Below are 60948 nucleotides of genomic sequence, written 5' to 3'. Positions count from 1 at the left end.
CGCAAAAACGGCTACGCTCAAAAATGTGTTCGGCCTGCACATTTTTAGTAAACATCCATGCCGCACATGACTGTGTTCGAAACACACATTTTTTTAAAATTGCTCGTACGCTCATATGAGCATGTATTTTGCAATAATTTCGACATGGCAACCTCACTGGGTTTATAAACCACCTTCAAATACCGAAAAATATTGATATTTTGCAAAAATGTGAGTGTGCGAGCAATTTAAAAAAATGTGTGTTTCCAACACAGTCCCTGTGCGGCATGGGCGCTACTCAAAAATGAGAGCTTTTATTTTAGAGAGAGGTCGGTCAATACGGTTCGGTTCTCGGGGAAGGTTTATATTTTGGCAAATAATCACCAACAAATGCATCAAAATTCGGGAATAGTGACGTAAAAATAGAAACAAATGATTAAAAAGTGAACTGGAATTAAATTCAAGTCTCAATAATCGCCCAGTGAATGAAATACTTAGTTCTGATTACGTACTTATATCACCGCAAATCTGTGCAAAAAATTTGTTCTCTGCAGCGTCAAAAACGAGAATATCGATCAAGTGCAGATTTCACATTTGATAACCTTTGACTGTTTCCATATTTTAATCTATAAGGTACGTACAAAAACTAAATGCATAGTTATTCGTAGCACTTCAAATGTACGAAACTCGATAAACATTTGTGTACTTTGCGATAGTGAATATCCCTTACAGTGTTCAAATAAGAGATAAGATCATTAAATTGCGCACCGTTGATCACAAATGTTCTCAATTTAGGCCATTGATAAGCATGGCATGTCTTTGTTCATAGATAGATCTGCCACAAATCGCGACTAAACATAAACATTTCAAATTTTGCATATTTTTATTTGTATGGTTCCTTCAATCAAAATGGAAGAAAAACACCAAAACCAGTCCCAATGAACATACGGAAGAAGAACGGGGAAAAAATATCTTCACAACGACTAGCGAAAGAGACTGGACCTGTGTCGTGGTGGTTCACCCTGCTTGCACCAGAATAAAGTAAACCCGTTCGGCCGGCTCCACGACTTGCCCATTGCATATTGGTGGCGATAGGGGCCGGACGAAAGTTTTGTTTACGTTGTCGCGTCTTGGTCGCTCTAATGCGATTCCTACGAGAAGGGAACCATGTGCTGCGGTGAATAATCATAGCTGTCTCTATTTTATTCGATGCACGGAGAAACTGAAAAACTCAAAATTAGGTACTTTTAAACTCAATTTTGAGTTCTTTTTCATCTCCCTTTTCATGCGCTCTTTCTATTGTTGTCAGAGAGTGAAGAGAGAAACACCCCAACTTTTGCAGTTCCGTGCGTCAAGCCAATTTTGAGTTTCTAGCGTAGTACTCAAATTTGAGTGAATACAACCTAGTCAAAATTTCGGTTGGGTGGAAAAAACTTAAAATTAGGTATTTTTTTCATATGGAAGCAAGCGGGAACAACCCAACAAAAACATCGATTCCATCAACTCAAAATTGGCTTGACGCACGCAACCCCGAAGTTGGGTGGAATGAACTCACTTTTGGGTAGTTTCGTCTCTCCGTGTGGCACACAGTACACATGCGCCGATACGAATGAACACTGTTTTGTGTACAAACATGTTCATTGGATTGTCAAAATCAGATGTTCGATACCGTTAGAGTTGTCGTAGTGGGTGTTTGTGTACAAGCGGTTTGCCATTCAGGGGTGTAATCTAGTCAGGAATACTGCCACATAATACTTAACTCAAAAGTAATCTGGGAAATTAATCGTCATGTACCTGGGGATTTTTTTTTATTACCGTACGGGTTTGGGCCGATCTGAGACGCTATTTTAATAAAACTTTTTCCACAGGCAGGGCTGAACAAAAAAAAATGAGAAAAATTCAGAAACGCCTATATTTCCGGAAAACTCAGGTGGAAATTTTTTGTTTCCCCTGACACTACTTTGAAAAATCATCGAAGCATCTACGAAGCATCGTAGAAACAAAGAAAAGCCAGAAAAACTATGCCCGTACTCGCGGAAAATAAAAAAAAATATTTTTGAGAAGCTTATTTATAATCGCTGAAATTTTTGGAATGCACTTTTTTTCGTTTTTGAATTATAGCCAATTTTGTTGAAAAATGTTAAAATGAGCCATATAAGCCTATTCTTTATGAATTTTTAAAGGATCTTCTAAGTAATTTGCATTAGCCAATGGGATGAAACAATATATTATTATTGTTTTGGCAGTTAATACAAAAAAAATGAAAATTTGCCTATGCATTCGTTTAGCCGAAATGTTCAATTTTTAGAATAGGGTGAAAGCTGTTTACTTTTCAATTGATTGCTTCCAGTTGGCAGTAGCAGCGAAAAGTTCAGACAAGAACCTTTATAGCATCTATTTTCCAGCGCTGACAGCTCGTCGGCGATACCATCGCTTGTATTCAATGCATCGTCTGTGCTCCTCTCGGTTGTCAACTTTCTCAATAAGTGTAGAATTAGCGTTATGTTAAAATACACATAAATAAAAACAAAAAAAACTATCTCAAATTCTCACCTCAAGCTCACGGAAGCATGGTAGTCAAGAGCTGTCAAATCGTACGGAAAAATCACGAAAAACGTTAATTGTTAGAAAATGGGATAGTTTTTTGAAAAGTTAGTGAATTTTTCCCATTTTACTGGCATTTTTACCAGATTTGTTGGTATGCCTGAAACATACTGGAAAACTTGTAATTAGAGAGCACGAAATGTTGCTAATTAACAAATTGAGGGATGAAATTTGTGGAAAAAAAATCGCGTTCTGGTAGGATTTGAACCCACGACTTAGTATTCGCTAGACCGGCGCTTTAACCTACTAAGCCACAGAACAAGAAATGATTCTGCGGAATAGAAAGCCAAACTGACTCCGAAGCCGCACCGTGAACACTCCTATTTCACAAACTCATCTCTCTCTCGGCTTAGATGCCAATCCACAACACACTCCTGTTTGTGCCCGAACTACAAGTGAGAGTGAATTATTTATATGAAGCCGAGACTTACCCTCGCACTCGCAGTATAAATCAAGAATGGTTTGAAAAGGTAAAAGGTAAGCACCGCTCAAATGTTAACGGATTTAGCTGAAAATTTCACCAGAGCATCGTGGTGTCATATAGAACGAAACACGGAGGAGGGCCATCGAACTTTTTGACATGTGGTTTTTCCATTGTCCGTTGTCTAATGTTAGTAATGTTCAGTCTGTGCGTCCTCTGGCCGAAGACAAACAAAATTTCATAGTAAATATAGGAGTCTCTACTATACGTCTACTAATGATTCTATCTCATTTTTGACGATTAGTCTACACATACATACACAGCCATTCATTGAAAGAATCGTGGAAAATGATGGAATCGACTAATCCCATCATTTTTCTTGTCATTATTAATGATTGCAGTACATCGGAGATGCATTACAAGCATTAAAGAGGTCAGGCCTACTGTGCAGCGTTTTCAATTTAACTATAAAGACAATGAGTGGGGACATCTCGTACCAACCGCTCAGTTTATGAAAAAGCAACATCAAAATACGGTGAAAATCGGTGGGGGTGATGATGCTAAGAAGGTGAATTTCACCCCTTGGTCCTTCCAGGGACCAAAATGTTATGGTCCCATGATCCCTCAATGATGGCCCATCTTTAAATTTATTTTTTTCTGTATTAACGAGATTTTTAGTCCTAGGCTAGTTTATCTCGGGACCTACTGTTTACTTCCCTTCCGAAGGAAGAACCCACATTTTGCGAGTTTGTCGGGAGTGGGATTCGATCCCAGGTCCTCGGCGTGATAGTCAAGTGTTCTAACCATCACACCAGGTCCGCTCCTCACTCTTTAAAATTTAAATTAGTTTTACATCCAGAAAGTGATGCAATTTTTCATCATTCTTGATTCCATCTGTTCTGGTGTAGGTACATTCTGTTCTGGTGTACGTCATCTGGTACACTCTTTAAGGACAAACGTCATGAAATCCCGCTTCAACAGTGCATCAGAATTTCAAACGCACAAATCTCAAGAAGCAAGATTCACACAACAGTGCATTTCATTATTCTGCTCTTGCTCACTCGTGATAGGAGGCAATCAGTGAAGTACTAGATTGAAAGTAGTGAGCTGGATTTTAGTATGGTGAGATGATCAATTCTTTATTTCTGCAATGAAATGGAGCAAACAGCGTGGGTTATATGATTTCTTGACTAATTTGATGCTATTTGAGCAAAAGTTTGGGTAACTGTGATGTTGTATTATTTATTTCTTGCAACTTCAACAACACAGTTACCCAAACTTTTGCTCAAACAGCATAAAATTGGACATGAAATCATATAACCCACGCTGTTTGCTCCATTCCATTGCAGAAATGGAGAATTGATCATCTCACCATACTAAAATGCAGCTCACTACTTTCAATCTAGTACTTCACTGATTGCCTCCTATAAGCTTACAATAAGAAGATTATGTGCGTTGGTTTTGTTTACGAAGAGATTTGTGCCTTCGAAATCGTGAGTAGGTACCAAAGTCGGTCATTGTGGCGGCCATTTTGGGACTCTAACAAGTTTGTCCTTTAACTACGCTGGAGTTCTGATCACGTTTTGTTCACTTTGATTCGACTTCATAGGCATAGGGAAACAATACACAACCAATACCAGGATTTGTTTTAATTTTTCATCGAATTTTTCACTATTCTTCCACTAAAATCAGTGGATTTCACCATTAAAATCATACGAACATAATAATTGTTAGCTATAAACTAGCTAGAAGTCGCATTCTTGTTTACTATGTGTGATTCTTTTTTCTTCTGAATCTTGGTTACCAAGGGTTGTCTAATGCCTGTTCCTGGGTTTGTTCAACACATTTTTCCTGCACTGCATTTCCCTTATACGTCACAAGCCCTCACAACGTCAAACAATCGGGTCCACTTCCAGGAAATCCAGCCCAACAACGTCGAATTTCTGTGTTTTCCCGTCATTCTCGATTTGTATGCCGGCTGGCACCGGCCCGCGTTTCATACTTCTAAAATCGTTACACTCGCGGTGCACACTGGGGCAGGACTGAAAACACACGGAAAAAAAACCTCTAGCTCGTCGAGATTGCGAGATCCACACTTGGTGCCTTCAGAGAAAATATTTCTATGAACAAGGTCGATATTCTGAACGGTAGCATATTTTTCTTACGTTATTCGCATGAAAGTCCTATAAGTCACATTGGCCATCTTTCATTTTAGCGATATGGTGTCTTCGGCAAAGTTGTTCGGCTATTTATGCTAAAAAAGTTTGCCGAAGACGTCAAATTTCCAAAGCCTACTATTCTTGAGATATTGGACGTTCTTGCAGTCGGGCAAGTTCGGGCAAGTTTTTTCATCGACGATCACCTAAAAATACATAAGCTTTCATGTAATTTTTTTCACCGATGATGATTTTTTTAAATAGCGTTCAAAGTTAACTGTTTTGTGTGAATTAGTGCAACATTTTTTGAAGATATATTACCATGTTGTATGATGCCAAGTGAACCATTAGAAGTATAATTGCAATCTAGTCACAGGTTTAGTTATTTTTAAGCTTCAAACAAATAGTAAAACACAAAAATGTCTGAAACGCCATTTAGCCTTGGTTTTATCATTATCTCATATAATCTTATTTAACCCTCGAACGATCGCGCTGTTGTATTTTGTACAACACGTTGAAAAAATCTCGCTTTTTGTACTCAGCATTAGCGTGGTGCTGACGCAGGTAGTCAACCGCGCGAGTTACGGAAGGTTAATATAAATATTTTTTGTTTGTTCAATGATCTAAAACCTCACTTTTATTGGCGTTTCGGACATTTTTGTGTTTTACAATTTGTTTGAAGCTTAAAAATAACTAAACCTGTGACTTAATTGCATTTATACTTCTCATGATTCACTTGGCATCATACAACGTGGTAATATATCTGCACTATCTGCACAAATGTTGTACTAGTTCACACAAAACAGTAAACTATAATCGCTATTTAAAAAAAAAACATCAAAAATCATTTCTGTGAAAAAAAAATTACATGGAAGCTTATGTATTATTTAGGTGCTCACCGATGAAAAGACTTTTCCGAACTTTCCCGACTGCAAGAACGTCCTATATACATTTTGCGTGATTTTCTGTAACTTTCTATAAAAAAAATAATGCATATTTTGTTTTTTTCCATCTAATTTCTTTGATATATGTTTTATTTTAGTATTTTACATTATTATAACTCAAAAACGGACATTGGATTTTTTTTACAAACGTACAGTGACCCCACAATTTATGAATCGTCAAAAATGCCCACAGTTTATGGATCACTCATTTGATCAACATGGTGTGTGTCACTGAGTCGGAGGCCTCTTAAATAAGTGCTACATCAACATTTCCTTCCCCTATCCCAAGTTACGGCGTGGCCGGGAATAATGACTTTTGTGCTTTTGGTATTCTTTCATAAGATTGGAGCAAAGTCAACTCCCCTGCCTTGTTCCGAAAAGTTATCCAAGCAAGATTAGCAAAAGGTACATGAATGTTGTTAGTATCCAATCTACGAAGTATACCATAACTACGCTAACGCTAACGCTAACTCATTTGATCAACATGGTGATTCATAAATAGTGTACAAAATTAAGGTGATTCATCGGTGTGGGGTCACTGTAATAGCCGAACAACTTTGCCGAAGACACCATATCGCTAAAATGAAAGATGGCCAAAATGACTTATAGGACTTTTATACGAATAACGTAAGAAAAATATGCTACCGTTCAGAATATCGATCTTGTTCATGGAAATATTTTCTCTGAAGACACCAAGTGTGGATTTCGACATCTCGACGAGCTAGAGGTTTTTTCCGTGAGTATTTTCAATCCTGCCACAGTGTGCGGTGGTTACTCGAAAACGCATGTTTTTCATCAATGATTAGACTACTGTGATAATTTGAGAATCCATTGAATCATCATTTCTCAGCGACATTTCATACTAATCAAACTTATTTTGTTGGCCTGTTGTGCCTCCGACGCCACTATCACGGGCTCAACTGAACTTGTGTACCCTAGGGGGCTGTCCATAAACCACGTGGTCATTGGGGGGGGGGGGGTTCGGCCAATGACCATTTTGTATGGACAAATAAAAATTTTTGTATGGACTAATGACCACGCGGGGGGGGGGGGGGGTTGAAAAGTCCCAAAAAAATGACCACGTGGTTTATGGACAGCCCCTAGCCGCTGCGAAGTCATGTGCGAAATTCGACTGTGATAATAATGAATTCGGGCCGATTCTAAATGGGTGCAAATGTCGCAATAAAATGATTTCGAATCTACTCGCGGTGCAGATTTGGAAAACGAAATATACTCCACGGATGGCGTAGCACTCAGCCGTTTCGTGAATCGAATGAAAAAACGCCATTTTTTCGGCCGAATCTAAAATTACACGGAAATGAAAAAAAAAACATGACAGCAAAAGTGGAGCGGACCTGGTGTGATGGTTAAAGCACGTGACTATCACGCCGAGGACCTGGGATCGAATCCCACTCCCAACAAACTTACAATAAAAATGTGAGTTCTTCCTTCGGAAGGGAAGTAAAGCGTGGGTCCCGAGATGAACTAGCCAAGGGCTAAAAATCTCGTTAATACAGATAAAAAAAATGACAGCAAACCCTGCAAAGTGCAGCTCATTTTCATATATAAACCGCGCACACTTGCACACACACTGAGGAGCATGCCATCCCTGGTGGTACGTACTATCGACGTACGCCTGTAATGTGTTAATAACTGTGGCTAAACTGAGAAGCAGACTCAGTTCCAGCTGAAACTTTATGCAAAGAACAAGTACAACGCTACTATTTAACCAGAGGCTTAGAGCTCTGGGAGAGTGCACCAAGTACATTCATATCACAGACAAACAGACGTAACACCTTGAACGATTTTCATGGAAATCCATCGCCCAGTTGACACTATAGATAGTAGAGTAAACATAGATCCGCTAAGATGAATCCGTTGTATCCAAACGAACTGTCAAAATCTGTATCCAAACGAGCATGACGTCACGATTTGGACAACATCAATGGAACGCATGACGTCATATTCAATCGTCGCACTTTTGAAAATTACTACTTACACGCTTGAAACATTTTAGTCAGCGGTGTCCGCGGATCTATGTTTACTCTACTATCTATAGTTGACACTACCATCACCTGGTGGAAAAGTTGCACGAATCACTGTGTTGTGGAATATCGTCAACAGAAGGCGCTAGTGTGAAACGTAAAACGCATAGAAAAACGATGCGCGCGGCTCTGGTTGTGAAAGCCTCAACTATGAAAATTTAAAACGATCGTTAAAAGCGTAGTCGATGGAAATTTCGCAAGTGTTACGTCTGTTTGTCTGTGTCCATAGTTTTCGTCCATTGTGAGTGCATTCGCCTTGTACCGAAGTAAGTAAGTCCGTATATCCAAAGAGCAATAAAAATTTATCGCAATCCCTCGGCGCAGCAGAAACAAGTGACGGAAAAATACATGACGAACGTATACCCGCCATACTAAATATAAAACTCGCTAATCGTAGCAAAGACAGCCCAGAAGCTTAACTCGCTCGTTTTCACGTGTTGATAAACAAAACAGGCGTCAGTCGTAAGAAACAACAAGATCGAGCGCTACTGAACTTTATGAAAACATACTGTTTTTTTTATATCTATTTTAAGAATATCTTTGTCTATGGAAAACTGCAAGATAATAAAAGCGTATGTTATGTATTCTCATCAGCTATCAATGGAAATCCGGATTATTCTATAATAATACCTACAAAAATTAATTGCCTGAGTATCAAATATAGTATGTAGGAAGGATACCTGGATGTGTATTTCCAGCTACGTGCAGCGAACTAAAAAAAAATGGAAACGCATGGTTGTTAGTAGTTCCACAATGAAAATCAATGTCAGTCATGATTCTCCAAATACTGATAAAAGGCCAAGCCAGAATTATTCCAAAGGTTAACTCTGGAACCCCTTCATGAATATTTTCGTAATATTACTGCAAGGTACAGAAGAATACAAGCCCAAAACCCTCAAATTTACATCGATGCAATTCGAAGCCGAAGGTCGACCTTCATTCGCACTGGTTCTTCGCTTGCTCAAACGACACTCTTCCACACCGGTCCAAACCGAAGGCACATAACATCATTCATAAAATGAAAATTACTTTCCCTTTCGATTTCGGCAAAAGCTGTTGCTGTGCATTGACAAAACAAAAAATCTCAGCTGACTTCGTGCATATACCATGTGCGTAGTAATTTGGTATCTACACATGTATCGACTCATACCTCCTACACTACACAGTACTGCTTCATCATTTCCCTCAAGTCTAGTCTACACGTTCAACTTGACATTGAGTCACGGCGGTTGTCTCAGTCAGTGGTGTTTATGGGAAGCGCGCTGCTCTGCACCGCCACCACTCAAACTCAAGTGTAGGTGACCGAAAATTTATTTCTCGTTTTGCTTGATATTTCGGCCGGTCCGAATCCGAACTATTGGGCATAGTAGTAAGTGAGACGTGAATCTACACCAGCCAGTTGTTTTCGCAGTCTGTCGGTTACGCGTCCATGATCAGTGTGTCGATTATTGTATTCGGTTGGAGAAACAGGAGCGCTTTTCTGTGTTTCAAGTCATAGTGGCACGCTGTTGGTCATCATATCATATCTCAGACGTCCTTCAATTTATCAACTTGGTTAGTTTTAATACGGAAATTTTGATTCAAATAGCTTTTCAGTGATGAATGCGGTTAGTGACATTATAATGCAGTCAATATTTTAACCACATCACATCCGTTGTTGGCATGATTCCAATCGGGAACGAAACTGGCAAACACTTAAAAAATACAAAATCGGGTAATAATTCTGAAGAAAATAATGCAATAGCTCAAGACCAACAGTAGTGCAGTGGATAAAGTGGTATGAGAAAGAATAATGAAATAGTGAAAAAGACTACCAAAATGAAAAAGCTACTACAAAGACAAAATAGTCAGTAAAATCTTAAACAACGATGTCGCAGTAAAACCAGTTAAAACCGAAAATTTTGAAATATTGCGATAAATATAATCAATTGTTTTTTTTGTATCTGTCAGGAACTATTGATACTTGCTGTTCTACAGAACTTTACCAGAGGATCTCTTTTGTTTAGTGCATGTATAGATTTCTCCCATTCAAATAGTTTTTTCTTTCTAGTCAGTGAACCAATTAGCACTCGGAAGTCGTGCCATTCCTCGCCAGAAAATCATTTTTCATCGCCAATTTTCGTTTTCCTGTTTCGCAGATCCACTCACGAACGCTGAACGCCGATTATGCGCCTGGATGAGCTGGTAGCGTGGTACCAGAAAAAGATCGGCACATACGACAAGCAGCAATGGGAGAAAACGATCGAGCAGAAGATTTTGGCCGGCATCAACCACCTCCCACTTAAGAACACCAAGCTCAAAACCGAACTGATCGATGTAGATTTGGTGCGCGGTTCGACCTTTCCCAAGGCCAAGTCCAAACTTTCCATCCTGACTGTGATCTACCTTGCCGCTCTGAGACTGCTCCTGCTGCCAATCTATGCCAGATGGTGGGTTCAGCAAACCTCTCCGAGGGTATTCGTCCTCCTACTTGCCCTATACCTACTTCAGATGATCAACCTCGGCATCTACAGCTACAATGTGAACAAAACCGGTGCCGATCAGGAGGAGCACATCGTATCGATGTCGGATTTCCTGATCCCGATGGCGCTGAGTCTACTGCTCAGCGTGATCCACTCACAGATCGTGGCCACTGGGTCGCACAACAACAGTCTCTGCCTAAAAATGAAGAAATGTCGGTCCCATTCCACGCTCAAGAAACGCGAACGAATACGAAGGAAGAGGCGAGCACGAATGGCTCAACCGGGATCGGGAGAGTCGACTACCACCACCGCCACCACCAATACCAGTAGGCCGTCCAACGAGGACCCCGACCCACGGACAAAGGCCAAGGGTTTGCGTGGCAGTGCGTCGAGATCTCCGTCCGGTTCACCGGCGCGGACCGCCAAAAAGCAAGGGGCTTGTAGCACCAGCAGCAGCACTAGCAGCGACACATTGGCGACGGGTGGAAAAGCGAACTGTGGGAGAATAGACGAAATCAGGAATCTAGAAATTAGGAAATCAGATTTGGACTTGGGCTCACCGAAGAAGACGATCAACGGAACAGTTGTTCGTCGATCAACGGTGGATAGCGTTTGCAATGATTCGATGAACAACGAATGTGACATTGCCAATGCAGAAGTGGATGATGATTCAGTTTTTCTCGATTCGAGGTGAGTATACAAAAAACGAATGTGTTTCAATTCGACGAAATAATTTACAAGCTGAATGATATAATTCTTACAATAATAACATTATTGCAATCTTTACTGAGCATGAGCAAATATATGACCGCACAACTCGTAGTTGCTACTCCGTAATTGACCGAAGCAATTGAAATTGAACAAAGAACCAATCAATAGAACTTGGGATTAGCTTACCATGCTCAATGTGCTCAGTTCGAGAGTTGACAATAAGGTCAATAACGGCGTCCTTACGGTCATCGAGAATGGAAAGGAATGGTAGTAAGCCAAACGCTGTTATGAAGACCGAGAATTGGTGCATCTCCACTAGCGTTGGGCAATTTTGAATCGATGTTCGCAACATCGATGTTTTTGTTCCGATTAATCGAATTTTTGAATCGATGTTGAAGCTCCACGAAATCGGCCGAATCGATTTTTTAGATTCGACTTTTCTTTCGATTCAAAAATATAAAATTTATTTTTTTACCATTAAAAAATGTACATGAAATCAAAGGGTCCACTAAATCGAGGTATACCTGTAAATCTCTGGTTTCTTGGGCAATCCCTCCCGGGAGTATAAGTGAATCTTTCTCAGGTTTCTGGAGGAATCCTTCTTATGGTCTAGAGAACCCTTTCAGGGTTCTACATGAATTTCTTTTAATAATGTGGAAGATCCCCTTTTAGCATGCCTTTTAAAACTGCAGAAGAATTATTCTCAAGATTCTGGAAGAATCCGCCAGGGAGTTTTAGGGATATTCGTCTAAGCATTCTGGGAATATCCCGAGGAAAAACTTCTCTCAGGATTCTGAGGCAATCCATGTTGGTAGAACCACGCGAGACACACGCATACTACTACACAAATCTCCTGTAAATTTCGTTTGCATCATTCAGGAATGTGTACACTAGCAAACGTCAAAGCGATCGAATTCTAGCACCTTTGATGGAAGGATCGCGGAAATCAAACGGAATTTAAATTCATCGTTAAATCCATGTACCAAGGCCTTTCAAAGAATGTTACGTCTGTTTGACTGTGATTCTAGGGAATCTCTCTCTAGATTCTAAGGGAATTCATTTCAGGATTTTGGGGTATTCCCTACCAAGGGTGATATCCCTTTCAGGATTATAAGGCATTTCTGGATGATCTGGGTTGATCCCTCTAAGGATTCTGGAAGACCCTCAGTTAGGAGCCCACTCAGAATTCTGAGGAAATTTTTCTTAGCATTCTCAGGAACTCTTCTCAGAATTCTTGGAGAATCATACTCAGCATTCTCAGACTTGTGGCGAAATCTCTCTCTGAATTCTGTGGGAATATTTCCTAGGATTCTGGGGGAATCCCACACAGGATTGTAGTGGATTCTGAGTAAAATCCTTATAAGATTCTAGGGGAATATCACTAACTACTCTTCCCAAGATTCTCTGAAAATTCTGGGGTAATGCCACCAGGATTCTGCGAAAATCTCTCTCAAGAATCTAGGGAATTTGTCTCATGGTTCTGGAGAAATCCTTGGGATTCTGGGGCTATATTTTTCAAGATTCTAGGGCGCTTTCTTTCGGAATTATCAATTATTGAAGAATCTCTCACGAGATTCTGGGCAGAGTTCTCTAGAGAAATTGTGTTTTTTAAGAATCCCTCGCATAGAATTTGCGATTCCTCTTAGGGTTCGGAAGAAATCCTGCTCAGCATTTTACGAGAATTCCAGTAGAATTCTGTTTTCTGTATTCTGGAGCAGTTGCTCCCAGATATCCCTTTCAGGAATCTGGGAGAATTCCTCTTAGTAATCAGGGAATGTCCCTGACTTGGTTATAGGAAGATTCTGTTGAGATACTGGTGCATATATTTTAAATATTCTAGTTCTAGAGGAATCTCTCTCAGAGTTCAGGGACAATCCCTTTCAGGAGTTTGGGGGAATCCTTTCAAAGAATCTGGGCAATGTCTTTCAGAATTCTGCGTTAATTATTCTGCTTTATGTGGGAATACCTCTCAGAATTCCAGAGAACCCTTCTTAGGATGCTGGAGAAGTCCATTCTAGAAGTTTTCGTGGCAGATGGCAGATTTATTCGCAGCATTCTAAAGGATTCCACCCAGAATTTTAGGGAAATTCTGGGTGAATACTTAAAAGGATTGTGGAGGATTTCTTCTAAAGTTTCTGGGGGAATTCTATCTTACAGAATTCTGTGAGAGTATATCTCAGGTTTAACTTGAACCACTGTGAAGCCGCACAACAGTTGCTGTGGCAGTCAGTCTCGGAGTCAAATACAGACATCGTCCTTCTATCGGACTCATACCGCATCCCTCCCGATAACGGGAACAACGGAAACTGGGTAGCGGAAAATGCCAAGCTAGCGGCGATCTGTACAACCGGTTTCGATTTCCTGTCCATGAAATAATGTCCACGCCGCACGAGGGCTTCTCAATTGCGAAAATCAACTGCAGTGTTGTTATGCCCTGCCCCAGGTTGCCCCAGTTCTCGAATATGCTGAAATCGTTATCAATCGCACTTGATTGAATCCCGTGATCATCGGTTTTTGGAGGAATTCCTGAAGGGATTCTTGGAGGGATTCTAGGAAGATGGCTTGAAAAAATTCTTGATGAATTCTTGGAGAAATTACTTGAGGAATTCTTGGAAGAATTCCTCAAGAGATATTATAAGAGAAACTCCCGGAGGAGTTCCTGAAGGAATTCTGGAGGACTTCCTAGTGGATTTTACCAGGATTAATTAAGAGTTCATTAAGGATTTCCGGGAGGAATTCCTTAAAACGTTCCTGGAGTAATTTCGGGAGGAATTTTTGGCGTAATTCCTTATGAAGTTTTTGGAGAAATTTGTGAGAAAATCCTTGAAGAATTTTTCGGACGATTTCTTATAGTAATCCCAGGACTATTTTCTTGAGAAATTTGTAAAGGTTTACTGAAGGAGGTATTTCTGGAGAAATTCTTGAAAAAAAACTTTGGCAATCCCTGGGGGTTTTCTGGAAGAATTCTTTAAGGAATACCTGAAGTAATTTGTTTAAGAATTCTTTGATAAATTTCTTGACGAATTCCTGGAGGAATTTCTCGAGAAATGCCTGATAGAAATCTCGGAGCAGTCCCTGAAGTAGTTTTTGGAAGAATTTCTGGAGGATTATTTGCAGGTTTCTGAAGGAATTCTTCGAGGAATTTTTTAAGAAATTCCTGGAGAAATTCTTGGAGGAATTCCTGGAGGATTTCTTGGAGGGAATCCAGGAGGAGTGCTTATAGAAATTCTTGGCAGAAGTCTTGAATGACTTCCTGGATAAATTGTAGAAGGAATACCTAGAGGAATTCTTTGAGGAATTCTTGGCAGAAGTTTTAAAGGAATATCTGGAGAAGTTGTTGGAGAAATTCCTGATAAAATTCTTGAAGGAACTCCTAGATGAATTCTTGGAGGTTTTTTGGCAGAAATACTAGGAGGATTGCCTGGTGGGAATCATTGAGGATTTCTTGGCAAAAGTCTTGGAGGGATTTCTCTTGAAGGATTTTTTGGAGGAATTGTTGGAGGAATTCCTGGAGTAATTTTTGGAGTATTTCCTGGATGAAATCCTCGAGGAATTCTTGAAAGATTTCTTGAGGAATGCTTGGTGGAATTCCAAAAGGGATTTTATGTTAGTATGAAAACTTGCATGCAACTTTTGGAGGATGACTTGTATGGGAAATATCGTACCTATCATAAATCGCTTGAAACTATCAAATTCGATTTGGTAAAACGAAATATTTTGCATGAGTCGTTAATTTAGACGTTAATTGACCAATTAACCTTTTGATTGCTTAAAAAAAATATTTCCAAGCTTAATGGCTTGCAGTTAAAAAAGCCGAAAATCGCATATTTTGCCCTATAAATTGAGGTATAGCTCAAAATTGTGACGTGTTAGAGCAAATCTGAGCCCGGATTCGGATTCAGCGGCCCAAAATCCTTCGGAGACACATAAGTTTGCTCTTGAGACAGACAAAAAGTTATTTTTTGTTACGCTGTGTTACTTTCAGGTATAATCAAAATTAATGAATAGATGACGTTATATCGATGAATAATCCTATTATTTTTCGAAATTTTGTTTTATTGAGAGCATACCAATTGGTGTTTCGACCACTATTGCAGTAATATGGTAGACGTACCAAAGATGTGTTTTTAAAAAGCATAATAATGGTGTTTTACGATTTTTTCTTAATCTTCATAATGATATTATACATTACATATTCCTACCACTATTGTATCGCGTGCCCTATTTACGGTTTAAAGAGATAAGAAACTTTGACAACATTCTATAGTTACACAGGGTGTCTACTATCTGAAAAAATCTAGAAAACCGGGAATATTTAGGAAATTTTATTTAACAGGGAAAAACCTGGAATACTCAGGAAATATCTTGAATTTGAGTACTCAGGGAAATTTTACTCCGATAAAAAAAAAACATTTTGTCGTATGAATAAAACCTGGTAGGGTGGGTGTACCAATTATGGCACTACCTAAGGAAAGCTATTTATACAAAAATAAAGAGAAGACCAACGAATGTCATCAATTAGTTAAAAGACAGCTTAGTTTCCATACTTTACAGGAAAAATATAGAAACGGAGCCGAAACTACTTTTAGTATTGATTACAGCGTGTGCCAATGATTGGAACCCTGTACCAGTTATGTATGATTACATTTTTTAACTTCGGTTCCTTTTTGCACTATTTGCATGCATTCCTTATGGGGTTAGGCATAACTGGTACACTATGGCGAAAAAGGGTGCAAGGAAGCCGAAATTTTAAGGAAAATGATTTATTTCTACCATGACTTGAGGAAAATGTGGAGTTTAAATTAGTGCAACTATCTTTTGTGAACGTGATCTGGAGAGACGAATGCCCCAGAGGTAAAGTCTCTCTAAACAAAAAAAAAAAAAAAAAACGTGATCTGTTGTTCACAAATTTTTTCTTGTTGATTTACATCGTTAAAGAGTGAAAATTAACTATGGCGAATAATTGGTACTATAGCCATAATTGGACACTTACCCTAGTAAAAATCCATATAGAATTTTTGCTACAAGGATTTTTCCAGAAATTCTATCAGGGTTTCTTTCTGGAACTTCTTTAAAAATACCTTCTGGAATGTCTCCCAGGATTTCTTATAAAATTCCTTCCGCATTTTCGACGCTATTTTTCTTGGTATTCGTTTTTGATTTTTTTTCCGGAAAGGTATACTTCCGGATTCTTTCCAGAATTCCTGAATTTCAACCGATTTCTCCTGGAATTTATCACGGGGATGCTATTTCTTCCCGGAATTCCTCCAGTGTTTTGCTCAAAGAAATCTTCGTAGGATTTCTACCAGAATGTATACCGAATGCTCTATAAGCATTTCTGTCGGGATAAATCGTGGAATTTCTATCGGCATTTCTCATGGAAATTTTACACGATTCCTTTCAGTGTTCCTCTTGGGACTTCCCCAGAAGATCTTTCCAGAATTTCTTTGCTAAAGGAGTTATTCTTTGCTAAAGTAGTTCCAAGGGTTTCTGAAGGAGTTTTCACGAATTTACTGCAAGAGTTCCTCCAGAGATTTCTTTCATTTTTTTCCTGTGATATCTTCAAACAATTGATTTGGGCTTTCTTCGAGATGTTCTTCCTGGTCTCCTACAGGAGTTTCTTAAAAGATTTCGCGAGGTTTATTTTGAAGTTTTACCTGAGATTTCTCTCGGAGTATCTCCTTCTCCCACAAGATTCTTTCCGATGTTGGTCATGAGATGTCTCTCAGAGTTTTTCCTAATTTACCCTGGACTTTCTCCTAAGATTTTTTTCAGAGTGCCTTCTGGGATTACCACAGGAGTTATTGCTGATATTTTTCATTGAATTCTTCTCTTGCATTCTTTCAGAGCCAGGCTGTTCCTTGTAGTTGTACCGGATTTCTTGCAGTGATCCACCTGATTTTTTTACAGATATTCTCTGCATTATTCCTAAATTTCTTCCCGGAATCTTTACCAGAAATTGTCCCGAGGTTCTGGATACTCCTTTAGGTATTTCTCCCAAAATTATTGCAGGGATTCTTCTACGGGTTTTCCTCGGAATGTCTCCTGAGATAACTTACGAAATATCTTATAGGAAATTCCTGGAGAAATATTCGAGGGAATTCAAATACCTAGAAAAAATCTCGACAGGAATTTCAGGAAAAACCTGAGAAAAAATGAGACATCTCGAAAAAAGTTCTAGGTAATAGTAATCCCGAGATGAAATATTAAGAATATCCAAGGAGGAATTCTGAAAACCTCATGGTGTTGAGGCGCCGCAGTGCCTCAAACGGGTAGCTCTTGGATTTCTGGCGGGATGGAGTCTCGCAAGACCTGGGGTACCAGAAATCCTCCGTTGATCCGGTTCGAAGGACCAAATGTTTGGGGCTCCGCAGTGCCTCGAACGGGGATTTTCTTTCCTCAGAAAGAAACACACGGGTTTACACTTAAACCACTTTATTCACTTAAGGGGTCGTACACAAATTACGTCACGCTTTCAGGGGGGAGGGGGGGTTTAGCAGAACGTGACGACTCTTACAAAAAATATTGAGGCCCCATACAAAAAGTGTGACATAGGGGGGAGGGGGGGTTGTAAAAGGTCAATTTTTGCGTGACATAATTTGTGTATCACCCCTAACTTGGCGTTGTCCAAGCCACGCCAACGCTCGTAAGTACACTTCACTTTTACTTATTACTACTTGACCGTTTGCCGGGTCAAATCAAACTGTTTTCCTGTTCGGTGGTGACGATCTCCTTATATAGTACCTCGGAGCGCATCTGGAATGTTCTACAATATTCCCGGTTGGAACATTCCTCCAATCTGGCTGCACTGCTCGAACGAAGTAACTCACGGTCACTCACGAGCGGCCTGCACATGTTCATCCAACTGGGTGCCGCCACGATAAGGCACCCTACAGACCAGTCAAACGGTTTGACCAACATTGACTCCGCCCCCAGGTTGGTGTTGAAGTTGGTGCTAAGTTTGACCGTGTGTGATGCTGTTTGACGAACCGATTTGGCAGTTCGTCGAACCGATTTGACGGTTGACGGTTTGGTCGGCAAAAATCAAACCAGTTTGATTTTACTCAAACCAACGGTGGGCGGAGCCAATGTTTGACGAACCGATCGTACCGTGTGTAGTGTTGTTGCACAAACATAGTGCGATTTCATATGGGGAAGTATGTTGGTGCAACCAAAGTGACATGTTGGTGCAACACGATTTGGCAGTTCGTCATACGGTTGCAGAAACATAAGCTGGTTCGACGAACCAGGGGGCGGTGGCAATGTTGGTCAAACCGTTTGACTGGTGTGTAGGGTGCCTAAGGCGCGCGCGCTCGCAGCTGTCATCATCAATCATCATCGTCGGTGGTGAGTGATCCCGCACTGGGATCGTTGTCGTGTCGCCGCCTTTGTGGGAGCTCTAGTGACGCTGTTCAATCTCGTAGGGGAAAGTGGGGCACATTTTCCACCGGAGCTTCCGATGGGCGCGAACACATGGAATCCTGAAAGCACCTACGAACGAAGTTCCGCGAGGAAAACAAGAGAAATATCGGAAAACTATCCCGACATAAACTATTGGATAGCTATCCCGGAAAACCACTAAAAAAGACACGGACACTGGCTTCAGCCGGCGGCTGTACCGATTGAATGAAACTTAACACGGAGTGGCTAAAGCTATTCGCGTGAAAAAAATCATCGCTCGGAGCAGGAATCGAACCCTCATCCATCCGGGCTCTAACCGCATGGCTGCGAGGCTCAATCAATGACATTCTTGAAGAAATTTTAAATAGTTTTGGATGGATCTTTAGGAGGAATCCAGCGAGAATCTCTGGAAGTATATCGGAAAACCTTTGCAAGAAATATCGGGACGTACTCAAACAGACATCTCGTGAAAGAATCCTGCGGAAAGCCAGGAAGAATCTTTCGGAGAAATTCCAGGCATTACGCTCAGAGGAACTTACGTATTTTCGGCAGTTTTGTTCTCTTCATCATGTTTTTTTTTAATCCTATTGAACTCAGATATGGCATTAAATCCTTCCCAACCAAGCTGAATATGATCAAGTTTCAGGCAATTTTGCCGACATAAGTCCCTCATGACGAAGAGAACAAAACTGCCGATGATACCCTAAGTCACCCTTTATCATTTTTAGAAAATTTGGGTCAGTTTTTGAATTATAAATTTTCAAAATTTCATTTGGAAAAAACTGGAAAACTCAGGGAATTTTATTTTGAGTTATGAGTAGACACCCTGTTACACAATCTTTTTGCGAATCAGTTTTTGAGTTGGTGTACCTGCCTCAGAAATGCTTTGCTCTTTCGTGTCAACACGGTTGAAATTTTCCGTGTAAAAAGTGTGATTTCAACCGCTAGGTGTCGCGACAAATAGCATGAAAAGTTTATCAATTTCTGACTACGGAGATGACCTTCTCTCTCTGAATTTATGGAGGAATTCCTTGAAAATTTTCTGGAGGAATTCCTGGAGAAATCCAAATCTCTGAAAGAATTCGCAGAGGCATCTCTAGGAGGTCGTAGGAGTAATTGCAGGAGGATATTGCGAAAAAGTAATGGAGCACTACAAATGCATATTAAAATGTAACATCTTGTAGTGGATCACTACAAATGCCTGACAAAATAAGACTATACATGTGGACATACACAACAAAGAACATGAAATTTGCCCAGTTACCCTAGTGGAACAATTTCCAAACCCAGGATGACGAGATTTCATAATAGTCGTTGGTCCGTCAATCAATCCTGTTATCGTATTTTTCCTGACAGGTTGCCTTTTGTTCGCAGCATTAGTTGCTTTCATAGCTTGAGTTTTGTCTAACCCTAAAGGGCCTTCTAGATTCAGGTTTTGATGCGAGACGTTTACATTTTGATGTCCCTGATAGGAAACGATTCACTTATCTGATTAATTTAGGCTGACACAAATTTCGATTTTCTCTAATGTCACCCCCCCCCCCCTCGGAAAATTTTGGTCGTAATTCGGCATTTTGAGGGGGGACACAAATAAATTATTCAAAAATTTAAAAATTTTGAACTGAAATTAGAGTTGTGGAGAAAATTTCTTAACAAATCCGATGAGTTTTACGATTTTGGCTAATTGTTTGGGTAATTTATCATCAAATATATTTATTATTTATTATCCCCCCCCCCTTGACGAGTCAACGAGCAAAGTGACAAAAGAAGAAAATGAGATTTGTTCCGGCCTTATTTTTGCCCGAAATGACCTGCTCTTTTATTTCGGAGCACTATGACGGAAGGCGCATAAAACACAGAGAAATGATTACAAATTAAAATAGTACATTTAACACAAAGAAAAAACTTGGAATAAAGAATTTTTGAAGAATAACCTGGACAAATTTCTAGGTAATTGCCTAGAAGATTTCTTGAAGGAATTTCTGGAATTTGATTTGAAAAACCACTAATATATTTAAAAAAACACAACCTAGAAATATTTTAAAAGCTCTTTTTTATTTATTGACAGTTTCTCCGCCCTCACACAGCCTATACTTGAATTGATTTTTGCTTTGCTTCATGTCTTCCACAATCCCCCAATTATATTCGGCGAAAATACGCTGAGATATACAGATTCTACGATCCATACTTCGAAATACTATGAAAACACTTGTATGCAAGTGGACGCATAAATACCCAGGTAACCACTAAGCATTTGAATAAGCCGTGTATCAGCCCGTATTACGCATTTAATCTGCTTGGTGCCCTACATAAGCAGTTCGAATGCATAGCTGCCTTGAGTTAGCATAAGCTGTGCTGCTCAAAAGCTTTCGGCTGTTAATTAGCATTTCAACTGCTTGAAGTGGTTTCACTTGGGAGCATACAGAATGCTTTTCAACTGCTCTTTAAATGCTAGGAGCAAAAAGGTTGGGAGATATGTTACGCATTTGGCAACACATTTTGTCTCTCTCTTACAGAGCCTATGCTTCTGTTTACAAATTTGTGCATCTTATTTGTTTCATTTTCCCCTACTCATCCAAAAGCACCAAAGAAAAAAATACTGCAGCTGGATTGGATTGGGAACTTGTCCATAAAAAAATCACCAATTATTTATCATTTCGTCGGAAAATATGTGCCGAATAGGTGGATGCTTTGGTGGATCATAGAATTGTTTGAAAGAGACAAGAAACAATCTTATTCCACAGATATTTAAAAGAAGGGATCGTAATGCTCTACCACAATGAAATATCTCAATGAAAACAAGTTTTAGATGTTGAATCTGAAGCTGTTATCGACTCATTCTTTATATTGGCGATTAAATCAACGCACGCCACCGGGACAGCTTTAGCATCGTGGATCAGGAGCAACAGGATCCGAAGCAGATATGATTAATCAATCTCCGGATCGTCGTAAGTTCAAACCTACATCACTACAAAAATCAGCAAAAAAGTACCACCTAGCACCAACTGGAATATGGAAGGACGATGAAGCGGGGAAGCAGGCTGAGAGAACGAGAAGCAGACGTCAATCTATTTTTGTTTTTTTTTGCTCGACGAGGCGTTACGCTTCTTTGACATTTCGTCACGACGTTCCTGAAGGGATAGCACTAAGACAGCCCGTTATTTTGCCAAAACCTGCTGTGAGGTAGCACTATAGGCGCATATACGGCTAATTAGCATTAAACGCCTTGTCGTAAAGGCTACTATAATGCTGAAGGAATGCTATTTTAAATGCTTACTGGTTACTTGGGTAACAACATAAAGAAATTCTCGTAATATTGCTGTGTGCATTCAAAATACAAATATCAAATGCGGGAGCACCAAATGTGGTAAGATTTTCTAACAAGTAACCCGATGTCAGTGGGAGCTTTCGAGTCCTAGGTTGGCGTTGATATTAGCTATGGTTGCTACATTGCCTGTGGTAACATGGATACCGCGTTTGAAGCGCATTTGGGCACCGTTTGCATCTTGAACGCACACAGTAATATTATGAGATACAACAGAAATAATCGTGGAAGATTGATACCGATAAAGTAAAAAGATACAAAAGTATAGCTTGGAGAGCTTAAAGGTCCTTAATCCAAAAGTTTGGATGATCTAGATCACCAAGTGAATGTTGCAAAATTATCAGAATTGCACTCTGAGGCTCTAAGAGTAGCTTATATATTATATTTCGCGAACATTCGCTACAATATAAATATCCACACGCAAAACAAGAAAAGCTACCAAAAATTGTGATATGCCTTTTCTACCAATTTATGTATTAAAAACGTACAGAAAATGTGATAAATCATAATCCATTCGTTGTATTAAGATGCGCTACACGGTTCCATAGCTTCCATACCACTACACACAAACACCTCCATTCAAACCCGAGAAGTTGAACCGGGTTACGTCTAAAAATAACTTTCGCTTCGCTGCTGAGCTTCGCGTCCTATTGTCTACATGGAATTTTCCACTTGCAAACAGCAACCTGCTGGATGCGGGCTTTTCAGTGCATAATGGGTCTAGAGTCGTATTTACGAAGACAAAAATGTTTCTGCCAAGTTCTGTCATTTCTTTTTTTTTCATTATTGTGAAATGATTACGGTCAATCAAGTGTGGCTTATCCAAAAATCTGCTGATTAATTATTCTCTATACAATATCAGAATGTTTTACAAAGTTATAGCAAATTTACAAAATTAAAACATTCGATTGATTTGATTGATTTGTCTTTATTCAAGAGACTTTCAGCCCTTGGATAAAACATTCGAATCATTAGAACTTTTCGAAAAGTTTTCAATAAATTGCAACTTTTTTGCCTTTGGTCATATTTTAGTCGAGTCCAACGATACATGAAGACCAATACATTAGTCACAAACTTTCAAAATTTAATTTAATTCGGTTCGCTTAGTCCTAAGGTCTAGCCTAAGGTACAGTAATGTGATAAATGGAAGTCAAAAACTAGATATAGATAGAAGGGCTCTAATTTCGTGTAAAGTTGAATAATCAATCAAGCCCAAATTTGCACCAATTAAATCAAACTCGTTGAGGAACAAGTAATCAAAATTTTTCCTGCCAGTTGCACAACTAGTAAGCTATAAACGGTACAAATTTGGGCCCGATTGGATAACTTTACATAAAATTGGAGCAACTCTAATAAAGTAGTTCATATTTGAGTGTTCTTCGTTTAATTGCTATATCTCTGGATCAAGTGAACCGAATGAAATGCGACATTGCACAATTATGACTAATACATAGCTCTTTGAAAAACCTTTGACTTGACTTAGACACGTTCAAAGAAAACAAACTTACAGCTTGTTGATTACTTCACGAAAAAATATCAATCATTTGAATGATTTTGCAAATGTGTAACTAGCGCCACCTAGTGGACCATTAACTGTAAGCCCTTGACTCACTTAACAACGTTGTCGAAGACACCAACTTTCTAAGTGGTGAGAGTCCTGAGATATATGAAATTTAGAATTTGCCGTTTATTGGTGGAATTTCTAATTAAACGATCCATCACCATCCATCATGGCATCGCAAATAAAATTATTAGAAAGCAGATTTTTGAATCAGTTTAACCTTAACCAGACGAACCACCCTAACATAACAATAATAGGGAATAGGGTCAACAATTGAAAATAAACTTTCTCAAACACAATATGTGTCTAAAAACTTAAGGCTGAAGCATAAACAGTTTTGTCTTCGCAAATACGGCTCTGGACCCATTGTGCAGTGTGGCGACTGTATCACTTCCATCACCAAGCCACGTTTGTGTTGATCATGATGGCTTTCAGCCTCTTATCTATTCATGTGTAGTTATAGCCGTGCTGGTTAGAGCGCAGGATACTGTGTATCACCATGATAGTGTCTCGGTTCGATTCCCGCCGCCGCCCGTATTTCTTTTTTAAACGTGTATTGGTATTTGATGCCGCCGCTGCTGCCATGATCAGTCTAAAAATAGAACTAATAATGAGAAACCAGTGCGACAGAGCACACGCACACATGCGAAATTTTCCTTTTCCAGATTCTAGGAAGCCAATACAATTTTTGGTATACTGCCACCTACCAATTTGTGTATTTGCAAGGCCCTAATACAATATTTGTATATGTTTCATACCCAATTGTATTAGAATCTGCCAATCTCAGGTTGCGTGCAAAGATTTACAGATATTGCGATCCATACTTCAAAATACATTGCAACATAAAAATATACTCGTAATATTATGAGGGACAGAAGACACAATCGTGAAAGAATTATACCGATAGAGTAAAGAGAAACAAAAGTAGAGTCTGCAAAACTTGAAGGTCCTAATTCCAGAATAGTTTGGAAAGCCAGGAATATCCCAAAAGCATTATAATTGTGCGCTGAGGCTCCATCAGCAGAATAGACTACATTCCACGAGTATTTTTTACAATTAAAGCATGATACAGTATGTAGATATTGTAACCCATACCTCAAAATGTATTGTAAGCCATTTGTATTCCACGGAATGTCCAACTATCACAATTTCGATTTGTTCGTAGTTTTGCGAGGTCTAATGGACATCAACTTCTTGAACAGAGCGAACACAAATGATGGTAGATCCAGTAGATCTTAAGAAAATTAATTCCAGAGTAGTTTGGATGACATAGATCACCCAATTCATGTACCATGAACTTTCCAGGGGCGCTTTGAGGCTTTTTGAGTAGGTACCGTAGACTATGTTCTGTGATCAGTCATCGTGTATAAAATTTGGTTTATGATGTTGGATTTGTGGCACAAACTTCGGAGTTCTTTGGAGGCCCTAGAATAGTTCTGGGATGAAAACTTCAACAGACTATGATGGGTAGAGTAACACATTGCATGTCAAGGATCGGTCAAAACTATTGATGATTAGAAAAACGATGAAATTTGAGCAAAAACAAGTGAAATTGGATTAAATATACAAAAAAAGTCACGTATTTTCGGTTATCAGCAAAAGGGGGAAGGATGCAAGGGGGGGGGGGGTACCATGCATTTCTTAGCACAATTATTCTCCTTCACTATAAAAAGACTCTAGGGTACTAAAATGTTTGAAACAAAGAAGATATTGCAATTCTAGTAGAAATTTTCTAACAAAAGAAAATCGTCCCGGGTGTTTACGGGTTAAATTGAACAAGACTCTGGGTCCGGACGGTATCCCGACAGTAACCGTCAAGACGGCCATCGAGAATAGCCCTGACATGTTCAGAATGGCTATGCAGATGTGCCTAGACAGAGATGAATTTCGGAGAGGTGGAATAGTCAAAGATTGGTTCTACTGCCCAAACCCGGGAAGCCAGCTGGCGACCCGTTGGTATACAGACCTGCATACCAGAAGGCAGGTCACCGCCATTTTCGTCTGACCGAGATGTGCAAAAATATATAAAATTTGACTCTCATTTCAGCTACAACAATGAAACAACGCCTGCACCCAAAGTCGTCATACATCGAACAATAGATCCGATCTCGAATGACCTGCCAACGCCAGACCCATCACAGCCAGGGTGCTCCTTGCGCAGGCGGAAAGTGAACTGGGGCCCCCAAATACCCACCAACAATACCAACGCTGCACCCGCTGTAGCAAACTTGAGCGTTAACCAACCGGAAGCGACCGTTGATGACGACGGGTTTGAAAGCCTAAACGGAAAGAGTTCCGGTGGAGAAGACAGCTCGAACGCGGGTGGATCATCCGAAACATACTACAACAAGAAGCTCCCGTACACCAACACCTGGATAAACGGCATCGAGAAGGACACCCGATCCGACAGTGACACGGATACTCTTCGCAATACTCCAACCTCTACTAGTCATGAACAATGTGGCGGAAGTTTGCCACAGGCGACCTCAAACCTACCCCCGGGAAAACCCCGTCGGCACCTATCATCCGAATCGGGTATAGAACTTCAACGGCACGACCGTAGCAAATCCCCACTGCTGCTGTTAGACGACAGTGCCACCAACTGCGGTTCGGTTGATGCCGATGGAGAATCGAAGGGCAGCGGTTTCGACGAGAACCTGGAGTCCAGCGGGGACACCGACGAGGAAAACGATTTTGACCTCCATCAAACCGAGTCTAGTCATCATCTTCATCACCATGCTCACCATCACAGTCACCACCATCACCTGCACCATCAGCATTTGTCAGAAGGTACGATTTGCGACTGCGACTTACATTTCGCCAGCACCGATAGTGAGTATTCGATTCTAACCCTGACTAATTTCTTTGCCTTATATGTTGCTATCTTATGTTCCTCCTGTGTCATAATCAGAGGGCTGTATTCATTTTATTCGTTCATTAAAACATCTTTATTCGTTCTGCCAGAAAACCAAATTCCGTTTAACAATATTTACTACAACAGGTTTAACCTACTTTTCGAAGCTTTTGTGCTGTGTTGGAGATATCTGTAAGGACGGGTCGTTTGTTCATGTCGGTGTCCGGTGGGGATTTTCAAATATAAATTGATTTTCTTAATCTTCAAATAAACTAAATGGATATGAATGCATTCTACAGGTGAGGAATGTAGTTATAGTTCAGATCTCAATCACTCGGATGGTCAAAACGAACACTCAGATGACGACTATGATTTGGAAGACGCTCCGACGATAATTCTCAATCCTCCATGCGGTGCAACCGATAGGGGTAAGTAAACAAACTATTTTAGGGTTCACATAGCCGAAGCGGTAAGCGCGCGGGTATTCAGCAATCCTAACATCACCATCTTCTCCCTAACAGTAAGCTGCACCATATGGGACGCCCGCGAAGCCAAAAAGGCGGAAATGTCCGTCCTGGATATCTCATCGGCCATCATCGAACGCGTCGAAGCCATGCCGGAAACGTGCGATTACGTCTACATCGGAGTCGTGCTGAGCATCATTCTGTCTCTGATACCGGCCTTCTGTCGATTATGCGAGGCAACCGTCGACTCGTCCAGCTCAACCGAACTGAACTTCCTCGAGTTGCCGGTCCTACTCCTGGAGAAGGCTTCCTTCTCGTGCATCGCCATTCTGCGGTTCGCCTTCGGAGAATCTAACTGGGAGAAAACGGTCCTTGTGCTGGGCTTCATCGTTCGGCTATGTTTGACCTACTTGGTGTTTTTTCTGCTCGCCGTAGCCGAACGCACCTTCAAGCAGAGGTTCCTCTACGCCAAACTTTTTTCACACCTTACGTCTTCTCGGAGGGCGCAGAAGTCCGGCATTCCGCACTTCCGGCTCAACAAGGTGCGGAACATCAAAACCTGGCTGTGTGTGCGCTCCTATCTGAAACGACGCGGTCCCCAGAACTCGGTGGACGTGATCGTTTCGGCTGCATTTATTATCACACTGCTGTTGTTGGCATTCCTCAGCGTTGAGTGGTTGAAGGTTTGTATAATAGGAATGTGATCCATTGTAAAATAATTAATCATGGTCATTACAGGATTCCGTACATCTCCACTCGCAGTTCAACTTGGAGGCACTGGTGTGGTCCTGTGCTTTCGGAACGTTCCTGTTACGTTTCATGACGCTCGGTACCAAGATTAACAAGAAGTACAAAAGTGTCTCGGTGTTGATCACCGAGCAGATCAATCTCTACGTTCAAGTAAGATCACAACATTTTCCAATCATATCGATTGATTTAAACTAAAGTTTTGTACATTGTTCATATAGATTGAACAGAAGCCAAACAAAAAGGAGGAACTGATGATCTCCAACAATGTGCTCAAGCTGGCAGCAGATTTACTCAAGGTAAGGAGCGAATCAAATATGGTCAATTCCAATTGTGTTTTTTTTTATAAGAGAATATACTACTACACTACATATTATAAGGTAAACAACTGTAAATTCTAAAAGAATTTACAAAACAGTACAAAAAAATACCGAGAATACCTCTGCAGTACTCTGTACCTCCACAACCACAGCGGGAGAGGTATTTGTTAGTGATCGTTGATGCGATCCATAGATAGGGAACGAACATTAACAATGTTTAGTACGGAACACGATTTTCATTATTGCGATTCTCGCTATGCTATGTACACTAGAATCTCTATTTAGGGAGAATCCACTAAAATCTATTCATTACTTCCCTTATTATTATTATTATTGCATTAGCTTCAGAGCAATTGGAGTACCTAAGATTAGAGATAAGGTCGATTCACGGGAAAGGATCTACGAGGGGAGTTTAGTGTGTGTTCAACGATGAGGGATGAGGGAAAGAACTGCCATCTTTGCCCGCTTCTCTTTAGGGTCCGTCCCAATTGGAGAATTACAACTAATTTTCACTTAAACTTGACTGTTCGATAATTATTTCCTTAGAAGAACTGTCAAGTTTGAGTGTCGAACTGTCAAATTTAAGTAAGAAATAATTTTAATTCGTTAATTGAAACAGACCCTTAATACGACACTTTTTAATTTGTATCCCACTCATTCGACATTCGTCGAGTTGAAAAATGACCAAATGCCACAGCGATGTACACTGTAAATACGAAACGATCCGATATTATGCTTATACTTGCTCCCACAGCAGCTCCTCTTGCAGCTACCTGGTACTACTTCTGGAGGTCACCCGGAACTCTCTAATGTCGTTTTCGTTTTTGCGGTGGTGCTACACCGGTGTAGCACTTTTGCACCGAAAGTGTTCGTTTTTGATTTTCGTGCTACACCGGTGCAGCATTTTTTCTGCACCGCGCATGATAGTGTAGCACTCAAAAAATCGGGAGTGTAGCAGGTGCACACCGTGTCCACCAATCAGCGTTTGCGAAGTTGTCAATATTTTGGTGTTTATATACGCACACCAATGCAACTGCACCGAAAATGTTCGTTTATTCAGCGAAAAGTGTAGCACGAAGCGGTGTAGCACCGGCGCAAAAACGAAAACGACATAAAATAAAAGCTCTCATTTTTGAGTAGCGCCCATTCCGCACAGGGACTGTGTTGGAAACACATATTTTTTTAAATTGCTCGCACGTTCACATTTTTGCAAAATATCAATATTTTTCGGTATTTGAAGGTGGTTTATAAACCCAGTGAGGTTGCCATGTCGAAATTATTGCAAAATACATGCTCATATGAGCGTACGAGCAATTTTAAAAAAATGTGTGTTTCGAACACAGTCATGTGCGGCATGGATGTTTACTAAAAATGTGCAGGCCGAACACATTTTTGAGCGTAGCCGTTTTTGCGTGAATGAACTCCGGAAGCCAACAATCGTATAAAGAATAAGCTTCTTCGCACCACCATAATTTGTTGGATTTGTGTTCAATATTAAATCCGTCAATAAAAACAAGTCCTGCAAAATATCAGTCTCAGTGCCTGTTTCTCAGCCGAAAATGAATGACTGCGGCGTTCGTATTCAGTTCCTCGATGTGAGAACTGACAGAGTCCGAGAGCTCCATTCGTGAGCGACCCAACAAGATCAATTCCCAATCATCCACACACTAGGGGAGACTGGGGAGACTTGATCCCTTTTTCTTAATTTACATGAAACTTTGAGAAAAACACAAAACTAGATCCGATTTCCGTACAAAATGGCAGGTAAACATCTATTGCAAGTTTATACACAACAGAAGGCCTGTAAATTATTGTTAAAGTTTTCAAAACTGTGTTTTTATGGAGGCATGTCTTATGATGTATTTTTCAAAAATGGGTGACACTTGATCCCCCTTTGAGCACATGGTTTATTTAAAGGGAAAATAATTCCAGAGTCTTCCTATTCATTTTCTTTTCGAGTTTTCTTGTATTTCCGATGAATATGGAGTGTTTGGAATTGTAAGATTTCCTTCAATTTTTAAGGATATGCCGGATTTTCAAAATGGGGAGACTTGATCCCCCTTTTCTTGGTTTGTACTCAAGTTATAATTATCTGACACATTTTATCGTTGAATTGGCTAGAATTCCAAGTAAATAGAGGCTTCCGAATAGAATATTATGTTTCACATATATAATGTGTGTGTAATCCTCGAGGGATCAAGTCTCCCAATGTCACTGTTGTGTATACTAAGCTGAATTAATTAAAATATGTTAACAACAGCCTTATTTGGATAAATAAGTTTGAAAGTATTTTATTTAAACTATGTGCTGTGAAATTTTGACACCATTTTGTTCAATTTTCACAAAGTTATTGAGATTTTTCGGACTCGCCTAAAAGATTTCTGAAGGACTGAAAACAAACCATCAGCCGTTAAAAAATAATGCAATGTACAATCGAAATCACTTGTAGCCAAAACATAATCGTTTGTCCAGGAGTAGTTTTGGAAAAAAATATGCTAGAAGAAAAATGTTTTTGATTCCGAGCAAATATGGGGGGAACAAGTCTCCCCAGGGATCAAGTCTCCTCAGTCTCCCCTACTCATGCTGAAAGGCCATTCGTCTCAAGCGGTGGCTTGTGAGAGTGAGTGCCCTATACGCTACCACGGGTGAAAACACTCAACTACAGAAAATTGAATGGAAATTTAGCCCTGTCAGCTCTCGCTTTCAGCACGCTGCGTGCGAGTGTGAGTACCTACAGCCTTAAATGAAACAACACAGCGCACGAGTAACTTTCATGCAGCGAGCAAAAAGACAAAGGATTTTTCACTCATATCTGTGTACGAGTGGATCAACACAAAAAATGTGCTGATCCGGTGTTACACAAATCTGCGTGAAAATTCTTTTGTCTTTTCGGTCGCTGCGTGAAAGTTACTCGTTGCTCTGTGTACATCGAGTTCTGCGTGTATTTCATTTCGCTCCCGTGTTGCTGATCGGAAAACAACAATGAGAGGAAAACCAAAACGGAGAAAATGAAAAAAGCAAAATATCGCTATCAAAAAGGCCTGTCAAAAAATTGCAGCACTGGTGCTACCAAATTGCAATAAACAAGGTGATGTAGGCACGTGTAGGGTCACCAGTTTATTCCGGTAACATGACAGTAACCATTGTCGAATTAGTGGGGTTTTATATGGTATTAAAGGGTCCCTAAAAATGTTCTTGTGCGTAAACCATAGTATCTGTGTACCTACATGCTACATGCATAACTTTTAACATTCGCTGTATTACGAATAAGTTTTATGTTCACATAGGCACATACATCTATGTCCATATCTAAAAACACATAGCTAGATAGTTTTATGGCTGTCTAAGAGTATACATACGAGAGCTTCCTGGAGTACAGGCAGTTGGATCTACAAGTTCAATCAGTGATCTATTGGATCGATATGAATGAAATCCACGTTTACACTGCTCCTACGAAACTACGTGCAGTCAAGTTGTGAATTCAATGTTTGTTTGACGATCTCAAAGTGCTCCCTTGAGTATAGGCCATCTGATCTACAAACGTAAAAGTCTAAGGTTCTTACGATTTATCAATCGGCGAGTGTGACAACACTTTAAGGGTCTCCAAGAATACCTCTGAGTGAAGATCATCGAATCTAAAAACGCCTCTGAAAACCCCTGAATCTTCCTGAAACACCTCTGACCCCTATGGAACCCCACTGAAACTGTGAAGACCCCTTGAAACGCCTTAAATCGCTTCTGAAACAAAAACTGAAACTCTTTGAAGCTCACCTGAAAGTCAAAAAATTCCCCTAAAACCTTTTAGAAACGTCTTGAAACGCCCCTCAAAGTCTCCTGACGCTCATCTGAAAGCCTGCAAAGCTCCCTTAAAGTCCCCCGGCAACTCCTCTGAAACTGAAACGCCCTGAAATGCCTTGAAACCCTCTGAAAACGCCTCTGAAACTCGCTGAAGGAAACCTGAAAGCTTTTGAATTTCCCTAAGCAAGCAAGCAACACGCATGTCATATAAGATATACGGCAGCGCAAGTTTTGATTGTATAGAAGTTGATCTGACATAATTCCAACACAATGCTAGAGTTACATCTAATTACCTTCTCTACAACTAAAACCTTTGCTGCCGTAACTATTATATGACATGTGTGTTGCTTGGGTGAAGAACATTGAAACTACACAGCAAAAAATAAATGCCCGATGTAACTCATTCCGATGTACTAAATAATCAATGTAATCACGATTCCTATGTACTATTATTACATCGTTTTGATGTAAAATCTTTTGTTCTTATGTGTACATCGTCCTATGTAATGTTCATGCTACCGACGGATTGATCGGGTTGCAGCAATTCAGAAGTAATATTACACAACATTTTTTTCTGTGTAGCATTGAAACGACTCTGAAACTCCCCTGAAAACGTGAGAGCTTATACAGCCCCTTAACCTCCTTCTGAAATCCTATGTAACGCCCCTGTATAAATGTCTACAACAGCCTTGAAGCTCACCTGAAAACCTGTGAAACCGCCCTAAACCTCTTGGGAACTCCTCTGAATAAAGTCGCTCTGAAACCTCCGGAAACGCCATGAAACGCATTGGCTACTGCTATCGACCAACTTTTCAGCACAATTCACCATATACATCTTCTTCTTTATGATTCTACGTCCCCACTGGGACTAGGACTGCCTCGCTTCAACTTAATGTTCTTTGAGCATTTCCACAGTTATTAACCGTCTAATACCCAACGACGCCTTTAGACGGGGTATAGTTTGAACATTTTTGCCTCTAGAGATTCCTCCAAGAATTCTTCTAGAGATTCTTCCAGGAGTATTTCTAGAGATTCCTCCGTTATGGCTAGTTTCCACTTCGTACGTTCTATGCAAAAAGATAGGACAAGTAATGATTCCGCTTCAAAATTACTTGTGCAGTTCGCAGATGGCACGTAAAGAAAAAAATGTAACACCCGCAACGCCTCCCGTGCAAATCAAACTTTTCCTTGCGGAAAAATTGTCCGCGCTATTATTCCGTATACGGAAAAGTAACGTTTCTCCCCATACTGGATCAGTTGTCAAAAATACTTGCGAAAAAAGGTGGAATTTTACTTGAGCGCTCTACTTGGCAACACGAAACTTAGCTTTAATCTCGACGGGCATTCTTCTAGGATATCCTCCAGGGATTCGTCCAAGAATTTCAGCAGAATTTTAAACTCGGGAGTTCCTTCTGTGATTCTTTCTGGAACAACTTATTTTAAAAAATCCTCCAAAGATTCTCCAAGGAACTCTTTTAAGGGTTCCTTCAGGAATTCCTCGTTGTATTTTTTAGGGAACTCTTCCAGGAATTGATTCAGTACTTCCTCCTGGAACTGTTTAGGGATTCCCTTAGGAATTCCTCATGAAATTGCTTCCGGGATTGCTTTTGGAGTTTCTTCAGAAACTCTTCTATGGATTCCTCCCGAATTTATCTAACAATTCCATCTGCAATTTCTTCAGGAATTATTTCTGGTATTCCTCTACGAATTCCTTAAGAGATTCTTGCTGAAACTCCGCTACAAATTCTTCTAGAGATTTCACCAGGACTTCCTCTGGAGATTCCTTTAGAAATTCTTACAGGCCATTCCTCTAGAATATGCTCTAGAGATTCCTCTAAGAATTCCTATAAGATTTTTTTCAGCGATTCCTCCAAGACATCCTCCAGGGTTTTCTCAATGCATTCCTTTAGGACTTCCTCCAGGCATTCATCCAGTGATTCCTCCAATAACTGCTTTCGGGATTCTTCCAGGAATTCCTGCAGAAATTTATGCAGGAATTCTTCAAGGGATTCCTCCAAGGGTTTTTTTTTCAGAGACTCCTACAAGAATTCCTCCAAAGATTTCTCCAGGATTTACTTCAGGGAATCCTCCAAGAATTCCGCCAGGAATCCTCCTAGGCATTCTTCCAGGAAATTTTTCCTTGCAGAGATTTCTCCAGGAATTTCTTCAGAGATTCCTCTAGGAATTACACCAGGAATTATTCAAAGAGTTCCATCATAAATTATGTCAGCAATTCATCCAGGAGTTACTCCAGGAAATCCTTCAGGGATTCCTTCAGAAATTCTTCCAGGATTTTCTCTTTGAATACCTTCTGGAATTTTTCCAGGAATTCCGCCAAGAATTCTTCCAATTTTATCTCCAGGAACGGCTACAGGGATTCCTCCAGGAATTCCGGTAAAAACTCCTACAGGAACTTTTTCAGTGATTTTTCCAGGAATTGCTCCAGAAATTCGTTCGAGGATTTCTCCTGGACTTCCTCCACAGATTTCAAGAAATCCCTCCGTGAATTTCTCAGGGATTTTTTTCAGAAATTCCTGCCAGAGCTCCTTTTGAGATTCCCCCACAAATTCATCCAGAAATTGTTGGAGAAATTCCTCCAGAGATTCCTCCTGGAATTCCTTCAAGGATTCCTCCAGCAATTCCCAAAGGAGAACCTCCAGGAATTCCTCCAGGATTTTATCCAGGAATTTCTTCAAGAACTACCCTAAGATTTTTTTTTTCAAGAATTCCTCCAGCAATATCTCTGGGATTTGTTTCAGGAATTGCTCCTGGACATCCTTCAGAAATTATGTCAACAATTTCTCCAGAAATTTTTCCAGAAAGTCTTCTGGGGATTTTTTTCAGAAATTCTTCCAGGAATACCCTCAGGATTTTTTCTGGGATTCCTCCAGGAATTTCTTTAGGAATTTCCCCAGGAATTTCTCAAGGAATTCCCCCAGGAATTTCTTCAGGAATTCCCCCGGAATTTCTCCAGGAATTTCATCAGGAGTTGCTACTGGACATCTTTCAGAAATTATATCAGCAATTCCTCTAGGGATTCCTCCAGGTGTTTCTCCAGGAATTTCTCCCGAGATTCTATCAGAGATCTCTCCATGGAATCTCTTCAGGAAGTTGTTCGTAGATACCTCCAGGAAACCTCCAGAAGTTCCTTCTGAGTTTCCTTCTAGGAAATCCTCTAGGGATTTTTCAGAAATTCTTCCAGAAAATTCTCCAGGAATACCTTCAGGAATTTTTCAGGGATTCCTCCAGTTATTCGACCAGGAATTCCTCCAGAGATTCTTCCAGGGATTTCTTCACAAATGTCAAAGATACCCCAGGGATTCCTTCAAAAATTCCTTGGAGTATTTCTCTAGGAATTCCACCAGAAATTTCGCTGGAAATTCCTCGAGGGGTTTTTTCTCAGAAATAGAAAAATAACAGAAATGGAAACATAAATCTCTCAGAATTCTTCAGAATCTAGATATTCACCCAGTAATTCTTTTAACAGCAATTTCCACAGGAATACCTCTAGGAACTCCTCCATTCATTCCTGAGGAGTTTCCTCAAGAACTTCTCCAGGAATACCTCCAGGAAATACCCCAGAAATTTCTTCCGGAATTCCTCCAGGAATTTCTCCAGGAATTCCTCCAGGAATTGCTCCTGGCATCCTTCACAAATTATGCCAACAATTTGTCCAGGAATTCCTACTGGAAATCCTCTAGGGATTTCTTCAGAGATTCTTCCAGAAAATTCTCCAGGATTACATTCAGAAATTTTTCAGGGATTCCTCCAGACATTGCTCCACAGATTCCTCCAGATTTTTTCCAGGGATATTTCCAGAGATTCCACCAGGGAAACCTCCAGAAATTCCTCCAAGGGTTCTTTCAGGAAATCATCCTGATATTTCTCAAGGGATTTTTTTCAGAAATTTCTCCAGAAATTCCTCCCAGAATTCCTCTAGAGATTTGTTCAGGAATTCCTCCCGGAATTATTATTATTTATTATTATTATTACATCAACAGGCATGGTATAGCCCCAATGATGGGTAAAATTCTCCCAGGGCTTGCTCCAAGAACTCATCCAAGAAATTTCTCCAGGAATACCTGCTGGGTTTAATTCAAGAATTCCTCCAGGAATGACGCCAGGCATTTGCTCAGAAATTTTTACAGGCATTCCTCCAGGAGTCTCTTTAGAGATTTTCCCAAAAGTTGCTTGAAGGATTGCTCCAGGAATTCCTTCAGGGATTTCTCCAAGGATTCCTTCAGATTTCCTCTAGGCATTCCTCAAGAGATATCTTATGAAATTTTTCTAGGGATTCCTCCCAGAATTCCTCCAGGAATTTCTCCAGAATTCTCCCGAAATTTATCTCGGATTTCTTCTAGGATCTCATGAGGAAGATCTCTTCAGAAATTACACTAGGTATTCCTCCCATAATTTATCCACACAGGTTTATTTTCTGAAATTCTTCCAGGGATTCCTTTCAGGAATTCCTCCAGGAATTCTACAGGGCTTCCTCTAGGCATTCCTGTAGGAATTGCTCCAGGGATTCATCCAGGTGTTTCTTCAGGGATTTATCCAAGCAGACTTCCAGGGACTGTTGCACCTCACCTCACCTCTAGTGATTTCTTCAGAAATTCCTCTCAGGTTCTCTTCAAAAGTTCATTCAGGAGTTCCTTCGGAAATTTCAGAAATCCTTCAATCATCTTTTGAAGGATGTACCCAAGAACTGGTCTACTAGGTAGTCCGTTGACTTTTTTGATTTTTTTTTTCAAAAATTTCTGGAGGAATTCTTCCAGTGAATAGTATTGGAAGATAATTTAAAAAGGACACATACAGGAACCAGGAAGTTCTAGGTCAGTCTTCAAAAGAGTTCGTAATTTCCAAAAGAGTTCAGCTATAAATTCTTATGAATGTTTTGTAGACTTTAACAAAAAAATCTGATAATGCACGGGTAAATAAAAAACCTTAATCTAATCTGGAGCGGACCTGGTGTGATGGTTAGAACACTAGACTATCACGCCGAGGACCTGGGATCGAATCCCACTCTCAACAAACTCGCTAAATGTGGTGAGTTCTACCTTCGGAAGGGAAGTAAAGCGTGGGTCCCAAGATGAACTAGCCTAGGGCTAAAAATCTCGTTAATACAGATAAAAAAAATCCTCAATCTTCCAGAAATTGGTCACCGCTACCAGTACTACGTTGATTTGTGTAGATCAGGCGAACTTTTCTTAACGTATTGTACACAATACAACAGCGTGACTGCTGAAGGGTTAAATAAAGCTTTTAGAATATAATGTTATTGTGTTCAAATTCATCGTGTTGCGTTTAGTTATTAAAGCTAGTAGGTACATATTTGTTAAAGGTGCTTGCGACCGCCTCCCTCAAAGAATCTTATAAGAACAAAGGATTTCAACATACCTAAATACTTTCATAAAAAAAGGCACAAAAGAGAAGGAAGAACCTCTACCATCTCTAAAGTTTTGACCAAAAACACATTTCTACCCAAAACAAGTCCAGCAATTTTGAAAGATTTGCTTAGTAAAATGAAAGAAAGGCAAAGAATTATATAACCTAAAAAACTGAAATTGATTACATATTTTGTAATAATATTAACCTTCATCCAGCCAACGTACATTTTCCACCTTCGGAAAAGCACAAAAATGGTCATAACTCTTTTGTTTCTCGATGGATTTTGATGAAATTTTCACAACTTCCCGAAAAACTCTTCTAGTTTATGGTGCCGGGGATCTGGGTGCCTGGTCCACATGGTTCCGGAGTTATTCCGGATTGTCTTGGGGTACCAAAATTAGCCACATACTTTGCGCAACGTATATCTCAAGATCCCGATGAGGTAGAAGTATAGTGTCTTCGGCAAATTTGTTCAGCGGGTTAAGAACTAACTGGAAACGGCGGCTCTGGTTCGCGATTCGGCCGCTAGGCGGCGCCAGTGCTAAAAATGTTCAAACCTTCATATCTCAGAAATTTGATAAGATAGAATGATGCTGTCTTCGGCAAAATTTTTCAGCAAGCTCAGAACTATCTGATAGTAAAGTCTTTGGTTTGGGATTTATTCGCTAGGTGGCGCATTGTGTCTGAATTATTCAAACACGTATATCTCGATACCCTAATGAGGTACAAGCATGCCGTTTTCAGCAAAGTTGATCAGCAGGCTAAGAACTATCTGGCAATGGCGTCTTTGGTTCGAGAATCGTCCGCTAGGTGGCGCCAGGGTAAAAAATGTTCAAACTTCTATATCTCAGAATCCTGATAAGATAGAATGATGCCGTCTTCAACAAAGTTCTTCAGCAAGCTAAAAACTGTCTGATAGTTGAGTCTTTGATTCGTGATTTATTCGCTAGGTTATTCGCTACACCATCTTTGACCCCCTGTAGACAAATTTTGTCACCCCACAATATTGCTCCGTTTAGTTCCGGGAATGTCTCCGGGAATTTCTACAGGAACCCTTCCGGATTTTTTTTTCCAAGAATTTCTCCGGGAATTTCTCTAGGAATTCCTCTGGAAATTTCTCCGGGAATTCTTCTGGAAAATTTTCCAGGATGTCCTCTAGGACCCACATCAGGAACTCCTTCTGGGAATTTCTCCAGGAGTTTTCCAGGAATTCCTCCGGATTTCCTCCGAGAATTTCCACAGGAATACCTCGATGAGTTCCTCCGGAAATTACTCCATGAATTCGGGATTTTCCTCAGAAATTCCTTAAAGAATTTCTCCAGACTGGATTTCTCCGAGAATTTTTCTAGGAGTTCCTCTAGGAATATCTCCGAGAATGTTTCCGGGAATTGCTTCGGAAATTTCTTCAAGAAATTGTACGGGAAATCCTCCTAAAATTCTTCCAGGAATTCCTGCGGGAATTCCCCCAGAAATTCCTTCGGGAATTTCTTCAGCAATTCTTCCGTTTTTTTTTTCAAAAAAAAAATTCACTGAAAATTTCTCCAGGAAACCTTTATTCAGGAAGTCTTCCGTGACTTTTTTCAGAAAACGCTCTGAGAACTTCTCCAGGAATTCCTCTGGGAATTTCTCCAGGAATTCCTTCTTTGTTTTCTCCAGGAATTCCGCCGGGAATTTCTCTGGAAATTCCTCCGCGGATGTCTCTAGAAACTTTCCCTGGAACTTCTCCAGAAACTCCACTGGGAATTTCTTCAGGAAATCCTTCTAATTTTTTTCCTGGAATTCCACTAGGAATTTCTTTACGACTCCCTCTAGAAATTTCTCCGGGAATTCTTCAATTACTCCCATCAGAAATTTCTCCGGTGATTCCTTCAGTTATTTCTCCAGGACTTTTTCCGAGATTATTTTCAGAAATTCTTTTGGATACTTCTCCATGATTTCTCCCGGGGATTCCTCCAGAGATTCGTCCAGGAATTTCCGTCGAGGAATCCACCAGTAAGGAGGATTCCCTGAAGAGTTTTCCAGAGGAATAGCTGAAGAAATTACCGGAAGAATTCTTAGAGAAATTTCCTGAGGAATTCCTGGACGAAATCCTAGAGGCACTCTCTGTGGAATACTTTGAGAAATTCCCAGAGGATTTCCTGAGAAAATCCCGAAGATTTCATTTAAAAAATCCCGGAGATATTTCAGAAGAGTCCCCGGAGGAATTCCTGGAGGATTTTCGGGAAGATTTGCAGAAGAAATTCCCAAAAGAATTCCTGGAGGATTTCCTGGAGAAAATGCCGGAGGAATTACAGGATGATTTCCCGGAGGTATTCATAAAGGAAGTCCTAGAGGAATTCTGTGAGAAATTCTCAGAGGGATTTGTGAGAAAATAAAATCACGGAAGACTTCCGGAAGAGATTCCTGGAGAAATTCCCAGAGAATTTTCTTGAAAAAAAAAACCGAAAGTTTTCCTTAGAAAAATCCCGGATATATTCCTGGAAAAATGCCTAGACAAATTCTTGGAGCAATTCCTAAATAACATTCCTGAAAAAAATCCCGGAGAAGTTCGTGGAGGAATACCCGGAGGCACTCATGGACGAAATTCTCAGTGAAATTTCCGGAGAAAATCTTGGAAAAAAAATCCGGAGGAATTCCTGGAAAAATTCTCCGGAGAATTCCTGCAGAAATTGCCGACTCCTGATGGGAGTCCTAGAGGAAGAAATCCTGGGAAAATTTCCGGAGGAATCCCCGGAGGAATTCCTGAAGGATTTCCTAGAGGATTTCCCGGAGGAACTTCTGGAGGATGTCCTAGAGGAATTCCCGAAAGATTTCCAGAAGAAATTGCTGGAGGAAGTTCTTGGGGAATTCCCAGTGGAATTATTGGATAAATTCCTGGAGGAATTCCCGGTGAAATTCCTGGGAAAATTCCCGGATGAGTTCCTGTAGAAATTCCCAGAGACATTCCCGGAAGAAAAAACGGAGCAAAAGAAGCAATATTGTAGGGTGACAATACTTTTCTGCAGGAGGTCAAAGACGGTGTTAGAGTATTGCCTCTTGTACCACCGTACTCGACCATCTACTATCCTGCCAAATGGTTCTTAGCTTGCTGAGCAACTATGCTGGAAATGGAATATTTCTTGTTCATTAGGGTGTTCATATGTACAAGTATTTTCTTAATATTAGACGGAACCTATCGAATAATATCAGAACCAAGGACGCCAGATACGTCTTACTTCCTCTTAACTTTCGGAGCAATTTGCTGGACGTTTTCCGATTTTTTGAGATAAAATTGTTTGAATGTTTTGATTGCTAGTGTCCCCTAGTGTCACCATTCTCGGATAGTTCTCAACCTGCCGAACAATTTTATAGAATACGCCATGTTTTTAGCATATAACAGTAACGAGACACACGTGTCTAAATATTATACACACGGTGCCACCTAACGAATAAATCACAAATCAAAGACTCAACTATCAGACAGTTTTTAGCTTGCTGAAGAACTTTGTTGAAGACGGCATCATTCTATCTTATCAGGATTCTGAGATATAGAAGTTTGAACATTTTTTACCCTGGCGCCACCTAGCGGACGATTCTCGAACCAAAGACGCTATTGCCAGATAGTTCTTAGCCTGCTGATCAACTTTGCTGAAAACGGCATGCTTGTACCTCATTAGGGTATCCAGATATACGTGTTTGAATTTTTCAGACACAAGGCGCCACCTAGTGGATAAATCCCAAACCAAAGACTTTACTATCAGATAGTTCTGAGCTTGCTGAAGAATTTTGCCGAAGACAGCATCATTCTATCTTATCAGGTTTCTGAGATATGAGGGTTTGAACATTTTTGACACTGGCGCCGCCTAGCGGCCGAATCACGAACCAAAGTTGCCGTTGCCAGTTAGTTCTTAACCTGCTGAACAAATTCGCCGAAGACACTATACTTCTATCTCATCGGGATCTTGAGATATACTTTGCGCAAAGTATGTGGCCAATTTTGGTACCCCAAGACAATCCGGAATAACTCCGGAACCATGTGGACCAGGCACCCATGCCCCCGGCATCAAAAACTAGAAGAGTTTTTCGGGAAGTTGTGAAAATTTCATCAACATCCATCGAAAAACAAAAAAGTTATGACCATTTTTGTGCTTTTCCGAAGGTGGAAAATGTACGTTGGCTGGATGAAGGTTTAATAAACACTTGAATTTTCCTGACTGACACCACATAATTCCCTGAGGATTCCAGGTGAAATTAAACTGATAATTCCTGGCTTTCTAGGTTTTACCAGGAGAAGGGACCATTTTGGGAGTTCCTCTTTTTAGAGGGGGTCTGAAATTATCATACCAACCTTCCCCCGACCCCAAAAATCTCTATACATATACATTTTTTTTACACCGATTGGTTAAGAGTCTATAAGGGTTAAACAGATACAGATACAGATATTCCCAAAATGTGTAATAACGTTTGTGCGATAAATAAGACAACAGTACTCCAATTGATTATGTAATTACTTATTATACCTATTTCTTGTAGCTGTAGCGCATTTTCTCTGTTCAATTCAATAAAATGTGTACTTACCAACATAAATGCTGAATGAATTGTTGTCATCATATCAAAGTGCGCCTTAGAAAAGTCATCTTAAGACCAATTTTCGCTGAAATCTGAAATAAAAAATATACAAAAAGAAATGTTATTGGAAACATATATTTGATTTCATTTGTTTCAATATGATACACATTTACAACATAAAACACAACATGAAACAAAATTTAATCAACTGAACCCCATCTTTCTCCATCACGACATGCAGGAACTGGAATCTCCCTTCAAAATATCGGGCCTCAGCGCCAACCCGTACCTCTACACCACCGTCAAAGTGGTCATCCTGTCCGCACTGTCCGGTGTCCTCAGCGAAATGCTCGGCTTCAAGCTCAAGCTGCATAAAATTAAGATAAAATAAACTACTCGTCTGGATCGATGTGTTTTCTTGTTTAGTATTGCCAACCGGTACGTACTCCCTTCGAAATAGCGAAGGACTCGAGACAGCTCAGCATTAGTTTGTTCACACCCCAAGCAGCCAGCAGTCGTCGTAAGTAGTTCGTAGTGTTATAGCCGTAGATTAGATCAATTGTAGAGCAATAATTCGAACAAAATCGAAACAGAGCCGAATTCGTAGTTTCTCATTAGTACAGTTGGGTACGTACGTACACGTTGATACGTTAAATCTTAGGTCTTAGAGACTCTTTTAGAAGAACAGATGTAGGTTTACTCACAATAGCAAAATGTTCTGATTGTGCGTGGACTTTCTTCCCCTCTCGAGTGCGAACGAAGACGGCGCAGTAACTGTCGATAAGTTTTAGATAGTCTGATAAAGTGGTATTTTTCGATGGACTATTTCTATTTTAGGACGTACATTCGAAGATAGTGAATATGATTATGAGATACTTTGTGAGATAATAAAAATGGTGTACAATGTTGACGAGCGCGGTCGTTTCTGTTGAACGAAATCCGAAAGCACTGCTTTCGAGGGTGTCTCCAGGGATATTCGGCCTTGAGTAGTGTGCACTTTTGTCTATGTAAACCATTTATTTTAGTAATATATAATTTCGTTTTGTAGCATTATTTCATCTTCTGCAAACGTATAGTTTGCTCCATAAATTTACAATTAGTTCATTTTCCATACAATAGTTTTTATACATTCAATTTAACTAGTCTCTATGATCTACTGGTAAGTTAAGCTTTCTGCAAATCAGGTGTGTTTGCCATTTCAAAAGTCTACGTCGATTTGTGGGCGTGTAAACGACCACCAAAGAAACCGTAGAACATCGTTAAGTTGTACCAAGAAACGTAGATGTACAACGGACAAAATGCGATTCAAATTCCGGTAAATTCAATAACCGTTCGGGTTATGTGAAACCAGTTTTAATGCTACTCAAGCACATTTCCCAAATTTGCGAAAATGTTTGCTCGATTCCTATTTTCTGGACGTGTTAATTGATGTGTTATCTAAGTTAGTGTTTCGTTTTTTTTCAGCTAGGTACGGTTAACACTTCAGCATCCTAGACAAATTAAAAGCTAAAAAGGTGTGTTACGTTCCTCCCATCGCATCGTTTTGGTGCTCATTCTGAGCTCTGGGTATTCAAAGGGTTTCAAAAATATATATCTATAGCTTTCTGTTTTCCCAGTACTCTTCCAAATATTTAACACGCTCTGAGTTGCTTCCCTCCCACTAACTGTCTCGTTGCGGGTTGTGGCTCGTTATGTTTTCATCCGGCTAAATGTCAGGTACTTTCCATTTATTTCCTATAGAGTTAGTTGATACATTGTCTCGTTCGGCTACAACAACAACATGAACAGTAAGTGCTCTGATATCAATATATTCGATTAGTTTGTAGATGTTGCGCTATCGTGTGAAAGCGTCCCCCTAGTTCAAACTGAAACAATTAAGTCAATTATTGATGGTTTCGTGAGTATCGCTGTGCTGTTCGTTTTTTTTTATATTGACTGTTCAAAATACTGGACAACTAAAACCTTTCTGCTTCTGTCTGTTCTGGTCGAATTTTGAATGGCCCAAAAGCAACATTTGTAACAATTGCTGTTGTAATTCTCTGCTTCAAAATATGAGCTGTTATTTTATTCCTGTTAGTAAAATGTTAGAACGGTGTCTGTAAAAGTGAAGTTCGGCAAAGAATATTCGGGTTATATCAACTGTATAAAGAAATGAATAGGTAATGTCAAACTAATAAAACACGGCAGGCTATGCTAGGCAGGTCACATCGCACGGATGCCGGAAGAATGAAAGGTGAAAATCTTATATGGAAGAGAAACAGAAAAGGGCCATTGACTACGTAGCAGGCTTACGGTGGTTGCTTGCGTCTTTATTTTGTCAAATGTCACTATCAGTTTGATATTTGTGATCACTGGCTTTTAAATTGACCGTTTTATGTTTTGGTCGAATGCCTTGAGATCAATAGCCACGTCAGTTCGTCGGTGGTATCATTGTACTTGCCTCACAATATACAAATTCATGGAATGGCAGGCAAATTATTAACTGTAGACAAGAATGGGAACACTCACTTGGAAAGAGCTACATTCACTTGCAATTTTCACAGCTCAGAAGCGTGCAATCAAGAAACGATGTATGGAAGACTTTTGCTTAGTGGTTTTGCCCAAATGTTTACCGAATAGAGTACACAGAAAAAAATATGTAATTAAAATTCAGCGAGAAATCATGCACATAAAGGGAATGTTAGATTTAGTGCACTTTTACATGAGATATAATGTAAAATTACATTACCATCGTGTAAATTTCCGCCAACCATAGCGTAAACCATCATGGACTCCAACCGGTTACGTGACTATTAGCGGAAATTTACACGATTGTAACGTAATTTTACATGATATCTCATGTAAATATGCACTAACTCTAGCATTCCCTTTATGTGCATGATTTCTCGCTGAATTTTACATGAATATTTTTTTCTGTGTAGGGGTCGCACACGCATACTAAAGTCGTGAGGGAGCTGCGAAGGCAGCTCTCCACAAGGTTAATATAAATTACACTCACCACAAAGCAAAAGTCGTTCATACATCGTTTCTTGATTGCACGCTTCTGAGCTGAGAACCCAGCAAGTGAGTGTAACTCTTCGTAAGTGAGTGTTCCCATCCCTGACTGTGGAAGTGCTCAAAGAACACCAAGTTGAAGCGAGACAGGTCAAGTCCCAGTGGAGACATAGAGCCATAAAGAAGAAGAGAAAGAAGCGCGAACGACGCGTATCTCATCGCGCAGCTGTATCTCATCGTGCACCAGGTGGACGCTGTGACAGCGTGCCTTCAAGGCGATCTGGACGGTAAGAAGATAAACATGGAGCAACTGGAGGCGTTCCGGAACGAAGCCGCACACAGAAAGGTCTGCCGACTGAAGAAGGCTCTGTGCGGCCTCAAGTAGCTCATCAAGCTGGACCGGAAACTATAAAGTGGATGGTACTGAAGCGCTCGAAATACGACACGTGCGTGTATTACTAGATCGAAGGTGGCAACGTTGACGACTTTCTTTTGTTCTCCTACCATCAAGAGTTGGTTGACGATGTGTGAAGCAGCAGTTGTGCGATAAATTCCAGATGCAGGACCTAGGCCAAGTCAAGCAGATTTTGGAGCTGTGAGTTATCAGGATCATTTCTCAAGAAATTCAATATAACGGACTGCAATCCAGTATCGACTCCGCTGGACGCGAACCAGAGACTGCAGAAGACAATGAGCCCATAAAATGAGGGGGAAACTCTAAAGGGTGAAGGAAGTTCCATTTCGCGAACTCATTGGAGGTCTTCAGTTTATCGCATAGTGCACGAGGCCAGACATCACCCAAGAATCAGAATTAGCTGAATAACAAGTTCTTAAGCTAAAGTTTGCTTAAGAATGGTTTGTTCCTCTCTTGTACAGCAAAAATGTGTGTTGGGCAGTCACGCGGTAAGCGTGGTGAGTTCATTCTGCAGTGATCCGGGCTTCCACACTGGACAGCGACCAAGAGGATTTTGCGATACCTTAAGACGAACGAACTCCAGGATCCAGTAGGTAGGGGTAGGCGGGGCATAATGAGCAGCTTAAGCATTTTACCACCAAATCCAGTAAAATAAGTGCAATCAATATGTAATTTTAACGTTCAATCCTCATTTGAACCTTAACTTATAAAAGCTAATCGTTGAAATTCCGAATAAAGTTATAAATGTTGTAAAATTTTATGTTTTTAAAAACGTATAAAATTGCGAGTTCCGTTTTGGGGGTGGGGCAAAATGAGCACCCTAGGTGGGGCAGGATGATCAATCCCAGTTTTGGACACAATCAAATGCTAATGAACTATTCTTGTCAATGATAAAGCATACCGGCAACAATCAATGAGAATTTGAAGGGATTACGGGGTTTAATTTGTAGGGAACTGTGGGGTTCCAAAGAGTCTACTATTGAGGAATTTTTAAACGGTGATAATATACAGATACCGACATTTTCAAGCTAATAAATTGAAAGTTAATGGCAAAACCTTACTATATGCATCAAAACAAATAAAACCAAAATAAAAATTCGTTGGTTGAAGATGTTTACCATTTTCATCATTTTTTGACCAGTTGCTCATTTTGCCCCACCCTACTACCAACTCTTTGAAGCATATTTTTCCACAAAATAATTTTACAATTAGTTGAAAAGTTTTACGAATACATTTCATTAGCTCAGGGAATATCAAGAAACTTGATAGATACCCAAAAAAATTGTTATTTCGATTCCCAAAACCTTATTTTAGGTCACCTGTTTCTTATAATATTTTTCCGGTACATGACCACTTTACGCATTTTGAATAACTTTTCAAGGTAAACTGCTTTTTTGACTAATGTTTCGTCATCAATTCATTGGATTTTAGATAATTAAGCTACAATTAAGCAATTTGTTTTGTAAATTTGAAGATTTACAGTGAAAATACAAGGTGCTCATTATGCCCCACCTGCTCATTATGCCCCGCCCACCCCTAAACAACGTTTGCTCTATCGAAACCAACCGGAATAAACTGAGGTAAGCAACAATCGTAGAAAGAACGAGCTTTTTATTTGCACTACCACGATATCTGTTGAAATTATGTTCAATAACAAATCCGAAAATAAAAACAAAAACAAAAATAGAGTTACCAAGTTTTACTGAGCAAGGTTTTAAAAGTTTACCCGGGTAATTCGACAAAGTCGTTGTCGAATTATCGGGGTGATACATGACACTCAAGAGATCATCTGAAGGCAAGGGTTCATCCGTGAGCTGTATGGCATCCACGAGTCACTGTTTATCAAGTACGACAACAAGAGTTCAATCTGCCTGGCTGAGAAGGAGATGGGCTTTACTATACTCGGCGAGGATGAAGCATATCGACATGCGATACCACTTCATTTGAGAGCAAATTGAGGCGAAGTCGATCAAGCTGGAGGAACACGTGGCTTCCAATCTGCAGGCGGCAGATATCCTGACCAAGGCGTTACCTGGACCCAAGCTGCAAGAAGTTATTATGTGTAATCAAATACTCACTTAAGGGGAGATGTTAACATAACTTAAGCATTGAATTTGTATCCCCTCAATAAATCATTCCTTATTAGGCACTACTGTAACAGGGCATTCCATCTGATCTGGTCAGACGCTTTTCATTCTATCATCTTCTTGTGGATCTCTCTAACATTCGGATACACGGTTTCTTCTCCTTCTCCACACTCATAAGCGTATCGTCCACGTAGTGATAGTTGGTAATTGCTTCAACAGCTGCTGGGCTTTCTTTCTTGAATTGTTCAGCATTATGATTTTTAATATTTATGTTTTGCGATACTGGGCGAACAGTACACGCTGAATGATTGCATCTTCATGACGTATATACTTGGTTCAGGATCTGAGTCATTGTTACTTTAAAAAGAACCGCTGTTAATGTTGGTCGTCCTCGCGCATCAGTACCATATGATACATTTCCGACGATCGGCGCAAATGCTATCTTGAACTCTCGTAATAAAACGGAGTTCAGGGATACACCATGAACAGTGGCGATGGCGTCCCTTACTAACCTTGTTCTACCCGGTTTCTTGGACTTCATGGAATTATAAGCTCTTCCATAATAAGTTTTCCATAATAACTTTTCGCGACGTACTCTTCAATTTTGAGCCTGAAAATTTCCGTTAGAGAGAGGTGCTTCATCAGACGACGATCCAAACACTTACATCGGTTCAAAGCCATTTGCTTTGACTCCGGTAGTCTAACGTTGTCCATACTTCCATAACAGGTCATCCGTTATATCCTTTCTTCACTGACAAATGAAGATCTTGATTTCCTGCGCAGCAGTGCAAGGGTGCAAGTTTCAACACAATGGTGGTTGACATGATGAATGCGCTTAGTGTCGATTGAGCAGCAGCCCCACTTAGTTCATTTGATTCGAACGGTAGTCGCGCTAGATGAGGATATCGTTCTTGCAATTCGCATGCCTGCAACGTATGCGGTGGAAATTTTCAGGTTTCCTTCTGTAGGTACATCTGGAAGCCTGAACTGTTTGTCCGGATTCTGTAGGGCGGATATTAGAAGGTTAGTGAGACTGTGGGAGGCAGTCGCAATTAAGTCTACAAGGTTGTCAACTCCGAGGACGAAATTGACTACGGTTTCCAATTTCTCCCTATGTATTATAACTCGGTAGGGCTCTAACCTTTTTAATTGTGGATTATAGCTTCTAGTCTTCCATACAGCATTTTGAGGATTACTGCTATGCCGGCTATGAAGTATTAAACACGGAAGGAAAACCATTTTGTGTCCTACCAGGTCGAAATGTTGTAGAACACAGTCTGGCGCATCAGAGTTGAGCCTTGTTGAGGTAGTAAGTTGTTCGTAATAGACGCTATCCCAATATTATGAACTGGAGGACCGTATTCCGAGATACCGACCGGAACTGTTCCAATGTCGTTCAGGTTGCCAGTTACAAGCGCTGTCAGATATTTTTTGCTACTACACGTTGAAGTTCGTCAACATTGAAGGCTTGCGTATATTGCTGATCCATCCTTCGAGTGATGTGTATCGTGAGCACTTGAGCAGATTTGTGTTGTACTGTCTATTTCTCGCGTTTAGTATCATACAGGCGTATCTACAATGATCGATTTCTCTTCATCGATTTTCTCTTCGGATTATTCCGGAAAATACGATCAATATTCGGATGATCTCTCGGTGTATTTCGGTGAAGGACGGCTAGGACTAGCATCTAAAACAACAAAAACAATCAAAACTGATTTGCAGGCCAAGTTATTAGCCGAAGAGAAAATCGATGGAGAGAAATCGATCATTGTAGATACGCCCGTATGATACTGAGCGCGAGATTTATTCTTTAACCCTTGCATGAACTTCAGAGTCCAATTTTGCCGCACAATACGATGTCCCGTTGAAAAAATTCAGTCCTCAATCCTCTCCAACTCACTTCCGTCCAGTACTTCACTGCTGAATTCGCTGTCAAACTCCAATATTAAACTGTACTTCTGATCCAGATACTGCTGCTGAAACTTTTTCTCATCTTCCAGTTTTTTGAAAACCCTTGTTTTGGGCACCTCGTAGAATTGAGCCGTGGATTTGAACCAGGACTTGGCGCCACTGTTGGTGATGACTTGTGAATTATAATGAAAAGTTTCTCCTTGGGTGTTTGCTGTGGGATCGATCGTAAACGGTTCTTACTCGTACGACTGCGGCGGTTCTTGTTGGGTTGGATATATCGGACTTATCATCAATTACCTGTTTTCCGGAAGGGGAGGCTCATGTTCAACTTGTAAGCGTTCAAAGCAGCTTTGAAGTTCACGCTTTGCGAATTTTAAAGTTAAAGGTTATTTTAAAGTAAAACATTTTGGAATCCAATTTTGAATTTGCAAAGAATGTATTCTTTGATAATAAGAATTGTCAAACAAATCTCTACTTATATGTATCCCATCAAAGTTCATTTTGAAATGTCTTCGGAAAGTTTGATTAGAAAAGTTTATCATTTTAAATTCGCCCTTATCAAAAAAAAACATGAAATGGAATAAAAGAAAAATCACTAATGGATCTGCGGCCCTAGTTCTGAAAAACATATAAGTGTTAAATAACCGAGGTCAAAACAGTAAGAGTAGTGATGTAAACAACAACGATTGCTCATATTGAAGCAGAGAATACAACACAATTAATTTGTTAGGTATAATTTTTCTTCACAATGAGAAACTGAGAAGCAGAATTCCTATTTCCAAAAAAATGCTCTAACACCCTCAAAACTCCACAGCGTGTGTCTTAAAACTCTACTACAATCAGTATAATCCTACCTACACTCATTTACAGCAGTTCCCAATAAAACATGACTTCGATTTCGTTTTCTCACCAAAAAGCAGTGATCGCGGTTTTAAGGCTTCATCTGTTTTCTTCTTTGTTCTGTCTAGATTCAAAATGTGGTTCGGTCGCGTACCGTTTCAAAAAGTTTGTTTGTTTATTTGCCTCCCATCTAGCTGCTGAACGAATCTGATTAATCACGGCCAAAGTGTCCACTCTACATCCTGGGAGGACTTATACAAATATACGTGTGACTAAAACCCCTCCGGACGGTCACTCCACCGACAAACGAAACAGGATTACGATCACCATCGCCTTCCGGCAGATTCAGGACGACATTACTGCGGAGCTGTCATTGCCGACAATGCATTACCGTTCACATTTGAAGCTTGTATTTGTTTACATTTCGGGTTTTCTATCAGGCCAGGAATATCTTTCATTGAAAAACTTCCATCGAATTCGAAAACCTTTCAATCAAAAACAATCTGATTTACCCAACTAACCATAATTCCCATTCCACAAAAAAAAACTTTCAAGTGTTAAAAATGTGAGAAAAAATTCTGAACGGAACTTCCTGGTTGCTTAAGAGGTTAAAGTGTGCTGATCAGTAACTTTAGCCTACATAAAGTTCAGAAGAGCATCTTAAACAGATTTCAAGCTGCTTAAGAGGGATACGTTGAACTTGATTAGAACTTTGCACAGAAGTTCCTACAAATGTCAAGCTCGAAAGCTGGTTTAGATGCTACTCGGAACTTACAAGCGCCCTGGAAGTTCACTTAAGAACTCTAAATTGTCATTTCAATGGCTCACTTTAGAAAAAAATAAATAATGGAAGGCAAATTTGAAGTTATCTAGTAATGCGGAGTAAGTTCAAAACAGTTGTTAAAATGTAGTTGAAAATGTTGTTTTGTTTCTACATGTTTCGTCAGAAACAGCTTAGTACACTATTCAAACTCATAATGTGAACTTTTAAGTTCAGATAACTACTCATGGATTTACTTTGAAAGGCTACAAAGCAACATATAACAATCCGCAACCATCTTATCAGAACTTCTGGTTACTTTGGTAATTAATAGTCACTTGCATAACTTTTGTACAGCACTGTCACCTGGTGCCTACTAGACTTAACAGCAGTATGGCCAACAGATTACGGCGGTGTCTCGGTCTCTTGTAACGAAGAAACCATACCATGAGTGCTGACTTAGGATTACGTCTTTGTTTTCAATCAGCATTCCAATAACGTTCGAGTAAATCTGAGTAGACGATCGTGATCGGGGGAGCGATCCGAGCCGAAGGTGCGTTCAAAATTTCATTACTTTCTATTGTAGTCAGTGTTTGTGTGAGTGTTCATTTCTTGCCCTCCTATAAACAACTATGAACAACGAAGAAAATGACACATTACTGCACCAGATAGGGATGTCCCTAAAAAGCTGTGAGGACACCCCTCCTCGTGTACAGTCCCCACCTTGACCCCAAACACATAAAAAGAAAAGCGTCAATAATCGCCCCTCGCTTACATCGAACCTGACTTGGGATAGTTCCGCAGGCCGGATTTACCGCTTGTTCCACTCCCACTGCTTCCACCTCCGCCGCCACCACCACTATCATTCCCCGTAGGGGCGGGATTTTCCGCCGACTGTCGTTCGTGGTACTCCTGGAAGCACGGCACGATGCACAGGTTGGTCTGGCACTCGGGACAGTGGTATTTAGTTTTCCGCCGCAGAATTCGCCCATGGGCATCGATGGTGTTCCAGCAGAAGTTGCATCCCAACGCAGGGCCCTCCCGTACCACCGGGCAGTGGCTGGACCGCTGGCTGTCCAAGCCAGGGATTTCCGCCGATCGGCTACTCGTCTGAAATGGGACAGATGTAGATGGTCTTGAGACTCTTGATTGCTAGGCCAAATTACTTACCAAAGGGGACGAAGCGGATCGGGACAGCTCTTCGCCTTTCACTCGGATCGAACTCGGTGTCGTTGAACTCAGGTCGGCTAGTAGTGCAGCAGTGGTTGAGCTGGTGGTGCTAGTACCGGAAGTACTACTGGTGGTAATCGTTGTGGTACTAGCTCCACCAGTGCTACCTACTGTACTACCGGATAAATGGGGTTGCTGTTGCTGCAGGGATTCCAAATCGGGAACCAGAACAACGGTCGGACTCGATGTGCGATCAGTATGTAGATGGATCTGCGGTATTGTAGACGCGGGTGTCGACGGTTCTTCGTCCGAGTCGGTTTTCAGAGAGGAGGACGGCGTCAGATAGTGGGTCGAGCCAATACTGCTGGTGACCAGCGTTAGCGGAGTTGAGCTTTGTGTGGTGGTCATTGGGTGAGAGAGCTGACGTTGCAGAGAGTATGACGAGATGGTCTGGAACGCCTGATGGGGTGCCAGGGAGCTCGAGGTTTGGCTAGGCAGCAATGGGTGGGAGTGCTGTTTCACAAGGTATGGTTGCTGGGAGACGGCCAGATGGTGTCCACTATGCGACCGATCGGCGCCTGCGTTCCGGGCTTCCGGCGGAGACGATACGGCGGGAGATGTCGGGATAATCGGTTCGGAAACCTGCCTCTCGAAGCGATGGTGCGTCGGAACCGTCAGCAGGTTTTGTGAGTACATGGTCGTTCCGTCCGGGGTGTCCAGATCGGAGCCGTACTGCTGGCCGGACGAAGATGAATCGCTTTCTTTCTTTATCCGCTGTTGGCGGATTAGTAAGCGACCTCGCTTGGCAGCCGAAGGTATGCCACCGACCGAGGAAGATGACTCCAGGCTCGCGGATAGGCTGGATGTTCCACTGGTGCTCGACTGGCCGGGCGTCAATCCGAGGGCAATCTTAGCCATTTCGACAACTGGAAATAGAAAATGGGAAGACAACTTCAAAAGGCATCCTATATGGAGAAATTCTAGCACGGTGCTTAATTTGAACTATCTAGCATGGTGAGCTCGTTCCATTTTAGTTGTAAAATTTAAATTAAAAATATAAATTTACACGGGAATTTATACACTCCCGATCAAAAGTTTGGGTCACCCCCTCAAGAACATGTCATTTTTAAGGCCTATATCTCCGCCAATTTGCGTCCGATTTCAAAACCCTAGGTTCCATTCAAAAGATAATAAGTCAAATAAACTTTGAACATGATTTAAAAGAAACTTTTTCAAAAAATTTTGTATGTAAACTTAACCCAAAGTAGCCAAATTTTCTAAAAATGAATATAAACTTACGGCAGTGTCGCTGGAAATCGGGTCGACCAAATTTTAAGATGAGAGCGGTAATATAACCCATTTTCTATTAGCTTCCAACTGCTTTTTACAGAACTCAGCAAAAAAATCTAGAAAACAAGTTATTAAGTAAATTAACTCTTCATGTCATCGACCAAAAGTTTGGGGTCACCCCTCAATATGATGTATCAGCCAAAAGTTTGGGGTCACCTTCATAAAACATGGAAAAGTGATTTGGTGATATCTTCGTCATCCATAGTTCAATTTTAATTATTTTTGGTTCATTTCAAAAATAATTAACTGAATTTACGTTTGATGTCTTTAACTTAACGTATTTAACGATTTTTGTTTATAAAAATGTTGTGAAAAGATAACACATTTCACCACACTTCAAAAAATGAGACAACTTTACGTTAAGTTTTAGTATGTAAATTTCAACAAATATGTGTGGTTCAATGTCTATGTAGTAAGTATCATTAATTTTGTTTCAAATAAGCCAAGAAGAATTAAAATTGAATGAAAGATGACAAAAATATCAACAAATCACTTTTCCATGTTATACGATAGTGACCCCAAACTTTTGGGGTTGAAGATGCTCAACTCAACGTTCCCAGTGCAACTTAACGTGCCTTTCTTCAAATACGGTGTTCTTTGAGCACTTCCACAGTTCTTGATTGAAGGACTTTCTTTTCCTGACATATCGTGAATTTGTATATTGTGAGGCAAGCATAGTGATGCAGTATACCCAGGAAGTTGAGAAAATTTCCCGACCGTACGAGTATCGAACCCGCCTTCTCCAGATTGACGATCCAGAGCCTTATCTAGTAGCTTAGGCTGCCTGGATACCCCTGAAGATGCACATTGAAGACGAGGGCTACTCATAAGCTCCGTTTGTTGGTTCCTACACTACACTACAAGTTTCGAACATGCTACAATTAGATTCAGCATGAATATGAATAAAAGTATCATTTACTGTAAGCTTTGAGTTGATCTCCAGGGATCGCTACTGATAGTGTAGTAATGTTCAGGTATCGATGAAAATCTTACAACTTGAGGGAAACATGTTACTTGCGATGAAATATTAGTAATTTTGATTCAAAACTGGTGGATCCGGTGTAATCCTGGATATTCCGATAAACTCTGATAAACTCTAAAACAAACAAGAGATTTTAACAAATCTTTCAAAAAGTAAATCAGATAATCTCCAAACTTTACTTTTTAAAAGAGTTCTTCCAACCAGAGATTTGATTAGGGGTTTTCTTTCGCGGTTTCATACCAAATTTCTTCCCGGATGCTATCTGGAATTCCTTCAGAGATTTCTGTTAGAGGTAGAAGGAAACCCTCACATAATCCCGGGATAATCCCTGTAAGAATCTTAAAGAATCGAGGAGGATTACAGGATCCCTACAGAATTCTAGGAGCAATCTATGAAATAATCCTGGAGTAATCCCTAAAGAGTTTTTTGAGACAAACCTGCAGGAATCCTTGAAATCCTTGAAAGAAACCTTGCAAGACGCCTCCGGATAAATTCCTAAAAAAACGGGAAGAACCAATAAAAGAATCCTGGAAAGACTCCATGAAAAAATCTTGGGAGGAATTTCTGAAGGAAGCCCGTGAGAAATCCACAATAGAATCCTGCCAGGAATCCCTGATGAAATGGCGGAAAATAACCAGGAAAGAATCCCGGAAGAATACCCTGAAGAAAATCCTAAAGGAATGGTCCAGAAAGGATCAATGAAAAGATTCTGAAAAGAAACCCGCAAAACAAAAACCCTGTAAGAACCCCAGAGGAAAACCTAAGCGAAGTTTCGGAAGAAATCTGTTAAAGAATCGAGGAGCAATCTCTTAGGATTCTGAGTAATCCATGAAGAGTTTCTTGAGACAATCCTAGAAGAAAACCTGAAAGAATCCCAGGAGTAATCTAGGAAGGAATCCAGAGAGTAATCTGTGTAAGAACCCCGAAAACAATTAAAGAAATCCCTAAAAATTTCCCAGGAGAATCTCTGAAATTTAGGGATTTGAATTTAGGGAAATCCGGGGAAAATCAAAGAAGAAATCGCTGGAGAAATCCCAAAAGATATCCCTAAATAAATCTCGGTAAAAAATCTGGAAAGAATGCTGGATGGAGTCCCGAAAGAAATCGATCAAGGAATCCCCAAGTAACCATGACGCTTTATATAGAGCATTATTTTCGCTTTATAGTGTATTATATGACATGCGATATAAAGTTGTTTTGTCATATAGGCACCATTAAAGTAGGTTTAAAGTCGAAAGTGGCGCTACTATTGTTGATTTACAGCATGCTTTACTGTGGTGATTGCTAAAGCATATAAAATGCTTGTACCTTATAGCTAATGCAATCAAATCGCATGGAATGCATACTTAATGCATCATGTCAAAAAAGAAAAAAAGTATGTTTATCATTTTTCTATCTATTTTTATCTTCCGATACTCTCACTTTGATGATTTTTATTGTATTTCGGGAATTGAACCTAGACTGCTGAAACTGACCACGATAAAACTCGGACGCGCTAACGCTGTGTGCTACGATACCATGTATTTTGCACCTGGAAAAATGTGCAACATAAAGTAAAGTATACTTAGCTAGTGCCTTATTGAGTTGTGTTTTCAGCAACTCTAAAAAATGTGCCGGGGTCTGAATGCCATCAGTTATGTTACTCTCGAATATAAATTCGTCTGTGTTGATTCTGTTTTTTTTTGTTTTCATACGTGCTCACTTCTACCTAAAATACAATAAATAAGAAACAATACAAACAGCGCTTTAATTCTTCCTTTTATGAAATCGGGGCGTTATGTTAAATAAGGAAACCGATACCGATATCCCACATAATTTTTGTTCCCTCAGCATCTGATTATTTTCATGTCCCAACCAGAAACCCAAAAAACCATACATTATATAAATTTTCACACTGCAACATCTGAGCATGATAATCTAAGTGCTCCGCAGCAATCCATGAAAATTTTGGTTTGTTTTTCTTTTGTTTTGATTGGTTCTGTTTCTAAAAGTGTCTTACAGTTTTTTTTTTCGAACTGAGCGATATTTTTCTGTTTACAACGATGGAAGCTTTAGTAAAGGCACATATAAAGTAATAAATGCTTGCATTATTGATTGCTATAAAGCTTTTAACATGGTAATGCAATGAAGCATTAAATAACGGCTCTATAGAACTAAACAGAACTGTCAAAATCTCGTAATGCTTCAATGCTTTCATAATGTAGATTAAACGCTTCATTACTTGACAGATGTAAAATAAAAGTTATGTTGCATTAGCTAAACTATAATACGATGGAATTAATGTTATGATATAATGCTTGTGGTTACTTGGGTCCAAAAAGAAATATCTTAAGGAATCCCGAGAGAAATCCTTGAAGGAAACCTTCGGATAAATCCCTGAAAGAAAGCCGGTAAGAATCAATACAAGAGTCCTGGAAGGACTCCAAGAAGAAATCTTGAAAGGAATTCCTGAAAAAAGCCCATGAGAAATCCTTAATGGAATCCCGCCAGGAATTCCTAGTGAAATAGCGGAAAATAACCAGGAAGGAATCCTCGAAGAATACTTACCCTGAAGAAATACCTAAAGGAAGAGACCGGGAAGGATCAATGAAGGAATCCCGAAAAAAACGCAAAAAATCCCTGTAAGAATTGCAAAGGAAACCCTGAGTGTATTTCCGGAAGAAATCTGTTAAAGAATCGAGGAGAAATCCCGGCAGAAATCCAAGGAGCAATCTATGAAAGAATCCTGGGGTAATCCCTGAAGAGTTTCTTGAGACAATCCAGGAGGATTCACTAAAATAATCCCAGGAATAATCTAGGGAGGAATCCAGAGAGGAATCTCTGTTAGTAGAACCCCGGAAACAATCCGAGAGGAATCATTAAAGGATCGTGAAAAGACATTCTAAGACAATCTCAGGAGAAATCGAACGCATAAAGGAAATATCTGAAAGAATCTCTGAAGGAATCCCTCCAGGAATAATCTCGAGAAAAATACCTGAATGAATGCTGGATGGAATCCAGGTAGAAATCAATCAAGGGCTTCCGGGTGAAATATCTTAAGGAAACCCGGGAGAAATCCGTAAAAAAACTTACAAGAAACCTCCAGATAAATCCCTAAAATAAAGCCGAAAAGAATCAGTAAGAGTCCTGGAAGGACTTCAAGAAGTTGAAGGAAGCGCGTGAAAAATCCCCAATGGAATCCCGTCAGGAATCCCTGATGAAATAGTGGAAAACAACCAGGAAGGGGTCCCAGAAGAAATACCTAAAGGAATGGACCGGGAAGGATCAATGAAGGAATCCTGAAAAAAAAAAACGCAAAAAATACCTGTAAGAAACTCAGAGGAAAGCCTGAACGGATTTCCGGAAGGAATCTGTTAAAGAATCGAGAAGGAATCCTGGCAGAAAACTAGGAGGAATTTCTTGAAGAATCCTGGAGTAATTCCTGAAAAGATTCTTGAGACAATCCTGAGGGATTCCCAGAAAGAACCCCATGATAAATCTACAAAGGAATCCAGAGCTCGATTCAGAGAGGAATCTCAGTAAAAACCCCGAAAACAATCCGGGAGAAATTATTAACGGGTCTTGAAAAGATTCACTAAGAGAATTTCAGGAGAAATCGAATGCCTAAAGGAAATATCTAATAGAATCCCTGAAGGAATTTCTGAAGGAATTGTAAGATTTCCATTCGATGTTTTGAACTTTCGATGTTCATGGCTTGAACCCCCTTCGATAATTGAATGTAAACAATACGAAGAAGAAAAGATACAGTGTAGCACAGTTATGTGGTGCTTAAAAGCAACAGCAATAAACAGGTTCGCTCTCTTTTGCTTGACAACCATCTAGACATCAAGACGTGTTATTTTTTATTTAAAGAAGAAACTTTCAAGAATAATCTCGAAAAAATACCCGAATAAATGCTGGATGGAAGAATAAGAAATTTCGGGAGAAATCTCTAAATGAATCTTAGCGGAAATCCTTGAAAGAATCTCTGCAAGAACCTCCAGATGAGTTTCTAACGAAAAATCCGGCAAAAATCAATAAAAGAATTCTGGAAGGACTCCATGAAGAATCCTTGGGAGGAATTCCCAAGGAAATTCCTGAAATTCCTTCCTCTTCTTTATGGTTCTATGTCCCCACTGGAGCTTGGCCTGTCTCGCTTCAACTTAGTGTGATTTGAGCACTTCCACAGTTATTAATTGAAGGACCCCAAGGACCCCAAGGAATCCCTAAATGAATTCCTGGAATACCTGAAAGTGAAAGAATGCCAGGAGTTTTGGAAGAAATCGTCAAAAGAATCCATAAAGGAATGTTGGAAGGAATCACACGAGAAAACTCTAAATGAATGCCGGAAAGAATCCTTGAATGGATCTTGGAAGGAATCCCTAAAGGAAACTCGGGATAAATAATTCTGGAAGGAATTGCGAAAAAAATCCTGAGGGAACCCGAAATAACGGAAAGGAATCAGGAAAAATGCCCAAAAAAATCCCTGGAGGAATCCCAAGAGAAAAAAATCAAAAAAATCAAGGAAATCTTCGATAAAACCCCCATTTTTCTTTTTTTTGAAGAAATCCTTCAATGAAACTCGGGAGGAGTTCCTGGGAGAATCCCGGTAGCAACCCTAAAAACAATGCCGGGAAGAATCCTCAGAAGAATTCCTGAAGAGATCCCTAAGAGGAATACTGGGAGGAATGCCAAGTGAATTCATGAAACGAATCCTGTAGGGACAAGATGAAACTTGGTATGAATCTTAGGAACTAGGTATGCAGAATTATCATGAAGAATTGCTGATTTTTTTTTATCAATGAATCCCTGTGGGAGGCCTTGTATGTAGAATAAGATATCCGTGATAAAAATTACATCAGTAATTTTAAAATGGAAATGTTTTCGAAACATTGCTCTTATAAGCTTGAACGAAATCTTTATACAGGGGGTGGCCACAATGTTTGGGATAGGCAACTTTTTTTCTCCCACAATAAAATTTAACATACTGTAATTTTTCATAGAGTGCATCAAAAAATCTCAAATTTTTACTGTTTTCCAACCTGTTATATGTGCATCATTGGTACAAATTTGGGCTCGATTGAATAATTTTTCGCGGAGTTAGAACCGTAAAACACTATTTTTTAGACAACTCATTTTGGAGCTGTCATATCTCGGAAACCAGTGAACCGATTTGAATGAATTTTTTAACGTTTATCAACAATATATTGATACTTAATACAACGTTATAAAATGTTATATTTTCTCACGCCGAATTAAGTTATACCGGATTGAAATTTTTACCCATATAGAGGAAAATAAGTCAAATTTACAATACCACACAAAGTTTACTAAATGTGTTCTTTCTTTAATCTAAATAGGCTCTAATATATCTGATTAAGGATATCTTGAGAACAGAAGTGGAAAATCTTTGGACATCAACACTAAAATTTATTGACATTGACGTAAAAAAATACATTTTTTCGAGAAAAATCCAAAAAGCGTCAATCTATGATAACTTTTTTCAACGTTCAAAAAGTATATATGTTTCAATAGTTTGTGAAGCATTTGTATATTGTTAGTGTACGCTCAAAATTTCATTCAATTCGGTTTACTGGTTTCCGAGATATGACAGCTCAAAAATGAGTTGTCTAAAAAAATAGTGTTTTACCCGAACGGTTCTAACTTTGCGAAAGATTAGTCAATCGAGCCCAAATTTGTACCAATGATGCACATATAATAGGTTGACAAACAGTCAAAATTTAAGATTTTTTGATGCACTCTATGAAAAGTTATAGCATGATGAACTTTTTTGTGAGAGAAAAAAAGTTGCCTATCCCAAACATTTTGGCCATCCCCTGTATCTCTTAAATGAATCGAGATATAAGCAACAATAGTATTCTTCTTCACCCTAGAGGGTTTCTTACTCATACTTTGTCGGACTAAGCTTAACCAGATGTATATGTTTGCAAAAATGCCAAAATTGTATCTTTTTATTGAGTTGGGATATTATCAAATCAAACCAATTGTACTGCAGCATCACCTAGTGAAAAAAAATCTAACTAAATGTAATTTGAATTTGACTTGCAATTCGCGACCATATGTAACATTTGCATCAACGTTTGTGCCACATAGTGAGCCAGTTCTGAAGAAAAATTGTTCATCATGTACGAAGTATGCATCTTCTGAACAACTTCTCCGAAGACAGTATGCTGAAATATTGTGTTATTCTCAAGATATTGACTTCAAATGTACTGTCCAATAAATAGGACGCAAAGTATACTTAATCCTCAGATCCATGGTAAAATATAATGATGTACGAAATGGGACACATTCTTTCAGTTCAGTTCGCCACACCACCAACAGAAGGAATGATTTTCATTGTGTTTTATTAGATTTTCATTAAATTAATTTTATTATTCACATAAGTAAATACTTGCTTTTTCATTGGATGTCCGTCGTGAGTTGATTTTCATATCGTTCAAGATTTGCTCGAATTTACTTCGGTTTTAAGTAAGTTTACAATGTGTGTGTGGATGTATGTGTCATTCCGCATTTTCTTTCATTTATATTTAAACTTATTTAAGAAGATATTGATTCTATACATTCTTAAAGTACTTTCATTACCATCAGTTGTTTTTTTAATAATTTCCATTATATTTGCAGTTTCTTTTTTCCAGTTTTCCTCCTTTTCAGCTATTGATATTTTCTTCTTAAAAACTATATAGTTCAACTTTTTCACTGCACTTTTTT

The 60948-nt window shown here is 39.8% G+C and overlaps 3 protein-coding genes across 7 annotated transcripts in view; 1 reads left to right on the top strand and 2 right to left on the bottom strand.

Annotated features, from left to right (window-relative positions):
* The first annotated feature begins 296 nt into the window (after window positions 1–296).
* On the top strand, window positions 297–42638 carry LOC109402723 (protein phtf). Of its 5 annotated transcripts, none has more exons than XM_029878904.2 (8): window positions 297–612; window positions 10288–11301; window positions 25657–26144; window positions 26763–26891; window positions 26985–27610; window positions 27666–27827; window positions 27896–27973; window positions 41970–42638. In XM_029878904.2, the coding sequence occupies exons 2-8, from the start codon at window positions 10316–10318 to the stop codon at window positions 42117–42119; spliced, it is 2619 nt and encodes an 872-aa protein (XP_029734764.2). In that variant the 5' UTR covers window positions 297–612; window positions 10288–10315; the 3' UTR covers window positions 42120–42638. The 5 variants fall into 5 exon arrangements, with proteins under 5 accessions (XP_029734764.2, XP_019530966.3, XP_019530962.3 ...); XM_019675421.3 differs by having other exon boundaries at window positions 25657–26399; XM_019675417.3 differs by having other exon boundaries at window positions 25657–26441.
* Window positions 42639–42725: 87 nt separating this feature from the next.
* LOC109403197 (uncharacterized protein DDB_G0271670) lies at window positions 42726–52860 on the bottom strand. The gene is made up of 2 exons (XM_029878464.2): window positions 51906–52860; window positions 42726–51845 (listed from the first exon to the last, which is right to left on the bottom strand). Exons 1-2 carry the CDS (start codon window positions 52821–52823, stop codon window positions 51507–51509), a joined length of 1257 nt encoding a protein of 418 aa, XP_029734324.2. The 5' UTR covers window positions 52824–52860; the 3' UTR covers window positions 42726–51506.
* A 7707-nt stretch (window positions 52861–60567) lies between these two features.
* The window catches only part of LOC109402742 (uncharacterized), a 58069-nt gene continuing 57688 nt past the window's right edge, over window positions 60568–60948 (bottom strand). The window contains exon 5 of the mRNA XM_062848481.1: window positions 60568–60948. This exon is cut by the window's right edge and continues 5965 nt beyond it. The gene's annotated coding sequence lies outside the window, so the exon portion shown is untranslated.

The sequence above is a fragment of the Aedes albopictus genome, chromosome 2, assembly GCF_035046485.1.
Source record: "Aedes albopictus strain Foshan chromosome 2, AalbF5, whole genome shotgun sequence".
NCBI classification, from domain to species: Eukaryota; Metazoa; Arthropoda; class Insecta; order Diptera; family Culicidae; genus Aedes; species Aedes albopictus.
The sequence above is the reverse complement of the archived record's forward strand: the minus strand, read 5'-3'. Positions and strand labels throughout refer to the sequence as shown.

Excerpts from the sequence above, each read along its gene's own strand:
- LOC109402723 (XM_019675417.3), top strand. The coding sequence starts at position 10,316 with ATGCGCCTGGATGAGCTGGTAGCGTGGTACCAGAAAAAGATCGGCACA. Across the intron at positions 27,611-27,665 it reads TCAGCGTTGAGTGGTTGAAG|GATTCCGTACATCTCCACTC; the intron begins GTTTGTATAATA and ends TGGTCATTACAG. Across the intron at positions 27,974-41,969 it reads TGGCAGCAGATTTACTCAAG|GAACTGGAATCTCCCTTCAA; the intron begins GTAAGGAGCGAA and ends CACGACATGCAG.
- LOC109403197 (XM_029878464.2), bottom strand. The coding sequence starts at position 52,823 with ATGGCTAAGATTGCCCTCGGATTGACGCCCGGCCAGTCGAGCACCAGT. Across the intron at positions 51,846-51,905 it reads GATCCGCTTCGTCCCCTTTG|ACGAGTAGCCGATCGGCGGA; the intron begins GTAAGTAATTTG and ends GTCCCATTTCAG.